This window comes from Eptesicus fuscus, chromosome 4, assembly GCF_027574615.1.
Source record: "Eptesicus fuscus isolate TK198812 chromosome 4, DD_ASM_mEF_20220401, whole genome shotgun sequence".
Taxonomy (NCBI): domain Eukaryota; kingdom Metazoa; phylum Chordata; class Mammalia; order Chiroptera; family Vespertilionidae; genus Eptesicus; species Eptesicus fuscus.
Window position 1 is genome coordinate 30,524,460 of NC_072476.1, and position 70,011 is coordinate 30,594,470.

The window sequence follows — 70,011 nt, forward strand, 5'->3', positions numbered from 1 at the left end:
CCCTTGACTTGACTCATTCTCTCTCCCTACTCCTTGCATCTGACCCATCAGCAAATCTTATTGGCTCTCGGTACAAAATATATCCAAAATCTACCAGTTCTCCCCACCTCTCTGCTCTAGCTGTACTTTTAGTGTAACAGCCCCAAGTCTGTCCCCCCTGTTACCCTTCAGAGCCTCTGAACAAATGGGTGAAAACCTGACATTTCCTTGCTTTTAAATCCAAAGCCCTTGAACCCTTATGGGATGTAGCACCTGGCTACTTCTTTGCCCTTATTATAATAATTATTATTTTTTATTCTTCCTCATTTTTGTTAACCAAGGTGCACCTCTCTGCTGTTCTGACTTCCTAGGTATGCACTTATCACAGGGGTTTTGGCCTGAGGTCAGGTGTCCTCAACCGTTCCAAGTATCTTAACATTCTTTGTCATTCTTTGTCTCCTTCCCTGGCTTTTAATCTTCATAGCATGGATTCACTTGACATTACAGTTAATAATTTATTCAATGTATTAGTTTCCTGTGGCTGCCACAAGAAATCACCACAAACTTGGAAGCTTAAAGCAACAGAAATTAACTTTTTCACATTTTTGGAGGCCAGAAGTCTCAAATCAGTTTTCCTGGGCCAAAGTCAAGGGCCACAATCCTTCCAGGGGCTCTAGCAGAAAATCAGTTCTTTTCCTCTTCTAGCTGCTGCTGCTTCTTCTTCTTCTTCTTCTTCTTCTTCTTCTTCTTCTTTTTAATATATTTTATTGATTTTTTACAGAGAGGAAGGGAGAGGGTAGAGAGTTAGAAACATTGATGAGAGAGAAACATTGATCAGCTGCCTCCTGCACACCCCCTACTGGGGATGTGCCCACAACCTAGGTACATGCCCTTGACCGGAATCGAACCTGGGACCTTTCAGTCTGCAGGCCGACGCTCTATCCACTGAGCCAAACTGGTTTCGGCTCTAGCTTCTTCTTAAAAAAAAAAAAATGCAATAAAGATCACATAATATAAATGTACTATTTTAACGATTTTTAAGTGTACATTTCAATAGTGTTAAGTATTGTATATTCACACTGTTGTGAAAGAGATCTCCAAAACTTTTCATCTTGCCAATCTAAAACTCAACACACATTAAACAAAAAATCCCTTCTCTCCTTCCCCTCTAGCCCATGATAATCACCATTCTACTGCCTGTTTCTATGAATTTGGCTATTTTAGATACCACATATCAATGGAATCACACAATATTTGTCTCGTGACTGGCTTATTTCACTTAGTATAATATCCTCTAGGTTCATCCAGGTTTTGGCATGCAACATTCCCTTCCCTTTTAAGGCTGAATAATATTCCAGTGTATCACATTTTGTTTATTCATTCGTCTGTAGACATTTAGGTTGCTTCCACTTCTTGGCTATTGTGAATAATGCTGTTATGAACATGGACATGTAAATATTTTTTAGAGATCTTGCTCTCAATTCTTTTTAAAAAAATATATTTTTATTGATTTCAGAGAGGAAGGGAGAGGGAAAGAGAGATAGAAACATCAATGATGAGGGAGAATTATTGATCGGCTGCCTCTTGCACACCCCCGACTGGGGTTATATACCGGCATGTGCCCTTGACGGGCATCAAACCTGGGACCTTTCAGTCTGCAAGCCGATGCTCTATCCACTGAGCCAAACCAGCTAGGGCTTGCTTTCAATTCTTTTGGGTATATACCTAGATGTAGGAATGCTGGATCATATGATAGTTCTATTTTTAATTTTTTGAGGAATCTCCACACCATTTTCCATAGTGGCTTCACCATTTTACATCCCTACCAACAGTGCACAAGAGTTCCAACTTCTCTACATCCCTGTCAACAATTATCTTTTGATTTTTTGATAGTAGCCATCCTAATTGATGTGAAGTGATATTTCATTGTGGGTATTTTTTTGGAGAGACTAGTTCAGAATTTTTATTCTCATATAATCACAATGTACATTTGGGAATGTGATGTAATTTAAATATTCACATCAGAAAAAATAGTAAATCGATTAATTAATTCGTAAGTCTTTTATGAGAGGAAAAGTAAATAAGGATGTTTAACAAAGGGAAGGATTTAATGGAGATAGGTTGTCAATTTAGAAAACTTCTTTTCATCTTTTTTATCTTGACCTGTAGAGATTCCATAGATATATCTGATAAGTTTTAATTTTCCTCTGCAATATTTAGGCTATTTTTTTGAGATGTCAATTAGTGCTTTGTGCTTTTAATTTGCATTTCTCTACTGACTAGTGATGTTAGGCATCTTTTCATATGTTTGTTAGTCAATTGTATATCATCTTTGGAGAAATGTCTATTCAGGTCCTTAGCCCATTAAAAAAAAAGTCTTTATTAATCTCAGAGAGGAAGGGAGAGGGAGAGGGAGAGAGAGAGATAGAGGCATTGATAATGAGAGAGAATCATTGATTGGCTGCCTCTCGATTATATACCCAATGATACTATATTAAGTATACAATATAGTATCATTGGGTATATAATCGAGCATGATTGGGAATCTAGCCTGCAACCTTGGCATAGCCCTGACAGGGAATCGAACTGTGACCTCCTGGTTCATAGGTTGATGCTCAGCCACTGAGCTACCACAGCGAGGCCCTTTGCCCATTTAAAAAGTATATATTTTTATTGATTTCAGAGAGGAAGGGAGAGGGAGAGAGATAAAAACATCAATGATGAGAGAGAAAACATTGATTGGCTGCCTCCTGCATGCCTGCTTCCTGGGATCAAGCAGGCATGTGCAACTTAGGCATGTACCCTGACCGGGAATCAAACTGTGACCTCCTGGATCATAGGTTGATGCCAACCACTGAGCCATACCGGCCAGGTATTTGCCCATTTTTTAACCGGGTTGTTTGACTTATTGTTATTGAGTTGTAGTTCTTTGTATATTCTGAATATTAACCCTTTATCAAATACAGAGGTGGGCAAAAGTAGATTTACAGTTGTGAGTATGCGAAACACAGACTTTATTCTTGTATTGTTATTGATTAATTATTGTATTATTTTCCATATGAACAACTGTACACTACTTTTATCCACCTCCGTATATGATCTGCAAATATTTTCTCCCACTATAGGTTGTTTTTTTCACTCTGTTGATCCTTTGATGCACAAATGTTTTAAGTTTGATGTATTCGCATTTGTCTTTTTTTGTTGTTGTTGCTTGTGCTGTTGGTGTCTTATCTAAAAAATCATTGCCAAGTCCAATATCATGAAGCTTTTCCCCTATGTTTTTTATAGGAAACATAGAATTTTCCTAGAGGGAACTTATAGTTTGAGTCTTATGTTTAAGTCCGTTTTGGGTTAATTTTTGTCTATGGTATAAGAGAGTGGTCGGCAAACTCATTAGTCAACAGAGCCAAATATCAACAGTACAACAATTGAAATTTCTTTTGAGAGCCAAATTTTTTAAACTTAAACTTCTTCTAACGCCACTTCTTCAAAATAGACTCGCCCAGGCCATGGTATTTTGTGGAAGAGCCACACACAAGGGACCAAAGAGCCGCATGTGGCTCGCGAGCCGCAGTTTGCCGACCACTGGATAAGATAAAGGGTTCAACTCCTTTTGCAAGTGGATATCCAGTTTTTCCAACACCATTTGCTGAAGGGAATGTCCTTTCTCCATTGAATGTTCTGGGCATCCTTGTTGAAAATAATTTGACCAAAAATTTCTCAGGGCTCTGTATTCTATTCCATTTGGCCCATTTATCTATCTTTATACCAGTACCACATTATTTTGATTACTATAGCTTTGTAATATGTTTTGAAATCAGGAAATGTGAGTCCTCCAACTTTATTCTTCTTTTTCAAAATTGTTTGGTCCTTGAGATTTTATATGAATTTTAGGATTAATTTTTCTATTTCTGCAAAAGATACCATTGGGATTTTGATTGAGATTGCATTGAATTGGTAGATTGCTTTGGGTAGTATGAACATCTTAACAAAATTAAGTCTTTCAATCTATGAATATGGGATCTTTCCATATATATGTGTCTTATTTAATTTTTTCAGCAATGTTTTGTAGTTTTTGATGTATGTCTCATTTCCATAGTTGAATTCTTAAGAATTTTATTCTTTTTGACATTATTGCAAATAGAATTGTTTTCTTAATATCCTTTTGGATTGTTCATTGTAGGTGTACAAAACCACACTTATTTATTTATTTATTTATTTATTTATTTATTTACTTATTTATTTTAATCCTCACCTGAGGATATTTTCCATCGATTTTTAGAGAGAGTGGAAGAGAGAGGGAAAGACAGAGAGAAATATCTATGTGAGAGAAACACATCAATTGGTTGCCTCCTGCACACACCCCGACCAGGGCGCGGTCCAGGGAGGAGCCTGCAACCAAGGTACATGCCCTTGACCGGAATTGAACCTGGGACTCTTCGGTCAGCAGGTCTATTCACTGAGCCAAACCTGCTAGGGCACAACTGATTTATTTTTAATTATTTTATTTAATTAAACATTTTCCCCAAATTTTTGGCATCTGTTTTTTTTGTGTGTTAAGTTTGTATCTTACAAATTTGCTGGATTCATTTATTAGTTCTAACAGATTGTGTGTGTGTGTGTGTGTGTGTGTGTGTGTGTGTGTGTAATCTTTAGGATTTCCTACATATAAGATCATGTCGTCCATGAACAGAGATAATTTTGTTTCTTTCCAATTTGGATTCCTTTTATTTCTTTTTCTTGCCTAATGTTCTGGATAATATTCTGTAGAAGAAGTGGTGAGAATAGGCATCCTTGTAATATTTCTGATCTTAGAGGAGAAACTTTCAGCCTTTCTTCAGAGAGTATGATGTTAGCTCTGAACTTATCATTTATGGACTTTATTATGTTGAGGTCATTTTCTTCTATTCCTAGTTTGTTGAGTGGTTTTTATCATGAAAGGTTATTGAATTTTGTCCAATGTTTTTTCTGCACCTATTGAAATAATCATGCGATTTTTATTCTTCATTCTGTTAATATGTTGTGTTATATTGGTTGATTTTTATATGTGAACCATACTTGCCTTCCAGGAATAAATCCCACATGGTCATGGTATATCATCCTTTTAAGATGCTGTTAAATTCAGTTTCCTAGTACTTTATTGAGAATTTTTGCATCAATATTCATCAGAGATATTGGTCTGTAGTTTTCTTTCTTTCCCCTCAAAAATCAATCAATCAGTCAATCAGTGTTAAAATATCTAGCTTTATTGAGGTATAATTGACAAATAAAATTTGCATATTTTATTTGTTATATAATAGGATGTTTTTATATACCTATGCATCGTGAAATGATTTCCACAATCAAACTAATTAACATTTTAACATTTTCATCACCTGACATAGTTGCTTTTTGTGTGTGTGTGGTGAGAACACTTAAGGTCCACTCTCTTAGGAAATTTTAAGTATACAATATAGCATCATTGGGTATAGTCATCATGCTGTACATTTGATCTCCAGAACTTATTCGTACTTCATAACCGAAACTTTGGACCCATTAAACAACATCTCCCTATTTCCCCTACTCCCTAGCTCCTGACAACCACGATTCTACTCTCTGCTTCTATGACTCTGATTTTTTAAAATTCCACATGTAAGTGATACCATGTAATAGTTTTCTTTCTGTGTCTGGCTTATTCTACTTAGCATAATGTCCTGTAGGTTTGTCCATGTTGTTGCAAATGGAAGGATTTTCTTCTTTTTCTTAGGGCTGAATAATATTCTATTATAATTGTATATATACAACATGTTTCCTTTATCTATTCATCTGTTGATGGATACTTAGGTTGTTTCCATATCTTAGCTGTGTTAAATAATGCTGCAATAAACACAGAAGTGCAGATATCTCTTCTAGATTTAATTTTCTTTGCATGTATACCCAGAAGTGGGATTGTTGGGTGATAGGAGTTAATTTTTAATTTTTTTGAGGAATCTCCACACCATTTTCTGTAGTGTCTGATCCAATTTACATTCCCACCACCAGTGTCCAAGAGTGCCCTTTTCTCCACATCCTCTACAACACTTGTTACCTTTTTTTTTTTCTTAAATAATAGTCATTTTAACAGGTGTGAGGTGATATCTCATTGTGGTTTTGATTGGCATTTACATTACCTGATGATTGATGATGCTGAGCACATTTTCATATACCTGCTAGCCATTTGTATGTCTTCTTTTGAGAAAAGTCTATTTGAGTTCTTTGCCCATTTTAAAATCAGGTTTTATGATTTCTTGTTTTTGCTATTGAGTTGTTTGAATTCCTTATGTGTATTGGATATTAGCCTATATACAATGTGTGGCTTGGAAATATTTTCTCCCATTCCATAGGTTGCTGGAAATATTGGATACTAGATATTCAGATGCAGAAGAATATCCACAGTTTGTTTCTTCACTCTGTTGATTGTTTCCTTTGCTGTGCAGAAACTTTTTAGTTTGATGCAATTCTACTTGTCTATTTTTGCTTTATCTGTGCTTCTGGAGTCATATTAAAACAAACCAACATTGCTCTGACCAATGCCAAGAAGTTTTCCCCTATATTTTCTTCTAATATTTTATATTTTTAGGTCTTCTGTTTGTCTTTAATCCATTTCGACTTGACTGTTGCATATGGTGTGAGATAAAGGTCCATTTTCATTCTTCTGTATCTGAATATCCAGTATCCAATTTTTTCAGCACCAGTTACTAGTATGCAGAGACTATCTTTACCCATTGTGTGATTTTGGCACCCTCATTGAAGATCAGTTGATTGTAAATGCATGGGTTTATTTCTGCATTTTCTATTCTTTTTCTTTCTTTTTTTTTTTTGAAGAAATTTTATTTTATTTATTTTAAAATATATTTTTATTGATTTCATAGAAGAAGGGAGAGGGAGCGACAGAAACATCAATGATGAGAGAGAATCATTGATTGGTTGCCTCCTGCATGCCCCCTACTGGGGATCAAGCCCGCAACCCAGGCATGTGCCCTTGACTGGAATTGAACCCGGAACCTTTCAGTCCACAGGCTGACGCTCCATCCACTGAACCAAACCAGCTAGGGCCTGTACTCTGTTCTGTTCCATTGGTCTATATGTCTGTTTTTATTACTATAGCTTTGTGATAGCAGGAAGTGTGATGTCTCTAGCTTTGTACTTCATGCTTTCAGCTGTTTGAGGTCTTTTGTAGTTCCATATGAATTTTAGAATTGTTTCTGTAAGGGAATGTGGGCTGAAGACCTCCTGTTCAGCCATTTTGCTGATGTCACTTCTCTGTAGGTTTTTCTTCTTGTGGTGTCTTTGTCTGGCTTTGGTATCAGGGTAATGCTGGCCTCTTAGAATGAACTTGGAAGTGTTTTCTCCTTTTTAATTTTTGTAAGAGTTTCAAGAGGATTGGTCTAAGTTTGTCTTTAAATGTTTGGTAGGATTTTTTTTTTTTTAAATATACTTTATTGATTTTTTACAGAGAGGAAGGGAAAGGGATAGAGAGCTAGAAACATCGATGAGAGAGAAACATCGACCAGCTGCCTCCTGCACACCCCCCACTGGGGATGTGCCCGCAACCAATGTACATGCCCCTGACCGGAATCGAACCCGGGACCTTTCAGTCCGCAGACCGACGCTCTATCCACTGAGCCAAACCGGTTTCGGCTTGGTAGGATTCTTTAGTGAAGAAATCTGATCCTGGCTTTTTATTTTTTAATTGGGAAATGTTTGATTACTGATTTAATCTCCTTACTTGTTATTGGTCTGTTCAGATTTTCTATTTTTTCAGTCTTGATTGAGTCTTGGTAGGTTGTATGTTTTTTTAAAGTAATATATTTTTATTGATTTCAGAGAGGAAGGAAGAGGGAGAGAGAGATAGAAACATCAATGATGAGAGAGGACCATTGACTGGCTACCTCCTGCTGCCTCCCACTGGGGACTGAGCCAGCAACCCAGGCATGTGCCCTGATTGGGAATCGAACTGTGATCTCCTGGTTCATAGGTTGATGCTCAACCTCTGAGCCAAGCTGGTCAGGTGGTAGGTTGTATGTTTTTTGGAATTTATCAATTTCTTGTAGGTTATCCAAGTTGTTGCCATGCAATTCTTTCAATTTCTTATAATAATACATATGATTGCACTTGGGGCCCACCCTGATGATATAGGATAATCTTCCCAGCTCAAGACTCTTAATCACATTTGGGCTGAATTATGTCCCACCCAAATTCATACATTGAAGTCCTAACTCCAGTACCTCAGAATGTGACTGTGTTTGTTGACGAAGTCTTTAAAGAGGCAACTAGGTTAAAATGAGGTCACTAGGGTGGAACCTAGGCCAATAAAACCAGTGTCCTTATAGGAAGAGGAAATTAGGTCACAGAAATGCACAGAGGGAAGACCATGTGAGGATAGAGGGAGAAGATGGCCATCTGCAAGTGAAGGAGCGAGGCCTGAGAAGGAACCAACCCTGCCAACACCTTGATCTTGGACTTCCAGCCTCCAGAACTGTGCGGAAATAAATTTCTGTTGTTAAAGGCCCCCCAACACACACACACACACACACACACACACACCCGGTCTGTGGTACTTTGTTATGGCAGCCCAACCAGTCTAATACAGTAATATTTATAAGGCTCCAGGGATTAGGACCTGGATATCTTTGGGGCTATTATCAGTACACTTGCTTGCCATCTGTCTACCACAGTGTATAACTAGGGATAGCAGGGAGTTTATAGATTTTGTTCTTAAAACAGTGTCTGTCCTTAAGGAGTTTACATTCTGCTATGGAGAGTTAATAAAAAAAGAAGGAAAATCTAGAGAAAAAGAAGGCAGGGGCAGGGTGAGAGTGCTGCACAGGGGAGGGGAGAGTTTGCAATTTTAGGGGATAGGGAAGAAGGACCTTCTGAGAAGGTGACATTTGAGTCAAGACCTAAAGGAGATGAGGGAGCCAAGCACATTGATAGCTGAGGACAGTGCCTTCTGGGCAGGAGAGACAGCAGACGTGGAGGCCTGCAATGGGGGGCCGGCTGCCCACAGAAAGAACAAGAGGGCCTGTGTAACCGCATGGCCTGGTGGAGGGCTGAGTAGCAGGATGTGAGGTCAGAACAGCTGGTGCAACTCAGGTAGGGGCTTCTAAGCCACTGAAAGGCTGCTGGCTTTGTGCCTGAGTGAGATGAGAGCCATTGCAGGATTTTGAGCAGACACATGACCTGAACTGACTTACATTGTAAGAGAATTGTTTTGGCTGCTGTGTGGAGAGAAGGCTGCTTGGAGAGCCAGGGCAGAATCGGGGAACCAGTTAGGAAGCTGTGTAGTAATCCAGGCACTGGCTGCTGGCGGACCAGGGCATGGCCCCTGGAGGTTGTGAGAAGTGGCTGGACTCTGGATATCTTCTGAAGATAGTTTCATCGCAGAATCTGCTGGCGAGTCTGCTATGGGAAGTGGGAGGAGAGGCCCCAGAGATGGCTCCAAGCTGCCAGCCTGATCCACTGGAGTTGCTATTTACTGAGCTGGGGACGGAGGGGTGGCGTGTGGGGTGGGGGAACCATGCTATGCACTAATGCCTTTGAGACTTCCAGGTAGAGATGTAAGAACTGGCCTTGGGTGTGCAAGCCTGCAGCTTATGGGAGAGGTCTATGCTGGAGGTTATCACTTGGGGAGTTGCCAGTTCATGGGTTGTGTTTAAAGCCATGAACCATAAGAAATCATGCTGCCCCCAGCTGGGGCTGGCCAACTTTCAGAGGCCAGAGAACTGAAGAGGCACCACAGGGATATTTTTGTGGAAGGAATAAATGAATGAATGAATGAATGAATGAATGAATCTCCTTTGCCACTATTCTTGGGCAGGCTGTCACTCCTCACTGATTGCCACAGCAGCCCCCTGTGGGTCTCCATGAACCCACCCCCTACCAACTTCAGATTCACCTTCCATCTTTTCTTAGCTCCGCCCTGTCTCACTAGGGCACTCTCACTGTCCTGCCCTCTAGGCCTTTACACGGGCTGCTCTCCCTGCTCGAAAGGCACGGCCCTCCGCCCTGATTTATTCTTTGTCTGATAAATTGCTTTTTGCACTCTACTAGCCTCCAGGAAGCTATCTCTGAGCATCATCCCATCCTCTTTCTCTTTTCATCCCAACTCCTTCTGGCACTGCAGAGGTCCTTTCGGACAAATGCAAGATAGTCCAGTCTGCCTACTCCATCCACACTCCCAACAAATAGCTCCCTAGCCACCCTTCTGACTTAGGGGTGTGTCACTGGCCCTGGGGTCTGCCCCAGGAGGTCAGATGCAGGCATGAGGCCATGTAGTCCCTGGAAGTGGACTTGGTGGTTTGGGGAAGGAATTCCGGAATCTGGTATCCAGAGCGTAGTCTAGAAGGGAGTTGTAGGCATGGCCCCAGGCCCCATGGATTTCTGACCCCAAAGGGAGGGGGATGTCTCTGCGGATGGGTGCATCTAAGAGTGATACTGAGTCTCCCAGTGCCACCTGCAGGTGACATTTGTTATATTTTATTTTTAAATGAAAGTTTTAGCTTTTTAAAAAATATATATTTTTATTGATTTCAGAGAGGAAAGGAGAGGGAGAGGGAGAGAGAGATAGAAACATCAATGATGCGAGAGAATCATTGATTGGCCGCCTCCTGCACGCTCCCCACTGGGGATTGAGCCCTCAACCTGGGCATGTGCCCTTGACTGGAATCGAACCTGGGACCCTTCAGTCTGCAGGTTGATGCTCTATCCACTGAGCCAAACTGGCCAGGGCTGTTATGTTTTATAAGGAAGTGAAGTGGAACCTTACTTGGTCATGTGTGAGAGTGGATGTTTCGGAGGAAAACATGTCTTCTAGTTTTCGTAGGTAGGGCCATTTTCTCCTTTCTGTACTGCTGTTCACCAAGGCTAAGGGTTTGGTCTGGATAGAAGGGTCACTTTTGTTTACTCCTCCTCTCCAGCTGCACCCTCAGTGCTCAGAGGCCACCACCAGTCCCTGTGCTCGTCTTAGTTCTATGGGGCAAGGGCTGGGGACAGTGTGGCTGGGTAGGTGAGCCCATCTCCAGAGGAGACCCACCGTGGGCAGGTGTGTGTGTGTGTGTGTGTGTGTGGGTGTGTGTGTGTGGGGTGTTGAGGGGAGGGCTGGCTGGCCCTGTTTCCCCTACAAAGGGGTTTTAATTGTTAAAGGACAATCCAAACTTGGAGAAGGATCATACCTCAGAAGCCAACAGCAGGGGATTCTGGTAAACAGCCCCCCAAATACACCTTGAACAGTGGAGGTTTCCCAAGTTCGAGCCCTGTTCCCTACCTGGGCTAGGAGCTGACGGCAGACGAGGGCATTACAAAGGAGGCCAAGACACAGTTTCCTTTAAAATATTTTCATTTATTAGTCTTTTTTGAAGCAGTTAATCCTCTTTTCTTATTTTAAAAAATGTGTGTTTCATCCAGAGTTATACCAAAGTGATTAAAATGAATTTTCTTCTGGGGATATAGCTCCCCAGATCAGAAAAAAAAATTTTTTTTCAATTAATCACAAAAATAAAATCAAGAGAAAACATCAACAATCAAAAATAATCCCCAAATATCCAGGACAAAAAATAAAATATTTATTGATCTATCACAGCGAGACACAAAGAGATGGGCGGGGCAGGGGTGGGAGATGCTGTGAAGTACAGTGGCTCGAGGGAGGGATGGGGGATACAGTACTGCGTGGGGGGACCCAGGTTAGGGAGGAGATTCCTGCCGCCCCCGCTGGCACAGCCCCTCACACCCTGGGCCCCTTTGTAGGGGTGTGTGTGGTGGGGCAAAGGCAGGGCACATGCTGCCATGACAGGTTAACCAGGTTGGTGGTTGGGGTGCCCAGCCAGCTAGTGGTGCCAGGCGGACAACTGAGGGCAAGGATGGATGGATGGATGGATGGATGGATGGATGGATGGATGGACAGATGGGCGGATGAATTCCACAAGAGAAAGAGGGCTATTCCCATTGGCGTTCTTCTGATCGGAGGTGCCCCAGATATGGGGAATAGTGATTGGTGGAGGAGAAGGGGGCCAACGGGGCCAAGAGATGGTGTGACCGAATCCAGCTTGAGGTTTGTGATGCTTGGGTACCAACTGGACCGCAGCCAGGGGTGGGTCCTGGTGGGCAGGGGGAGGTGGGACTGCCCAGGAAGTGTCTGCACCATTTTCAGAGGAGCCCCAGGGAGGGGACTTGCAGAGGGGCTGCCCTTCCCTCCTCCCTCCCCGGGGAAGATGAGAGCACCAGCACTTAGCACCAAGTTCCCCTGGAGATGGAGAGTGTACGGAGGGGGAGCTCCTGGGTGGGAAGGGGGTGGGGGCAGGGGGCCAAGCCCACCCACCCCTCGCCTCTGAAGTAGGGGCTTCCCAGGGCCCACTTGGCCACCGTTCTCTTGTTTCCTTGTCCTGTGGATTTCCAAGTCCGCCCGGCCAGCCCTGTCCCCTCCAGAGGTGGGGACTTAGGAGGGGGCGTAGAGGGGAGGGTCACAAAGGGTTTACATTCTCCACCAAGCAGTAGCACCAACGTTGATGAGGTCGTGAGTCAGGGGTCCTGGGAAGCTCACTTTCTCTTCCGGCCACAGGATTTCCCCAGGCAGGCTCCACCTGGGTGGGAGGGGGCACACACAAGGTTAGTCTGGCCCCTCGCCATTGCTGCTCAAGCCACTGCCCACTGACCAACTCCAGCATCATCACAGTGGGGAACAGAGGCTCCAAGAAGCCTCCAGAAGCCTGGGCTCCACCCCAGGCCTAACTCTCATCGTACAAACTCCCACTGGACAGGTGGGTGGGACCAGGGCTCAAGATGTGGTTGAGGAAACCAAGTCTCAGGGAAGGGAAGAGGCCAGGCCATGGGTCCAGGTCTGGGAAGGACTGGCCTGGGCAAGGTCTCTATACTCTGAATCCACTACATCTGGGGAGCCTTTAGTGAGGGACTCAGAGCACCCCCCAACAAGGGAGATAGTGTGACAAACATGCCTCAAATAAGTAAACTGAGGCTAACTTGGGACTGGACCCCAGGACGCCTGCCCTCTCCTGGGGAGGGTCTGATTGGTAAACCTTGTTTCTAATCACCAGGCACCATGTTCTGGTTGGAGGGCCTGGAGTAGTTCCTACCCTGTGGGAGATAGACGTGGCTTGTTATCGCCACCTGGTGGCAGTGAGAAGCCAAGTGGGGCAGGGATGGGCATCTGTGCGAAGCTCACCCAGGGTGTTTGGCAAGCAATGGGTTATGGCCACAGGCATCACTAGGCACCCTGGAAAGGTCAGGCTGGTCTTGCCTCAGCCTCTCCCAGCCCTGGCCTTGCCTCAGCTGCCTCATCTGTGCGGCGGGAAGCAGGTGGGGGTGGAAGGGAATCCAGTCTGAGCAACCATAGGGGTGGAGCTGCGGCTCCTTTCGGTCTCCCTTGGGCATTGTTGGGAGGAGCTCGGGAGGTGGTGGTGATCAGGACCCACTCCACACACTTCCAGAAGCATGTATGCATTTTGAGCAAGGGTGTGGCTCAGTGCCAGGTAGTGGCCTCTGCCCACTTTGCCCAGCCTGGGCACCGTGGGTCCCCCTGCCCACCCTTCAGATTTCCCTAACCCTATGGCTCCCATCATCTCATCCATTTTCTCCCTCTGTGTCTGCTCCTCTGAGTTCTTCCCCCACCCCCTGCCTCTTCTCTTTCTCTTGGCTCTTTCCTGAAGGTGGCCGGGGTGTGTGGGGGGGCAGCGTGTGGGCAGCAGGGAGGCAGGGACTGCTAGGCCGGGCCAGGCTGGGTGAGTATGGAGGGTCCTGGGCCTACTCCCAGCTCTGACCATCTGTGCTGGAGGCAGAAGAAGGGAGGAGTGAGGTGTGCAGCTCCTCCAGCCTCCCCACTGCTGCCAGGCTTAGTCCGAAGGTGCTCCCCCGGCTCCCAGACTGATGGGCCCCAGCCTCTGCCTCCATCTCTGCCCCTCCCTCCATGCTTTCTTCCGGGGGTGGCGGCTCTACTCACCTGGGTATCCTAGAGCTCCCAGGGCACCTCCGTAGGGCTTGGGAGGTTTGCCTGTGGAAGGAGAGGTAGGGATTGGGGAGGGGACCAGGCTTTCCCGCCTCTTTCAGAACCCCCGCCATGTGGGGCCTCGATCCTTTCACAGCAGGTTCTGAAGGCCTTGCAGATCATATCCTGCATACAGAGGTCTGAGCAGCTTGGCGGGTGCCCCCTTTCACCATAGCCAGACCCCAGCCTTGCCAGCTAACATGCTGGTATCAGAGAGGTTTTGACCCCCTGGCTACCTGCTGGATGGACCTTGCTCTTCCCTTACAGTTTCTTTCTTTTTCTATGGGAGCTTGTCAGTTTCACCACTTAGACCCCAAGCTCCAGGGTGACCCAGGTGCCTGTCTCCGTCCTGGTACCTAGTCAAGGGCCAGGCTGGGAGCTCTAGGAAACAGAATCCTTGCCTCCTATCCCCACACCCCAGGGCAGAACTGTCAGCTTCTGAGATTCTCCTCAAGCCCCCACACCAGAGGCCCAGCCAAGGGTTGCGGTCATACTAGCCACTCCCTCAACAGGACTCTTCCTCACCACCCCCTGCCCCCAACCCCAGGAAAGGAGCTCAGAGCATTGCTTGAAGTGGGGCCTCTCCTTCTTGCAGACTCACCACCAACTCCCAGGCCCCCAGCTCCGACCCCGGCTCCGGCTCCGCCACCTGCAACACAGGAGAGGGGCGGTGAGTGTGCCACTTCTGGGAGTGGCCAAGGCCTCCTGGCGGCAGGGGCCTCGCTTGAGAGGGGCCAGGTTCTGGGCTTGGGAGCCCTGGCTCTGCCTCACTCACTGTGTGACCTTGGGTAAGTCCCTGGTACTCTATGAGCCTCAGTTTACCCCATCTGGAACATGGTGTTTTAGAAAAGCTGATGCTCCCTGGCCTTGCAAGGGAGGAAGAGAAGAAGACAGGGGAGCCTAGCGTGGTGTAACCTGAGGATATGGGACCCATCCTGGGGCTTGACCTAGCCCTCCTGAGCAGGAGATGAAGCAGGGGAGGGGGAAGGTTGGGGCCAGAGCTGCAGCACAGGGCACAGGGTAGGAAGCCGGGGCATACCTGGGAAAATAGGAGACAATCCGAAGCCCGGTCTTGCAACTCCTGCAGGAGGGACTTGGGGTTGGCATGGGGCAGGACCCACTCCGGCCTCGTCCCCTCTTTCTCTCTGCCCACTACTCCCCCTCCCCTTCTCCATGGCCAGAGTGGCTTTCTTCACAAACCTTGTCCCTGCCTGGCATCCTGGTGTGGGGCCCCATCGCCTCAGCTTGCCAGCCTGGTGCCCAAGGCCCACGGTGCCCCTGACACCGAGGCCTGCCCCTCTGCCCAGGGTGTTTCCTTTCCTGGACTGTCCCCTCTCCCGTCTTCCCTCTCCCTCGTGTCCCTGTGCTAGCTGCAGCCCCAGGGTTTCCTCTGTTAGCCTGGCAGCGCAGAGGATTTCACAGCAGAGATGGCCTTACCTCCTGGGAATGGCCTGGCAGCTCCTAGGACACCTCCAAGGCCAGCGGCACCTGAGAAGAGGGCAGATGGGGTTTGCGACAAGGTACAGTCTAAGGAATCATGAGCCTCCCCTCTGGGTTCTGGGGTCAGGGAGATCCCGGACAGGCTGTTGGGATTGAGCAGGATTGAGGCCTGAGGAGGGTGAGATGGGATGGTCAGGATGGGGAGTGTTAGCAGCCTAGAGTCCTGGGCAGGGGGAGGGCAGCAGGGAGCCACTCACCATATTTGGCTGCTTTAGCAGCTGCAGCTGGGGACACACCTGGGGAGATGGGGAACATGAGCGCTCAGAAATATCCCTTCCCTTCCAGTCATGTCCCCCTTCTGACCTGTTCACTGTTTACCATCTGCCCACCGACTCATCCTTCCACCCTCCATCCACCCCTCCTTGATCCATCTTTCCGAAAGTCTTTATTAAGCGCCTACTGTGTGTCCAGTCTTGCGGCGCACACAGGAAGAGACTTCAGGCGGGTTCAGGCAGGGAGATACAGTGAGGACCCAAGAAAGAGTGGCATGTCAACACCAGGCCGGCCAGGATGGCAGAGACTTTGGGAAAGCAATTCCATCCGAGCGTTGGTTTTCTTCCCCAGAAAATGGGCATAACCATCACTGTCCTAACGAACTCCCACTTGATGGGGTCATGTGGGTTGAAGGAGAGGAGAGGGAGAGGGAGAGGGTCGGATCCCAGCTGCAAGAAGCAGCCCTAGCTCCTGCTTGCTCAGGCCCCTCTAAATGCTGGAGGAACCCAGAGAAGGGGCAGGCCCACCACAACCCTGAGAGGCAGATGAAGTGGGGTTGGGGCGGGCACAGAGATGACACACACACAGTAAACGAATAGATTCTAGAGCAGCCTCTTACCTCCAAAGCCAGCCCCTGGGACAGCTCCACCAGCCCCAAGCCCTCCAAGTCCCAGTCCTCCAGCTCCAAGCCCACCAGCTCCGAGTCCACCGGCTCCCCCGAGGCCTGCGGAGAGAGCTGGCTGTTAAAACCCCATTGGCGAGACCCCTGCTGCTCGTCTGTGAAGAGCTGAAGCTTTCATCCCAGTTCCCAGGTGGAGCCTGAGCTTCCAGAGCCTTTGTGGATGCTGTGGGGCCAGGAGGTGGGCTGGGCCTCAGGGGCAGGGCAGGGAATAGTGCTCCATGGCGCATGGTGTGAGGCCCCCCAAACCCTGGGGACTATTGGCACACAGTGCTCACCAAATTGGCCAGCTTTGGCAGCAGCCTTGGCGGCAGCAGCCGCGGCAGCAGGTCCGGCTCCTGAGGACACAGAGGGAGCTCAGGGAGCAATTCTCCACGGGTCAGCCTCCCTCCCTGCCCAGCCCGTCCTGGGGTTTCAACTCACCTGCCACACCGCCTGGGACACCTGCTCCACCAAGACCTCCAACCCCTCCAAGGCCCCCAGGCCCGCCTGCTCCTGAGGAGAGGGGCAGAGAGTCAATCCCCCATTTCTGAAGGACAGGGTCTCCCTGACCCAGGGGCTTTAGGCAAGCAGACAGGTGGTCGAGGCCATGTGACCCAGTGGAAGGAGCACTGGACAGAAGTCCATTCCCAGACACCTGGCCCGTGTCCCTGACCAATCAGTCAAGAGTGAGCTTCCTTGCCCGGCCAGTGTAGCTCAGTGGTTGAGTGCCAACCTATGAACTGGGAGGTCACAGTTCGATTCCTGGTTGGGGCACATGCCCAGGTTGTGGGCTCGGTCCCCAGTAGGGGGCGTGCAGGAGGCAGCTAATTGATGATTCTCATCATTGATGTTTTTATCTCTCTCTCCCTCTCCCTTCTTCTCTGAAATCAATAAAATTCTATTAAAAAAGAAAAGAGCGAGCTTCCTTGAGCCTTGGCCTGCCAATCTCTTCTCCAGCCCTTTGGGCTAGCACTGGAGCCACAGGTGGCCACCAGCTGCCGAGCAGGGAAGAGGAGTCTCAGGTACTGACAGTCCTGGGTTCCAATCCTGCTTTCTCCACTCATTAGAGTTGTCACCTCTCTGAGCTGTCACCTCTCCCGAAAGGAGATGATGATCCTTACTCCACTCACCCTACAGTGTTTGGAGAGCAAAAGAGGACACCGCCGGGGAAGGGACTCTGAGTTTTGAACTGCTGTCCAGAGCAGAGCTGCTACGAATAGCAGCAGCAGGAGTTCCACAGTTCTCAGTGCTTCTCACAGATTCGCCTGCTTATTATTCATTGCAACAGGAAAGGTGGGTGCTATTGTCATCCCCATTTTGCAGATGAGAACATTGAGGCACAGCAGAGGCGAAGCAGTATGCTCAAGGCCCCACAGGCAGGACGTGGCTTTGGAGCCTGTCCCCTTAACTGCTTTGTTTCCCTGGCAAAAATGTGCTAGACCCAGGCAGGCAGAGCAGCCGGCGAGGAACAGGAGAAGGCTTGTGGGTCACCAGGCCCGCCAGGGGCGGGACTGAGGAAACCGGGATTTTCCGAGGTGGAAACTGGCCCCAAGTGGACTGGCCGGGCTGGTTGGTGTTTCCCTGGCAGAGGCCCTGGCCTGGCTCTCAGAAGGCCAAGAATTCAGGGGCCACAGACAGTGTGGGTCTGGCCAGCCAGGGCTGCTGAGCGCCAAGTGGAGGGGCAGGCATGTCTGCCACGTCCTCGTGGCTCGTGGCAGGCGCAGTCATGCTGACTGGGAGGTGGGCGGGGTGGGGTGGTGGGGGCCGGGCCGGGGCTCTGCTGTCCAGGAGGCAGAAGCTGCCTCGCTGACAGCAACCCTGCCCTGGGCCCACAAAACTGAGGGCCAGAGCGGGACCGTGGGGGCCATGGTGTTCACCAAGGCGGGATTGCTCCCTGAGAGGCTGGAAATGTGAGGGGCCTCTTGGGTTGTCACAGGGCTGGAGGCTCGACAGGCGTTTCGTGGGCAGGAGCCAGGTCTGCTAAGCAAACGTGAATGTGTCCTAGAAACTGCCTTTTTCCATCCTGACCATCCCAGCCCTGTGCTGCAGGCGCCGGGCACGGGGCCCAGCCCAGAGGCGGGGAGATGGGTGACCAGTGCATCAGGGACGGTGGGGCAGCAGTGGAACCAGCCATGGTGGTCAGTGTGGGGGCACTCACCATATTTGGCTGCTTTAGCAGCAGCCAAGGATCCAGGTCCTGCAGAAAAAAGAAAAAGGAAATGTGGGGTGGTCAGCAGCTGAGCTCTGTGCTGGGGGGGTACTGCTTCCTCCTGGGAGCCCTCCCTGCCTTCCTTGGCCTTCTTTGCTCCTCTCAAAGCCCCGAAGCTGTGGCTCCCCAGCCAGGAGCTCACCCTGCCCGGGTAGAACTCCAGTCACTAACCATGTCTCTGCCAGTCTGGTCTGGGAGCACTTGAGGGCTGGACTGCCCCCTCCTTCCACCTGCCCCTCCCAGCCCCTTCAGGCTCAGTAACCACCAGGTGAAAATCTGGAGCGCCCAGTGGCCACAGCATCCTGCTGAGGGCGAGCCGGTGGGCCCACCCATGCAGCCTGGGGCTTCCTTGCCTGGCCCGCCGCCATCTGTTACCCTAGTCATCGGACTGCTCAGGAGAACCTAACGGGGAATTCACTATGAGCCCTTAGATGAGGTGCTGGGGGATGTGCTGGGAGGGAGAGGTCTCCCTTCTCTGAGCTCAGGGGTCATTTCTGCCCAGGCTAGAGGCCTCTCACCTGCACCTGCCCCAAATCCGGGAACACCAGCACCAGCCCCAAATCCGGGAACACCAGCACCAGCTCCAAATCCTGGAACGCCAGCACCAGCTCCAAATCCAGGAACGCCAGCACCAGCTCCAAATCCAGGAACGCCAGCAGGAAGGCCAGCGGCCGCCCCTGGGAAAGATGGGCAGTGGGATGGCGACAGCAGGCAGGAAGCATGCCCCTGTGGGGTGTCCTACCCAGGGAGCCGAGACAGGCCCCAAGAGAAGGGGCCAGACCTCTTAATCCCTTAATCCCCCCTCTATGCTGCCACCAGCATGGGCTTCCTAGAACTCCCACTGAGCACCAAGTCCAGCCCCGCCCCCAGCTGGCGTTCAGGGCTGCACACTGACTACCCCGCTTTCCTTTCCAGCCCAACCTCCACTCTTCCCTCTTGGATGAACTCATTTAATTCTCCCAACAACCTTCTGCAGCAGGTGCCATCAGCACCCACACGTCATGCACGAGGACAGGAAACTCGGAGGTCACTCGGCCAGTGTGGGGCCCAGGATTGGAACCCGGGCCTCTCCTTTGCTAAATCTGCTTTTCCAACCCCTTGCCTGCTGCTTTGGGGACCTCCCAGCCTGCAGTGGGCCTGAGAGCCTGCATATTGTGGGGCCCAGCTCCCGCCTGGGTCGTGCTGGGCCAGCCTGCACTTGGTGGGGTGAGGAGGGAAAGCCAGGCAGGGCACTCACGGAGCTGGGCTTTGGCGGCCAACTGAGCAGCAGATTTGCCTGCACCCGGGGTCCCTGCTCCTGGATGGAGAGGGAGGGGGCATCAGGGCGTCAGCCATGGAGGATTCCGAGGCTCCTCAGGCCCACTTTCTCACACAACTTACCTATGACACCGCCGGGGCCAACGCCAAGGCCGGGAACCCCGCCAACGCCGGGGCCAATGCCAAGGCCGGGAACCCCGCCAACGCCAGGGCCTAACCCTACAAGAGTGAGAAGAATTAATCCTCAACCCAGTCTCGACCAAGGAGGACAGAAGCCAATGGAGAGAGCAGCGAGCTGGGAATCAGGAGCCTTGGGCTTTCATCCCCGCTAGGGCACAGGATTGCTGTGTGACCTTGGACAAGTCATTTTCTCTGTATGCGTCTCAGCTTCCTCATCCCTAATATGAGGCATGTGTAGGGTCGGGAGTTCTTAACCTTTGGAGGGTCAAGGACCTGTTTGAGACTTCCGAGGGTGGTGGAAGCAGAGTTATGTAGTCAAGGGTGCTCTACAAGACAGGCAGACATGGGTTCAAAGCTCAGCTCAGCCACCACTTAGCTGTGTGACTGTGAGCCAGTTACTTAAGCCCTGAGAACCTCAGTTTCCACATCTCTAAAATGGGAATGATGCTACCAACTTCATAAAGTTGCTGTAAGGATTGCTTCAGCAAATGGCAGCTTTATCTAAAAAGGGGTTGTATGTCATAGGTGAGTTTGGGGGGGCGGGGGTCAGTGGGCCTAAAATTAAGATTTCTCTGGCCTAGACAGCTCTAGATTTTGTGATCTGAATCTTGCTGCCCACAGGTCCCTAAAGCCAAGGCGCATAGATGCCCTGGCCCAGGCCTGGTAGACATTTAAGCTCTAAGGTGGGGCTACTGCCACTGGCGATGTTCAGGAAGGTGTGGGTGCTTGGGGCTGCCAGGTGGCCCTCAGATCTATTGAGAAATGGAGAACCTTGTCAGGGAGCAAGAAATACTGCCACAGAGGGCGGTGGGAACCCAGAGGAACCCAGCTTGAGGTCCAGAATGTGGCGGGGGGCCCCAGCTAGACTTGGGGGCAGTAGGGGCTTTGGGAAGGGTGTGGAGGTTGGTTCTGGGGTCTCACCAGGGCCTGTTCTCACTTTGCTTTCCTAAGCAGAGACTTTACCCACACCTGGAAGTGGTCAGATGGGTCAAAAGGCCCACAGTGAGAATGTGACCGCTGAGGGGGCTGCCAGACCCCAGAGCAGAGGACAGGAGAGCGGGGCTATAGGATGAGCACAGGGAACAGAATGGGGGTGGGGCACATACCATACTGAGCAGCTTTGGCGGCTGCTTTGGCGGCTGCAGCTGCTGGGGTTCCAGCTCCTGGAGAGGTAAAGAGAGGGGGGTGGGGAGGGGCTCTCTGCACCCCTCCTCACTCTCCCCCAACGCCCCCAGCTCCAGGGATGCCTCCAGAAGACCCGCTCAGTGCTCTGTGCTGCCTCCTTACGCTGGAGCCAGAGAAGGAGGGGCTCCAGGCCTGCTGTGAGGATGGCCCGCTAGCCGCCCTGGGCATGTCCCTTCCCGGCAAGCAGCTCAGGGACTGTGACAGTCTAGCTCGGACTATGGTGGTGGGAGCCTAAAGCTGTGATTGGCCAAGGCCTAGATCGTCTCCAAACCTCTGTTAAAGGATTTGTGAAGCTTCCTGCTAAAGGCCATGTTAATTTTTAAAACTATTGGAGGAAATGTCTCATTTTGGAGAGAAACTCAAAAGGGGAATTTTCTCCCAGAAAGAAGAAGGAAAATAGAAATCTGTGGGGGAAAAAACCAACAACAAGGAAGGTTGTAACTTAATCTCATTGTAACTCTGAATTTCTTCCCTTTGGCCTCTGATTGGTGGAGGAGGAAGAGTGCAGGGGAACCAAAGGCTGACAGGCCCTTCCACCTGATCAGGAACAGGAAGGACCCTAAAGTACGGGAGGCCACCAGCCCTGACGGGGCAGAGCTCCAGCACCCAGCCGGCTGACACCCCCGAGGGAGGATTGCCAGGTTTGTTCAGCAGACTGGAGTCCCATAAAAGGTCTTCCTTCCAAACTAGGGGGCATTGCTTTTCCTCCTCCCCATCTCTGGGCTCAGTCTTGCCATCTATAAAATGGTGCACTTGACCTGGGTCAACTCCAGGGCCCCTTCCACGAGGCAAACCAAACCCATCTCTGGGTTGGGGACACAGCTCACCTGGCACCCCTCCAGCTCCCGGCACACCTGGTACAATGCCTCTGGCACCTGGCACCAGCCCTCCCAGGCCTCCTGCTCCTCCAGCACCTAGAGTAGTAAAGAGCATCAGCGCTGCCCCTCGAAGCTCCCCTCCTGGAGGGAGCAGAGGGTGAAGGTGGGGTGGGGAACAGAATGGCTGCGGTGAGCACCTTCAACTGGCTGGTTTGGGGTGGGTGATAAGCTGGGCACCAGTAACCCTAACGATGGGCGATTGAAAAGGGCAGGAAAGTTCAGTGTGGCTTTGGAAGATGGGGTCAGGGGCTTCCGATCTTGGCCCAGGCCATTTCGGCCCTGGAGGCCTGAGCGCAAGCTTGCTCTGTCCTCATGCTGGAGAACTGCTCTGAGCTCAGAGCCTGGGCCCCAGGGCAGAGCAGGGCTGGGGTCCAGGCTCTGAGAGGAGGGGAGGGCGCTGCCCAGGAGGGAAGGACACTGCCCTGGGCATGGGGGCAGGCAGGGCCAGGGCACTTACCATACTTAGCGGCCTTGGCGGCGGCTGCCTGGGCTGCAGCTGTGGCGGAATGAGAAAAAGAGAGACCCTCAGAAACCTTGCTGGATCTCAGTGGGGCTGTGCTGACACTCTCCTACCCTGAACGGCGCTGCAGGCCCTCCGTGCACGCTCCCCAACTTCTCCCTGAGCACATGCAACCCAATCAACACTCCCCCCACCCCCTTGAGCTCTACAGAAGAGGAGCCCCCATGCCTTCTCCCTGTTTCCCCAGATGGGACTAGGGCTCATGGGAAATACCAGCTCCAGGGACACCTCCGACTCCAGCTCCAAGACCACCGACTCCAGCTCCAAGACCACCGTAGCCCGGAAAGCCCCCAGCACCAACCCCGAAAGTGGGAACACCTCCAACTCCCACTCCGGCTCTGCCCCCTGCGGAGAGAGGAGAATGGATAGAAAAGGACATCAGTGAGCGAGGCTGCGAGGGCCCTGGGGGATGCTGGTGGACTAAGAAAGTAGGAGCAAGCCCCCCTCAAGTCTGGTCCTTGAAGGACAGGAAACCATAGAATACCTGGGCCCCCTCCAGCCTTTTCCAGGAAACCTTTATTGAAACCCTTCCCCTAGCATTTCTGCAACCCATCTCTTCTTCGATTGGGATAGGGCCTTGTTGTTGGTTATGGAGAGACAGTGGGCAGGTCCCATTTCCCCAGCCAGGCTTGGGCTCCTCTGAGAGGGGCACTGTCTAGGGTGCGGAGGGGCAGGGACACTGTCCCCACTGCCATAACAGGACTCTCCTATCACTCAGCCTCATGGCCTCATCCTGGGGCCCAACAGGTCCAGCTCAGCCAGTGACCTGCTGTGTAACCCTGGGCAAGTCACCCCCTTTCTCTGGCCAGAACAGGGTGGGGCAGAGCTGTCAACACACTCACCATATTTGGCTGCTTTGGCGGCTGCTTTAGCAGCTGCAGCTGGTGACACAGCCCCTGGAGAGACCAAGGGGACACAAATAATCAGGGGAGAATTGAGGAAAGATGGTCAATATATATCCTACTGTCCATCCATCTGTCCAGTCTATCTCCTTTCTATCTATCAAGCCAACCCAATGGATGTTTAGTTATCTATCTACCCAGTCACATCTCCATCTAGCTCTCTGTGTACTTAACCACTCATTCACCCACCCACTTACCTACCCAGGTGTCTGTCCATTTGCCTCTCTGTCCTTAGACTTCAATACAACTGCTCAACCACTTATCTCTCTGTTCATCCATTAACCCATCTATCCATCCACATATTAACTCATCTACCCATTCATCTATTTACAAATCTAACCATCTATTTTGCATTTGCCTCCAACCCACCCATCTATTCATCTGCTCACCCAACCATGTGTTCATCCATCCATCCATCCATCCATCCATCCATCCATCCATCCATCCATCCATTTATCAGTCTAATCATTTATTTAGTCCCTCATCTACTTTTCCATCTGTCTTTCCATCTACCCATTCATCTCTTCATCCACCATTTTACCCATATATCTATTCATTCATGTATTCATTCATCCTTTTTCTGTCCATTCATCCTCTTGTCCATCAACCTCTACTTATCCACATGACCATTCACCCACATACCCAGCTGTCCATTTGCCCATCCACCCACCCATCCATCCATCCATCCATCCATCCATCCATCCACCACCCATATATCCACCATTTACTGAGCATCTATCTATTCAGCCAAGGACTGGGGACATAGAGATGAAAAAGACATGGTTCCTTCCCTCAGGAGCACAGTGGCAATGATAAGGTGAGTTGGAGAAGATGATGCTGGCAGGAACTAGTTAGGAGGTTGTTACAGCCCAAGGGAGAGAAGGTGAGTCATGGTCAAGGGTATGGGAGAAGAGGATAGATGGGTGAAGTGTTAGGGAGAATCCAAAAGTCTTGGCAATAGTGTCAATATTTCTCTCTTACAACACACACACATACACACACACAGCTTACTTGGTCTACCCACAATACCTGGGACTCCAACACCTGGCACTCCTCCAACACCTGGGATTCCAGCACCTGGGACTCCCCCAACACCTGGGATTCCCCCAACACCTGGGATTCCCCCAACACCAGGGACTCCAACACCAGGGATTCCAACTCCTGGGCCACCAGGTACCAAGCCTCCAGCAGCTCCTGTGGAAAAAAATAATTATTCTGGCCTAAACCCTGTGGGAACCTTAAAGGGCCTCCAAGGCATGGTTCTGGGGAGCTGTGGGGCGGTGGGGGAGAGGGGGGGGGGGACAGGTCCTGAGTGCGGGATCCCAGGTGGGCTGACATTGCCTTTGGAGTTCTAAGGGTTTGGGTCTGTGGGTGGGAAGAACATGGTCTATGGCTAAAGCAAATTCAGAGCATACCACTAGCACCCAGGCAGTTGGTGCAGTAGCTATGGGTTGGCCTTGGAGTAGGGTGGGAGGAGCCAGATGCTCCACAGGGGTCCCCCGTTGCTGGGCCAATCAGTGAAGAACAACAGGCAGGGCCAGGCAGAGTGGCCAGACCGGCATGTTTGGGGAGGTGGAAGGGAGGTTTCCACAGATGGACAAAGGCCAAGTCCATTCAGCCTTAGAGAACTGAGGTCTCCAAGGCCTAGTAGAGGCCTGGGCAGGCTCCCAGGGCCTGAGGGCAGGCCAGAGTCCCGGGCCTTCCTCCCCTGAGGGCACTCACCATATTTAGCTGCCTTTGCAGCCGCCTTCGCAGCAGCAGCTGGAGTCCCGACCCCTGGAGAGACAGCCGCAGAGGGTGAGGCCTTTCCCCGTGGCCTTCTCCAGGACACCCCCACCCCTGCTGGAACAGACACTACCTGCAATGCCTCCAATCCCAGGAATTCCACCAGCCCCACCAGGAATGCCGGCACCTCCAACACCAACACCAGGGAGAACTCCGGCTCCTCCGGCACCTGTGGGGATGGGGACAGTGCAGATGTAGCTCCCAGGGCCCCTCCTGAGGCTGGGAAGGAAGGCCACTTGGATGCTGGCATTTTAACTAGCACAGTCTCCTCTGGGAATGAAGCCCAGGCAACTCTGGCTGGGCCTGCTTGAGAAGGCCCCCACCCCACTGTTCATTGACTCACCCCCAAAGTGTCCATTTCAACACGCTCATTAAGGGACTTGTATGTTTTCAGACAAATCCCATTCTAATCACTGCCACATACTGAGAAACCACAAGCGGCCACTCCCTGGGCCAGAGGGGCCCCTGTAGGAATGTTCAAGGCTTCCTCTCCTTGTGTTCCAAAGGCTCGGCCAAGTTTGTAATCCAAGCGCCTGGCTGCCTGGCTCTGGCAGTCCCTTGCTGTCCCAATCTCCTGCTCCCACATTCCACCCTTAGGGGCCTAGAGGGAGAGCCTGTGGGGCCTCCTAGGGGTTGGCCTCCAGCTCAATGCTGCCCTCCACATTTTCGCCCCCTTGGCTGGTGGGCAGATGTTTTCTGTCCCACTATGGCTACACGCAGGGCTCCCCTGGCACTGGAGATGAAGGTGAGGACGTTAGCCCTAGTGATCTGACTCTGAACTGGGACTGCCTGGGACAGGGGGACAGATGCCCATTCTGCTCACAGCATGGGCACAGGGAAGGCCATGCCATGTCTGCCAGCCAAGGGATCATGAGCTTGAGGAGCCAGTTAAAATTTTTATAGAACACACTAAATTGATACTAAACTGTTAAATTTTTAAAATGCTTATTCTAACCACCATAGTACCCATTCCCTCTGCATGGGCTCCTTCTTCCTGTTTTAACCACATGGCAAACTCCACCTATATTTTAAGGCCTCAATCAAATGTCATTTTCTCTGAGAAGCCTTCCTGATTTTCTTCCTCCAGTAGAAATAGTATCTCCCTCTTCTCGAGTCCCACAACAGTGCCTCCAGCCTCCAGCAGAGCTCTTATCTGTCCCTGCCTGGTCTCTAGAATGGATGGATAGAGGGAGTGAGGGAATGAGGGAGGGAGTGAAGGATAATTAGATGCGTGAGTGGATGGATGGATGGATGGATGAAAGAATGGAGGGAGGGAGGAATGAAGGGATGGATGGAGGAATGAAAGGATGGATGGAGGAATGAAGGGATGGATGGATGGACGATGGAGAGAGGGGTGGAGGGAAGAGTAGATGAGTGGATGGAAGGAAGGAGGAATAAGTGGGGTTGAAAAAGTTGGACGAAGGCGGGTGGGCTGCCTTGGTTAGTCATCGGTGAGGCAGGCTCTCAGTGATAATTAGGTGGATGGAGAGGTTGGGAGGCTGGAGCTAGCAGCTATGGACTTCAGAGGTACTCACCGTACTTTGCTGCTTTAGCTGCTGCTGCTGCAGCCTGGGGACCAACCCCTGGGGGAGGGGAAGGGGAGAGACTGAAAAATGTGGCCCTGCATCTCCAGAGGCCTCCATTCTAGCCCTAGGAGAACCACCTGTTCACATATGGGTGTGGGTTGGGGACATCACAGCCATCAGAGGCTGATAGAGCGGTCCCACCCAGGATCCTTCTTCCGGCTCAGACGGGGATCTGAGTGCAGGGTGGGCTGGCCTGATTTCCGGACAGATCATAGCCAGCCCCAGAGCCCTGGAGCCAGGGTCATCAGTGCCCCTTTGGCTGGCCCCTTACCTGTCCCCGTTGGGTACCCGGCCTTGGCCCCGGCTCCTGCTGCTCCTCCAGGCCCATACCCTGTAAAACAGAGAGGCTCACTGGGCATCCGTGCAGATCTCACTGCAGCTGCCCCCCTGCCCTACCCATTCAGAGTCTCTACCATGTCACCCCCAGTCAGAGTTAAAACAAATTCAAATATGTGTGGGGGATGGTAACTCCCACTGCACAGACTAAAACACTGAGGCTCAGGGAAGAGGCCGGTTCTCGCAAGTGTGAGGGCCAGGCTTGAGAACCAAGCTGTCTGAGTCCAAGTTCCATGTTCCTTCCTTAGGGAATTCCCTTTCCAAGACTCCCCCCACCCCCCTCCCGCCAGCAGGGTGCTCTCCTAGCCCTGGGCTGGGGCTGCAGCTCTCTTGCCAGGACCCTGCATCTGGAAAGAGCCGGAAGTCCATTGGTCTGGGAAGGCCTTACTCACCATAGGGCAGTTTCCCCGTGCTGTAGGGCAGTCCATAGCCACCTGAGGGGAGGGGAGGGTAGGCTCAGATGCTGCCCCAAAGCAGCCCAATGCCTTGCTGGGCTCCCACTATCTTGGTGGACAGATCTATTCCCACAGAGGCTGAGGCCTGAGACCCTCCCCGGGGTCATGAGCAGCCCACGGTTGCTCTCAGGAGAGCAGAAGCCCTGGGTGGAAGAGGGAGAGGGGGCACCCCACCAGCTCCCTAGAGTCTGAGTAGTTTCCTTACTCCTTTCCCCAACAAGAAACAGCTCATTGTGTGATGTCAGAGGGGTCTTTCCAACGAACAGTGTTTCTTACCATCAACACCGATGGTTTCCTATCAGGGCTGTGGGTCTCTGTGCCCGTGTGTGCATGTGTGTGTGTACAGGTGTGCATGTGAGTGAGGCCAACACCTGCAGGATGGCTTCCCCATGCTTTTCTTTGCTGGTGACCAGAAGTGGGGTTCGGTACACAGGCTTCTTGACAACCCGCACAAGAGACACTGGTGACCAAAAATGTGCCCCACAAGATGCCTCCTCAGTGGTGAGACGCGGGGAGAAGTGCCCCTTGAATCCTCCTTCTGACTTACCTGGCAGCTTGGGTGCCTTGATTGGGTACCCCAGTGGGACTCCAGGCTGCTGACCCCCAAAGGGTCCAACTCCTGTGAGAACAAGGAGGACAAAATCAGGTCCTAGCAACTTGAGCCAGCAGCTCCCGCTGAGCCCCCAGCCTCACTCCCCACTTTCTGCTCAGATAGGATGAGCCCCACCGCATCCAGAAACCATCCTGCCCAGAGGGCATTCCTGCCTGCTGTCACTGATCAGCTGAGCCCTTCCAGTGCTGGGCCATTGCCTACAGAAAGCTGCAGAACTCTCCCCCTCCTGGGGCTTGGGCCACAGTTGGGACCTGCAGCCCTTGCAGCATTTGGCTCAGACTGGTAGGTTTTCTGGACTCATGTGGGCTGCTACACAGGAGGGGTTGGACTGGGAAGCAGAACTGTGATCGATACCACTCTGTCTGGAGCCAGTCCAAGGCCTGGAGCAATGGGCATGAGGGACATTGGACAGGCCTGATGGGATTCTGAATGCCCATCCCATCCCAGGGTGAGTGTCTCTCCTTGGCTGGCCACCCTACTGGCCTGCCCACCCACCGGGGACTCTCGCCTTGTCTCACCTGGGATTCCAGCAAAAGCTCCCCCTCCACCTGCAATGACAAGGAGGCATCACTGTAGTCCACCATGGGTGCAGGGCTCCGAGGCACCTATGGCTGGTGCCAGGCAGCACAGAGGGCTGGGGAGTGGCCATTTCTGCCCAGATTTCCAGGTTTATGCTGCCTCACACACACTTGGGATTTCTGAGAGGTGTTCTGGTCCTCTCAGCCACCAGTACCAAGGCTGGAGCACCGGGGTGCCCACCCAGAGGGCCCTGAGCCCAGGCTCCCCAGCCCCACTCCTATTCCCCTCCATAGGGGCCTGAGGGTAGATACAGATTCCCACCATACTTGGTGCTCTGGTGGCCTCAGTTCCCACCAGATTCCAGCCCACTGGTCACATACCTGGGGTCTTGGCCTTGACTCCTGTTCCAGTGGGAACCCCAGGGAGCACCCCCACACCTGGGAACCGAGCTCCTGCGAGAGCAAACGGGGTCTGGCAGTGAGGGTGGGAAGGCAGGCCTAGAAGGCACAACCTGGCTCCCACCCCACCCCTGGGTCACGAAGGTGACCTCCTTCTGCACTGACCGTCAGTGATGTCATAACTCATGTGGGATGGGGGCGGTTTGGTGGTGGCTTCTCTTCCCTGTCTGACTTGGAAGATCTGACTTTTAATGCCATTTCCTAGCCATATGACCTTGTGCCTCGGCTGGCCTCGTCTCTGAGCTGGGGTGAATTTCCAGCCACCCTTACCAAGGAAGGCAGACAGTACAAGCCAGCACGAGGTGGGAAGCCTGTGCCCACAACCAAGCTCACAGCCATCTGCTGTGGCCGGGAACGCCGCACTTGCCAGTGTCTGGCCCTCCCACCTCTCCTGTCTCCCCTGGGACTGGGCCACCTGGGACAGAGGGAGGGACACTGTCAGCAAATCTCCCAGAGCAGCCCAAGTCTGGGCTTTTAGGGGAATTCAAGAGGTCACATGTTGGCTGGGGTGGCCAGGCCTGGCAGGGAGAGGAGGGTGAGAGGGCAGCTCTGAGGGTCTCCTACAGGGCGGATGCTCTGGGCGGGCTCCCTGGTGACTCATGGCTTTTGGGAATCAGCTGGCTACACTGGGGACTTGGTGTGTCCCCAGGGGCCCACCTCGGGCTGTAACAATGATCTGGGTCAGGGCCTGGGGTCAGAGCTTGGTAGGATGAGGGGAAGCTGACTGGCCTTATGGGGAAAGAAGACAGGGCCCCTCTGACCCTTAGCCTGAGCTTTGATGCTCTGGTGGCCTCAGCTTACAGGGAGTTGAGGGGCCCCCAAGGAGGCTGCCAGGAGATGGTCTCCATACTATAGGGAGGGTCCCCTTCTTCTCTGTGATTTTACCTGTGCCTGGGAGCACTCCACCTGGGTATACACCTGGTAGGCCCACACCTGTGGCCAAAAGACAGAGGAGCCATGAGCAACACCCCTGCCTCCAGCAGCGCCTCCCTGGCCTCCCCTCCACAGCTCCAGGCTCACAAACCAGCCACCCCAGTGCCTGGCAAGGACAGCCAGGGACATGTGTTGTGGCCACAGCCTTCCTCCCCTGAGTTTCAGAAGTCATCTGCAAACCCTTCTGTGCACGGATTTATCTTGTCTTCTGGAGCCTGTTTACATGGCCGGCCCAGCCCACCTCTGGGCTAACAGCTTCCAGATGTTCCTTCCCTGCTGTGCAGACTCAGGCAGGCCTTTGTTTAACCTGAAGTCACTTCCTCAAGGGCTTGGTGCAGAGGAATGAGCACCAGATGGGGAGTCAAGGCTCCTCTGGCCACCCTGGCTCTGCTGTGACCAGCAAGGGCCCTCTGCACTGACTCTCCATGCTGAGCCTCAGTGTCCCCATCTGTCCCCTGATGTCGGCCACAAGCCTGGCTCTGAGGTCCCTTTGTGTTCCAAGATCCTGGAAGAAGGGCCCAGGACGTGGGCTGGATTCCCTCTCCCCATTTTGAACAGAGCCCCACACTTTGGGCCGGTCACTCTTCCCTGCCCCGCTGCAGCCAGGCCCCACCTGTCCCACCCAGTACAGAGGTGAGGGCCTCAGCCCCTCCCTGAACCCGCTGTCCAGCCCCAGGGACTCCACACTGACCCGGCACTTTCCCAGGCTTCCCTCCAGCTCCGACTCCGACTCCCGCTCCGGGCTGAGGCACCGCTGCACCTGGCATGGAAGGGACCGTGTCAGAGTCGGGGTCACCAGCCTTCAGCCTTCACCTGGGCAACTCAGGGCTAGCCACCATACCTGTAGACACTCCTAAGCCACCGACACCGCCGAGCCCGCCAACACCGCCGAGCCCGCCAACACCGCCAAGCCCGCCAACACCGCCAAGCCCAGCACCTACAGAGCCAGGAGTGGGAGAGGCGAGGAGTCATGCCAGGCGCAGTGGGAGGTGGGAGGGACCTGGTGCATGTGGAGAGCCCAGAGCTGATATCTGATCAGGCCACCACCTCACTTGGAGCCTGGTTGCCTCCCTGAGCCCCAGTAGATGAGAGATGAGAATCCCGCCTGCCTCCCAGGAAATGTTCTTTGCAAAGTGTAGAGCCCGCGGAGGCGAGAGGGTCTGTGGCATGTCCCAAACAGTCACACTCACCAGCCTTGGCGGCAGCTTTATAGGCTGCAGGAGAGACACCCGCTCCGCCAGGCCCCAGAGCCCCCGGGAAGGCGCCCCCAGGAAAGGCGCCGAGCCCTGTAGAGGGGAGGATAGGGTGAGGTCCTGAGCCCGCCCGGCCCTGCCCAGGAGGCACATGGAGGGGGCTCTCCTATTCTCTGCAGGACTTCCACGCCAAGCAGTGGCCTCTGCCCCCAGGACCAGGATCAGTGTCGGAGAGCAACATGTGCCAGATGGTTCTGCCCAGCCTGACAAAACTGCAGGATCGCTTGGGATCAAACTTCCACACCCCCTCCTCCAGGAAGCCTTCCTGAAGCCCCGCCGAGCTGAGCAACTCCTCTGGGCTCCACTGGCCCCTGCAGCCTCTTGGCACTGCATTATACTAGCACTCAGGATGCCCCGGTTACTTCCTTGTGTCCTGGGCAGCTGCTTAGGGCAAGCGGTCTCAGCATCACCCTCACACCAGCGCCCAGGGCTGGCCTGGCCCACATACCGGGCAGATACCCTGGGCTTGGCTCTGGCCCCAAATGGGCATCTTGCTTGGGTGTCAATACTAACCTGCCCCAAGGCCACCTCCGGCCAGCCCTCCAGCACCTGCAGGGAGAAGGAGACAGAGCCAGTGAGGAGAGGAGAGACCCGTGTGTGGGCATCATCCCTGGATCCTGGGTGGGAAGGGTCTCATGATGGGCAGGCAGGAACCAGGCAGGGCTGTGGTCAGTGTGCAGCCACTCAGGCCCCTAAGCTGGACTCACGCCTTTGGTACTCAGGGGCTGATGCTGATAAAACAGCAGCTACCATTTAGTGACCAGCTACTATGTGCCGTGTAGATGTAATTGCATTGACCACTCCCCTTCCCCCATAATGCACCTCGGCCAGGCCTAGCTTCCCCTAGAAGGCCTGCCAGCGAATGGGAGACTCGGCAGGGCTTTCTCTGAGGGTGGAAGCTGAGTAGAGTCTGTCAGCATGACCTGACGCAGGCCAGGCCCTGCCCGGCTCCCACATTAACCCCCACGCCAGACCGCTTTTCTACTTCCTTGCAGGTGTCTCCTGGCTCAGCCCATCCTCTCTCCCTTGTATCTGGAGACCCTCCAGTTCGCAGCATCTGTCTATGTGTCCATCCAGCCTGCCTGCAGTCCAGGAGCCTCCTCGAATTCAGACGGATGCTAAAATGTTTATGAGAAGTCAAATGGTCCCTCTGGCTCTCTCCTTCTCACATCTGGGCCCAATCGCTCCTTCTCCCCCTCCAGGAGACATTCCATGGCTTCGGCCAGGACTGATGGGCAATCAGGTTGGAGTTCACAAGCGTGCCGGGTTTGTTTCCAATTATGTGAGAATCTCTGCTGCAAGCACCAGTCTGGCTGCCTGGCTGCCAGGGTCCTGAGCCCAGGGAAGCCCTCTCTGGGGACTGACCCCAAACATGGGGAACTGCCAAGCCTGGAGAGTCTACCTGGCTTTCACTGGGTGTGGTCTCCCTTCCCCCCACTATTTCCTACTTGTGTGAGTTGGCCCCATCTGAAACTCAGCCAGTCCCTCAGTAAGATGGGTCTCGATCTCTGGCTAATCTCCCTTCCAGGCTTGCCGGGTGTGGGTCAGGCCCGGCCTGGGGGCAGGGAGTTCACTTCCCAGCACTGTGGGCCCTGCCCCTCCCCAGCTCTGCTGGGGCTTCTTTCAAGCCAGGCCTGTTTCCTGAGCTCCAACAGGGCTGGGACCTTTCCTGAGCACAGCGGGGCTGGAAGAGAAGATGGGAACTGAACAGGAAGTGAGAAGAGGCTGGGACAGGTGGGGGTGGGAGCAGGCAACCTCTCTGGCGCCATCTGTCCTTTACCACCCTCCTCCCTAGGTGCCTGGTCCCAAGGCCGCCCTCCAGCATGACCAGCCCCCCTCCTGTTTGCCCTCCTTCCTTTGGACTCACCTGGTCCAAATGCCCCGAGTCCAGCCCCTGGAAAGGAGGGAAGGAGGGGTGAGATGCCGGCCACAGCAGGGAGCCCAGGGGCCTGGCCAGCCCAACCCCCTCTCTTCCTGGAATCAGAGAGCCCTGGATTCAAATACTGCTACTCCTGCCGACTCCATGCGTGTAGGAGCAAGTCTCTTCACCTTTCTGAGACTCAGTTTCCCGACCTAGAAATGGTCGTTGTGTCCCTGACCTTCCTGGAACCAGTAAGATCATGAGCAGAAAGCACCTAGTGTGTGCAGTATGCCAGGGTGTCCAGTGGGTGTGACCCGTTCCTTCCAGTCCTCTCGTGTGGGTGGCTGGCCTCCAGCTGGTGCTAAGGGTGTGGGTGTTGCTGGCTCCCAGCTGCCTGGTCCCCCGCTGAGAGCCCAGGCAGGGCCAGCGTGCTGAGGCCCACGTGGAGCAGCTGCCAGGCCACCCACCCTCTACTTGCCAAGGGATTAATTGTTCCTCAGCATGACACACACTGCCCATGCCCCGTTCCATCTTGCCCGGGCAGGCCCGGACATCCCCCTGGCCCGGATGGAAGCGAGGAACTGCCCGAGGGAAGGAGGGGGACTGTGGCTTTGACCTGGCTTTTGCAGCTGAGTCCCGATGACCTCAGGGAGGTTGTGGGATCCAGCCCCTTTTCATCAGAAGGTGATAGCCTGACTTTTTTGGGGTCTACTCCTTCACCCTGCCCTGAAAGTGCTTTCGGAAGTCTAAACCAAATCATTAATAAAAGCTTCACTTTAGTGACCACCCATTATGGGGCTCTATGCAGTTTTCTCAGTCTTCCCTCCTCTGCTTAAGCTCAGCCTGCCATGTGTCCCCAGTGAGATCAGCCAACCCCCCTCTAGCTTTGCAGTCACAACCTCCACAATTTGGTCCTTCTCGGCTAAGCACGGACCTATTTCCACATCTTGGGTTATCTAGTCCCTCTCGACATTCTTTCTACCATCAAAGACCCTGTGAAGGTCCCTCCAAGGAGGCAGGATGCAGGTTCTGGCAGGATAAGCAGTGAATTCCCAGGGCTCCGGCCTTGTCGACCCCCAAATCCCAGGAAACCCCTTGCCCTGGCTGCCTGCCCTTCTGCCTCTCCCCGGCCCGGCCCAGCCCTGGTGTTTCACAACCCAGATGGCTGGCAGGGAGGGGGAATGTGGGTCTTGCAGATTCATCTGCAATTGGATCATCCAGCGGCGGGTTTCATAAGAGCTGCTGGACACCCAAACGGTCCTGGAGCCTCGGACTTCAGAACCAGGGAGACACAGAGCAGGGTGGGGGGGTGCCGAGGCCACATGTGGAGTATCTCACGCCAGTGGGGTCATACATCTGGACAGAGACACCATTTCCTCCACCTGCTCCTTATCCACCAGTGCTTCCTGGAAGGACACGCCCTCCCTCTTTCCTGGGGGGGTGTTCTTTGGAACTGGTGGTGGACCCCGGTGTCAGATCGGCAGGGCCAGGACAATCTAGTCACATCTCCTTCCTGGAAAACTCCATGGTCTGGTCAGCCAGAAGGGGCCTGGGATCAAGAAGGATGCTCATCTGGGGCCAGGGTCAGGGTCCAACCTGGGGTTTAGTTTCGGGCTTGGTCTGGAGTCAGGGTTCAGCCTGGCACTAGAACAGGGGCTCAGATTGTCATCAAGGGTCAGGGATATGGAGGGTCTTGGCCTGGGGTTAGAGAGGGCTTGGTCTGAGTCAAGGGACCATCCACATGGAGTCTGGAGCCTACCCTCTGTGCCTGAGTTCCAGAATGACATTCACAGCATGGTGGCCTCTGGAACATCAACCCCTACCTTTGTCCTGAGCCCCAGGGCTGTTTCTGAGACCATGTGCATAGGAGCAGGGCAGCTGGGCACATAGGCACTTATAGAATAGATGCTGGACACTCCTCGCACAAGCTGCTGCCAGCTTCCTGTCCCTGGAGCCCTGTGGTCCGGCCCCAGCCTGCTCATACTGGTACCGCCCACCACTTCCTTCCTGCCTCTTGCCCTTGCTAGGTGGGCCTCCCCTCCCCGGCCCCCTGGCTCACTATCAGTGCCCTAAGCCCTCAGGTCTTACCTGGCTTGGGTGGTTTGCCTCCAGGTCCCAGCCCTGCCGAAGGAAGAGATGGTAGTGAATGGGGAGCCCCAGCACCCCTGTCTTATTATTTATACCCTCAGGGCAAAGCAAGAGCACTGTGGGGTCTTACTCTCCAAGTCCTAAAAGGGCGGTCAGGGGCAGCCCTCCCTCCGGACAGGGAGCTGCTGGGAGCCCAGTGTCTAGACATCTGGCAGGAAGCCCAACTCCAGCCCTGATTTGTGGTTTTCACTCTCAGACTCAGTTTCTCAGCCTCTGAGGGAACAACGACACCGGCTCAGCCAGCATTTTAGGGGTGTTGTGGAGGATCAAAAGAAAGGCGGGAGAAGGCAGGGGCCACCAGGGAGAAAGCCTGGGGGAGGGGCTTGGGATGCCAGTGGGTTCTAGTTCTCAGACAAGTCTTTCCCCAAGAGGCACTCGGTCTATAAAACAAGGGACCCTTGATGTTTGGACTTGCTGGGGTTCTGAGGTTTAAGGACCTGTGTGGGCTAGAGTGACACTTAGACCCCATCAGTGAGGAAACAGATGTGGTTTCTGCACTCACCTCCTCCTCCCAGGCCTCCGAGACCAGCCCCTGAGGGGGTGGGGGGTTTGGGGGTGGGGTGGGGGAGGAGAGAAAGAGAAACATCAGTGCCCCTGTCAGATCAGTGCCCCTGCCAGAAAGCCACCCTTCAACCCATGGTCAAATCCATCCCTGCCTAGCTACGTGACCTCAGGCAAGCCTTAACTTTTGTGAACCTGTTTCCTCATTTGTCTCATAGGGCCAATAGCCCTGAGCTAGTTTGTGCCTGAGCGTGTGCTGGTAGCCGCCCTCACTTCCGTGTCAGTTCTGAACACTCAAATACTTTTTAAGCATCGAAAATATTACTTTGATCTTTCAATCTACTTGAAGACATTATGCTTTTTTCTAAATGGCATTGCTCCAACGTTTTCCCCATTTTCTTTTGGTGGTGGTGGGGGCGAGGGGCTCCCAGTCTCCACCTACACATGGTCGTTGCTTTTATATTGTTTTTACTTGAAAAACACTTCACCATATTGCACAACAGATAACATATTCATACCTTTTAGTAACTGATAATATTTCAGAGTTTACTTAATCACACCCTCCAGTCGGGTGGGTTTCTTGTTTTACAGTTTTGCAAACACCACACCTATGAACCACATTGCAGATCATTCTTTTCCTCTTCTTTTTAATTATTTCCTCTAAATGGACTTCCAACGCGGGGTTAATGGTTGGAAGACTGTGAATGGCAGGAGTGCATGAAAGCACTCACTTTCCTAGAGCCTCAAAAGCATTGTTTCATCTTTCAGAAGATTTATGCTCTTAAGAGTTGTAAAACGGTGTCACGTAAACTGCTTTTCTAAGTAGCAGTGACTTGTGGGTCTTCTGTGGTAGGCATGCCAATGTTCTTCCCTTCTGCAATACCAAAAGGTGCATCTCTCACGAATGTACTCACAGGCTTCCTCTCCTGGGTATGGGGAAGCTTCATGTACATTACCTGGGAAAAAGCCTCCTCCAGGAAGTCCTCCGGGAACTCCTCCGGGAACTCCTCCAGGAATAGCTCCTGGGACCCCTGGAAGGAAGTAGATAGAGTCCTCTATTAGCCAGAACTAATAAAAACATGATAACAATGTGATGATGATGATGATGATGATGATGATGTAAATCCACAAAGCAGTTTTTGTTTTCGAAGCATTTCCCCCCCATTTATGCTCTACAAAGTGGCCCTGCGAGGTGGGAAGGGCTAGGATTATTATTTTCATCTTAACAGATGTGAAATCAGGCTCAAAGAAGTTGAGGGACGTGCCTGGGGTCACACAGCTGGAAGGAGATGGAGCCTGGGTTCAAACTCAGGCAATTCCTCTCCCTGGAGAGGGCCTGGCATGAGGCTGGGTCTGAGCGCCTTTCGGTGGACAGCCAACTGTCTCCAGCCCCGAGCAGCATGGGCCGGGGCCAGGGTTGTGGCGGAGCTGTAAGCAAGCGGTAAGGAAACGCGGCCCCTGCCAGTAAAAATGCAGCCATTCCCACACTGATAGGATGGCGTGAGGTCAGCGTCCTCAGCCACTGGGCAACAGTGGATGGGTGGGGCTCTGGCTGTCTGACACAGGGCTGTCTTAGGAGGCGCCGGGCCCCAGAGGGGGACACCATGAATGAGCAAAGTGAATAGTTTCCTAAGGAAAAGCGAATTCACTGGCCAGGCCGGGGGCTGTCTGCCCAGCCAAGATCACGAGTTCAGTCCCCACCGCCGGGTGAAGCTCTCACTGGGGAACGCTGTGGTGCTGGGCCAGACCCATGCCTGGTCATGGCAACAGAGGATCCTGGTGCAGACCAGGCCTTCGCTCCACCACCACAGAATGGCCCCAACCCTGACACGCCGCCTTGCCAATGCCCCAGCCCCAGCCCCAGCCCCAGCACCACCCACTGAAAAGGGCAGGGCTGGGGGACAGTGTCGGTCAGTTCTGCAGTGTGACCAGAGGCCTCGTGGGCAGACATCTGGCCTCTGTGGCCTGGTGATGCTGCACAGCTGGGTCTGTTGGCCCCAGGGCCCTGTCAGCCTCAGCCACAGCCCGGCAGGGTAGGGGATGCCAAGCTGTCACAGCCACTCCGTGCCGAAGTCCTGGCGCCACCCCCCTCCCCCAGGGCCTGCAATCCCCCAGGAACTGCAGTCCAGGCCTAGAGCGTGCAAGCAATCTGGTCAAAGCCTCGCGGGCTCTAAGTGGTGGCCTAAGGAGGGTGGGCCGGCTGGGAACGAGTGCTTTGGCCCTGTCATGTGTTGCCAAGCACACACATGGCCTGTCTCGAGCCTTTGATGCCTTCCCTGGCTCTGGTCCCCAGCTCTGAGCACTGTTTCTTATGTGCCCTCCCCGGTGCACCCCAGGCCTTTCTCCGCCTCGGCCTCTCTCCCTCCTGTCCAGCTCCAGAGCAATGGCGGGAGCAGGGCCCGGCTGTGGAGGGAACAAGGGGCTCAGGACGGACCCATCTGCCTCCACTCCTGGCGATGCCACATCTGGGTGACCTGGGGCAAGTCACTTAACCCCTCTGAGCCTCAGTTTCCTTTTCAGTCAGGTGGGGCCGATAACTGCTGCCTTGCAAAGTTGTTGCAACTTGTCAGCGGGTTCAAGTAGAGACCTGTCCTGCCCTGGACCTGGCACACAGTAATTGCTCAAACAAAGGATGGTGACCCCTCATCTCCACGTCGCTGCACAGCACACGGCTTGGGGTCAGGTAAACAGGATATGTCCAATACATGGTGTGTGAATTAGGTGGAGGGGAGGCAAGGATGCTGCCTGTGGGTCTGGGTTCATCCTGTTCTATCCCCAACCAACCTGGGGGTCTCCCACCTTGGGCCTGGCTGACCCCCTACTTCCTCTCTTGGGGTTCTGCTCTCCCACACCCGCTTGTGACCAAGCCCCTCCCGGGCCTGCCAGCTCCTCCTCTGCTTCCTCTCTCCCCAGCACCTACCCATCTCCTCTTCCCAGTCCCCACCCCCATGATTCAAATCCCAACAGCATGTGCCAAACTCCGTGCCTGAACCATGACAGCCTGGGGAGCTGTGGATTTTGATCCCCATCTTGCACTGAGGAAATGGAGAACACTTAGTGGGTGTAAAGGGTGCCCTGGCCTGCCTTCTCTCTTCAAGTTCAGGAGAGGGAGAACATGATAAGACAGGAGGGCCTTCAAAAAGGCGGCAGTCACCGCTCATGCTTCGGTAGGTCATCTTCCCTCCTTGGCCTGAGCAGTCCCTCCTGCCAGAAAAGCCGCCTCCTCTCTCCAAGTCCTACCCTTCCACCAAGACTGAGCTCAGATTCTCCCTCCTGCCTTCTCTCAGCCTTTGCTTCTCATTGCTTAGCTGGCCCAAAGCAGCTGGCCGGCAGCACTCTTGTCATGTTTCATGTGGGTTTGAATGTTTCACCGGCTAGTCCAGGGTGAACTCGTCTCTTGCATCTTAGAGTCATGATCCTAGACTCTCAGGGATCATAACGGTCTTCGGGTCTGGGCTGAAGTTCCTTCTGCAAGCATCCCCTGGTCTCCTGCTTGCACGCCTCCAGTGACAGGAAAATCACCACCTCTGATGCTGTCAGCTCTGATGCAGAGAGATCTCCCTCCTATCAATTTAGACTCTGACCATCTATCTCTCTAATTCTGCCTCCCACGGCCCTACAGACCGAGGCTCACCTGTCATCCAAGGATAGCTCCTCAAACACTGACCTTTCTTTAAAGGTCTAACTCAAATGTCACTTCCGCTGTGAAGCCCTCCTCGGTTTCCTGCGACTCCTCCAGGCACCCCCAGCCTTAGTCCTGTCTGCTTTCTCCACCACTGAACTCTGCTCCCCACTAGACAAACCATGGCATGAGTAGCAAGAGGGAAAGGAAAGCTTATCAATGTGCACTAATTACAAGGGTTGATCAGCTCAAGTTGGCCAATTCTGAATAAGAAGATACATCCTTTTAAAAGTTCACATTTCCACAGCCCTCTTACTTGATACATTCTTGGCATTTGTTTCATTGCTGGAGCCTCCCACCAGCCCTAGGAGATAGTGGGGCCGGGATGTTTCTCCCCATTTTCCAGCCAGGGAAACCAAGAGCCAGTGACATTAAGTGCCTGGCCTGGGACCTGCAGCTGAACCCAGTCACACGCAGGGCCTTCTGTCTGGGCCCTGGGCTCCAAGTTCAAAGATCTGGGAGAAGGTTGTTTAGGAGCAAGCAGTGAGCCAGCGGTCCTCGGTAGGGGCTTTGCCAAGCCCAAGTCCAGAGGGCCAGCCTGGGGAGCAGATAAGACCACACGAAGCTGTTTGTTGTTGGCATGGAGACGGGCTGCCAAGGGCTTTTCAAAAACAATCTGTCCTCCAGTGGGTGACTCGATCCCTCGCTGGGCACGTCTGCCCTCCTGCCTTGGCCTTAGTGGACACAGAGAGCAGGATTAACCCCTAAGCCAGAGGTCCTGGGCCCTGGAGGCTCACTAAAGTCACCCTTGACAAAATCTCCATGTCAGGGTCCGTCCACAGACCAAATAAAGCAGGAATTCCTGGGTGGGACCTCCACATCAGAACTGTTCCTAGTTCCCCGGGTAACTCCAATGTGCGGCTAGGGGTTGAATACCCCCTCTCCACCCACCCCCCTCCCCCCAAAAAAAAGAAAAAGAAAAGAAAAGAAAAGAAAGCCCCTCTTCCAAATTGTCCCCAGTCCTGGAATCAGAAAAAAAGTGATAATATTTCTGGGGGATGGGGAGATGCCTGATTTCTCCCCCCCCTCCCCACTCTCTTAGGGGTCTGAGACAGCTGGACCTCAAAGCTACTTTTGACCCATCCTAACTGGGTCTAGACAAAGCTTTCTATTACACAGTCATCCTGGGAAGCCTCTCCTTCTTGCCTCCACTGACAACGTGGTTCTTTGGATCTGGGAACTCGTGGGGTGACACTGTCTTGGGGTGGGGGAAGCTGGGCTCCCCCAGCGTAGCCAGAGTCCGATGGCTGAGTGTGTGTGTGTGTGTGTGTGTGTGTGTGTGTCTTCAGCCTCCCTATTGCTTGACCTCTCTAGATTTTGGTAGGCTCTGGGCACAAGCCCCTAAATACCTCACCAATTTGCACAGCCCTTATTTGGACCCAGTGCTCCACCACCTGGGACAGAGCTGTGATTTATGTTTGCAAGGAAAGAACAAGGCCAGCTGAGCATTTCGCAGTGTCACTGAGGGGACAAGGAGAAGGTGCATGCTGCCCTAGGCGTGCCCACCCTAGAGGGCTCAGTCCCAGGCCTGATCTTCCCCAAGTGTTGCCTGGCCCCTGGCCCCCACCCCCTTATCCTTTGGCCCAGGGCAGAGAGCTGGCTGGTACTAAAGCCCCTGGGACTGCCTCAGCCTGTCTGAACCTCAAGTTCGCCATTCGTAAAGTGAAGCCAGTAATTCTTAACTCTCAGGGTTAAGGTGATCCTGTGGGGATTAACTGCCTCGCTCTAGGCGGGAGCTCTGGGAAGGCAGGTAAGTGTTCAGGGGCCACACCTTGGAGAGGGGAGGCCCAGACAGGTCCAGAGCAGCTGCTCTCAGACAGCTGGGTGGCAGGTCCTCTGGGCTGTCTCGCTCCCCCCCCCCCCCCCCCGCTGGGCTCCACCTGATGGCGCGCACGTCCCATAGCCCCGTTCAGGTCCAGGGGCCGATGACCTCTGTGCAGGAAGCTCCTGTTCCCAGCAGTGCTGGTCCAGAAAGTCAATCTCACGGAAACAGCTGCCGCTCCTGCCCGGTCCACCACTCCAGCCCTCCTGCCTGGCCCTGCTCCACCCTGTGCACCCCCGTGCTGGTCCCCACTGAAGGTCTGGTTCTCATGGCAAGGAACACTCTTACAGGAACCTTACCCCACCCAGCACACCCCACCAAATGCCTTGTGAACCTTCACTTCCCTTTTCCCAGAACCAGGAGCACCGCGGCGGGTCACTCCCAGGGTCCCCAGGGTGTGTAGCCGCCCCACAGGGGTACCCTTGGGACCTGTGCAGGACACACCCTAGATGGTCCAGGACTGCCCTGAGGTCTACTCCAGCCTCTGCCATGGCCACACTCCCTCTGCCAGGAGATGGACACTTTACCCAGCTTCCCTGTCCTCCCTTGTGTTATACACACACACACACACACACACGCACGCACGCACACACGCACATGCACACACACACATGCACATCCACATGCACACCTGGATACCAGATCTCCCATGTGTATAAGCCTGTCAGGTGGCAGACTTTTGCATATGCCAACAGGCACTTTCACATACCCTACAACCTCCTCCCCCCACAACACACAAATACACACACACACACACACACACACACACTCAGAAGTCCCAGTCCTTCTCACCAGGGACAGACCAACAGTAGCAGCTTTCCAACCACAACCCCATGATCAGCTAACCCTGACCTTCCGCAGAGGGGTTCCTGACTTCCGCGGGGACAAGGAACCTGCTGAAGTCACACAGTTCACTTTCCAGTTCGGGTCCCCTACCTGCAGGGCACGTGTGCCACTGGGCTGGGTCCGCAGGTGTGCAAACTGCAGGTGCCTGCAGACCCAACGGGAATGGTCCTTCCCCAGCATGCGTCCACCACCCCACTGGGAGAGCACTAGGGACGGAGCAGGGGGCCCTCCATCCACCCAGGGCAGCAGAACCTGGACACTCTGGGGACCATCCCAAATCGTGGGGTATCTATGTGACAGGTTCCCCTCAGCATGGGCTGGGTCCGGGGAAGGGCAGCTCCAAGGATCCAGTGACTGCCGGGCTCCTGCTGGGGAACCCCTGGAGGATGCTGGGGATGAAGGGCCGGCACCCTCTCAGCTATTAGCCCAGACACCTGGCTGGGAGGATGGAGGGCTGCGGGCGGCTCCAGGAACAGGGTGAGGCCTACCTCCAGGCTGCGAGGGGTGGATGATGGACAGCAGGAGCAGGAGGACTCCAGGCCACAGGGTTGTAGCTGTCGGACCCGCCATCTCAGGGAGAAATGCCCCAGCCTGCTCTCCGCGCCTCGTTTTATCCCCAAAGCGTAATTGCTGCCTCCTCGGCTGCGAGGGAAGAAGGGAGGGAGAGAGGGCGGGCAGGAGGGCCTGAGAAGGGGGAGGCCTGGGGGAGGGGGCCGTAGGGAGGGGGGCAATTACGAAAGGCCGGCTCACAATCCTCCCAGGCTGGGTCTGAGTGGACTGGACTGTGGGCTTTTTTTCCTTAAAACACATAGTCGCTCACGTGTGCGCATACACACACACACACACACACACACACACACACACACACACACACACAGTTTTCCCCATCTCTCTCCCGCTTTCCCTCTGTGGCTGTTCTCTCACTGCTGGCCCTGTTCCCGCCAGAAAGTGTGAGGGGGGCCTCTGCCAGGACAGCCCTCGGGAGAGGAAGCAGGAGGGAGGGCCCTGCAGCCCGGCCAAAAATCCAGTCCTAGCCAAGTCCTGAGTGGCCAGGCCCCCGCCCCTCCGGCTGGGCCCCGGGCCCAGTGTGGGGACACAGGCCAGCTGTCCCGCGCCTCTGCCCCCACCCTGGCCCTCCAGACTTCCCCAACACCCCCAGACCTGGCCACAGACAGGCCCTGCTTAAATCTGGGGAAGTGGGGTTTTGGGCTGGACTGGGGGCTGGGGCCAGGGCCAGTGTCTACAGAGGTTGAGGTTGCTACAGGCAGAATGGCCTGGAAGGTAAACCCACGTTGTTGTTGTCCCCTGAGACACCTGGGAGCTGGAAGGGGGACCCTGACATACCACACAGCTCCATTCTGCAGGGGCTAAGGTCACAACCTCCTGCCTGAAGTTGGGGGATGTGGTGGGGGGGAGGGGTTGGCAGGTCTTTGATCCATGTCTGCAGAGGCCGAGGGGCTGCACCGGGGGAATGGCCTGGGAGTTAAGACCATGTTGGTGTTGTTTCTTGGGGCATCTGGGGGACACGTGGGAGACCCTGGCACACCACAGGGGTCCCATGTACAGGGATCAAGGTCACAGTAGGCTAGTGCAGGTCCAAGTGTCTGGCAAAGGTCAGTCTGGACCCCCAAGGTGCCCTGTGTATGCACAGGGGTTTAGGGAGCCCCCCAAGACTGATAGGTGGCCCAGCCCCCGTTTAATCACTTGGCCCCCACCAGTCCCAACCCTAAGCACTGGAGCACCCAGACCAGACACAGGAGCTTCCAGATTGCTGGTTTTCTCCCTGCCCCAGAACACCCAGGACTGACATTCCTCGGGTGGCCAGGAGGGGGCGACCCTGCGCTGAAACAACTGGGACCAGCATTTCCAGAAGGACTGGGACAATTCCTGCCTAACTGGGCAGAATGAGGACCCTGAGGATTGGGGGGACAGGATTTGGGGGGGGTGGGGGTAAGGGTAGGGGGGATTTGAAAGCCAGAGGGTAGGAGAGGGGCACTGGTACTTACCCTCATCACAGCCTGGAGGGGAAAAGTCGAGGTCGCAAAGTCTGAGAGCTTCTCCCCACCTTCCCTCGCCCAGGTGGAGAGTGAGGGGCAGACACAACCACAGCTTCCAGGGAAGGAGGTAAACGACACCCCCTCCAGCCAGGAGCGCCCCGGCAGTCTGCAGGGCACCAGGGGTGGCCAAGAGTGGAGAAGCCAGAGGCAGGCACTGGGCTCCGGGGGGACCTAGGCCTCAAATCTGGCTCTAGCACTTCCTAGTGGACGGCTCACCTCTTCATAGAGCTTCAGTTTCCTCACATGTCAAATGGTTATTAATATGGCTACCTGGGAGGGCTATTGCAAAGATAAATAAAATGTGGTCCTATATTTCTGTACTGTGCCTGCTAGATCCCAAATGCTCTGTACTCACCTGATGCTAGTCCTGGTAATAATGCCATGGTTACTGCCTCAGGTTCTGCAAGCACCACTCCTGTCTGTAGAGTAACTATTGGGCTGGCTCTCTGCTGGGCCACCTCGGGACCCTGGGCCATCCCGCTCTCAGGTGGTGGCGCTCCAGGAGTTTGGAAGGGGTGCGTGTGCCAGCAGAATTGTCTTGCAGCTGTGTTTGCACAGCAAATGTGCAGCTCTTACTTCCAGGGTGTGTTATTTGGGGGTGCTTTGAGGGTAGCTGATGGAGATTATGAGTCCTTGGGGAGGTAGGGGCTGCTCAGGGTCAGGGTCTGAGGCTCAGTGCCGGGATGTGCCCGCTGGTGGGGAGACCAGAGGGTGCCTCTGTATGCTTGCCCCTTCCCAGGAGGGGGAAGGATGGGGTGCTGGTGAGGAGCTGGGCCCCACTCTTTTCAGGGCAATGACGTGGGCAGGAACCGGCTTTCAGACTTACAAACCGCAGTCTGCTCAGAGTCTTTATTAATTCCAGGACCGGGAGAGAAGCTGGAGCCAGCTGGAGAGAGCTTGCTGTGGGGGGATCCAGGAGAGGTGTGGAGGGGCGCTTGCAGGGATAGACTTGAGGCTGCTGGGCCAGGCCTCTCTCTGCAGGACCAGGGCCCTGTCTCCTGTCCCCCTGCCCCCGCCCCCCCTCCGTGTTCCCTCTTCTTCTTAGCATCCCATGCTCACTGCAGGAGCTCCATGAACTCATATCCAACAAGGCTCTGTGCACCTCCAAAGGGGAGCCTCAGTTCAGAATCTAATCCATTAACTGGATTATTCAGTGCAACTTAGCCCAATGCATTCAATACATAATGTAAGGACTAGGGGTTACAGTTATCAAACAACTTCCATTCATTCATTCATTCACTCATACATTCAAGAAAGCCAACAGTCCTCAGCGGCTCTGTGCCACCTCCCTGCATAGCTATAAGGATTAAATCAGGTCATGAACTTCCCACAGAGGGCTCACCAAATGCTGGGTAAGCCTGGCTTCACCATTATCCTTGACGAACCACATCTGCTGGGCATCCAGGCGAGTCACTGACAGGCCATCTCTGTCCTCAGCCCCTCCAGGTTCACCCCTTTAGGAAGAACAGAGCCGCCAGCCTCCACACAGTTCTGTGCATGCCATTGCTTTGCTCAGAAACCCTCAGTTGCCTTGCGGGTAAAGCCCAGACTTCTGAGAATGGCCTTCAAGGCTTTTGCCCTACCAGCTCACCTTCTCTGTCACTCTCCTCCCCCCTGGCCGGCCAGCCTCCCTTCTGGTTGATGCAGCTGCTCCCAGCTGCCAGGCTTGTCCTAGAGGCTGGACCCTGGACCATTGTTGCCGACGTTCCCTGGTCTCAGCTTCCCTCTCTGCAGGTCTGTGCCCTCAGCATCCTTGCCCCTTGGATCTCTATGAGGGTCCATAGGTACTCAGTACTTCACCTCATCCCCTACTGGCCTGGCCATCAGTGGAGCTAGCTGGAGGACGGAATCATTTCTGTCTCCCCTGTCGTCCAAGAGTGTCCGATAATAAGCAAAGATGTGCTCTTTAGAAGATGGGGACAGACCTCCAGAATGCTGGGGTGCAGTTTTTGTTTTTTCCCTTATCCACTGAGTGCAGGATGCTCTGTCTGCATGAAACCTTGAACCAGAGAGAGAGATCAGCGCGGGCTGCCTGGCTAGTCTGGGAAGAGCTTGGAGTCAGCCAGACCAGGACTCTGCTATATTCCCCACAAGGGGAAAGTCTCTGCTATCAGTCAGTTACACCTCTGTGTGAGGGAGGGAGGAACGTGATTTTCTCATATGGACCCAAGTGAGGTTTGCCACAGAAAAGAATGTGGATTGGGTAGCCTGGGTTCAAGAGTAGATACTCCAAGAGAGAATCAGCAGCAAGGTAAAGTGAAGGATCCTTTCACACCTTCCCCCAACTACCTGCCCTCGTCCCTGAGACCCAACTGCAGACATCGAGAAGATGGCCAGAACCTTCTCATCCTCTGATTTAAAATTTTCTAGCAGTCATATAACATAAAAGACACATAAAATTAATTTTAGTAACAAGTTATATTTAATTCAATACGTATAAAGTACTATCATTTGAACATGTCATTGATAGGAAAAAATATTAATAAGATGTTTTGTGTTCGTGTTGTACTCCCTTAGAACACATCTCAGTTGGGACTAGCTGCATTTCAAGTGGTCAGGAGGCACATGTGGCCAGTGGCCGCCGGAGTGGACGGCACGGGTTGAGACTATGAGGGGACTCGTGGGAATGAACCTGACTTAGGACAAGAGAGGAGGGGAAACTAAATGGTGGCTTCTGCTGCTCAGAGTTCACAGGTAAGATGGGTGTGCGGAGGAGGGAGAGAGCCAGGGCAGGAGGGACGGCCTTGAGGGCTGGCAGGGAAAGACCTGGGCGCACCCACGACAGGCAGCCCCAGGGGAGAGGCCCTGCCCTCATGCTGGTGACCGAGCCAGAGCGGGTACCGCCTACTGGAGGGTACCAAGCAGCATCGGCCCAGAGCCAACACTTGGGCTAGAAAATGAGAAAGGCCTGCGTAGCTCTTGTCTCCCCAGCGGCAGCCGGGACCCCTCTGACAGCAAAAAGCCAGGAACAGAAGGGACCTGCAACAGGACAGGTGTCAGACTGCATTGGAGGTAAAGGGTCTGCAGCCGACAGGAGATGGGGCGCTGCTGGTCTGGGCCACCTGATTCTCACTCCATGCAGGAGTGGCTTGAGGGGAGAACAGGCTGCACTTGGAGAGGGGTTCAGCAGTTGGGATGGGGGCTGGGATTCCAGGACAGGCTGCTTCTGCAACCCCAGGCTTGGGTGCTGGGAGCAGAATGGGGCAAGGGGTACGTGGCGCCAGTGGCCGGTGATGTGACCGGGATTAACACTGATTGACATAATTAGCAGGTCACCTAGTCATTCCTGATAATGGTGGTGTAAAGAGTCATTAACCCAGGGAAGCCCCGGTCTCCTCTAATGGAGACAGGGGTTTGCACAAGCTTTTCAAGACTGAAGGCTCATGCCTTAAAAGTCTGGTACACAGCAAGTGCTCAAAGGTGGGATGAGGACCACGACACCATCTCAGGCAACCGAAGCGAACCACTGCGGCGGGGGGGGGGGGGGGGAGGAAGCCCCTCCCACAAGTACCAGCCCCACTACCACCCTGGGATACCCTGCCCTGAGCTGCCTCTGATCCAGCGACCTCTGTGCAGTCACTGCCTCTGCTCAGGCCCTGGTGTTTGCGTGTCTGAGTCATTTGTCAGTCTGGGTCCTTGGCGGGTGCAAGCCAGGGTGGGGGGTGGGTGTCCTGGACCGGTCGTTCTGCCCTGTGCTGTTCCCACATCGCCTCTCGGGCTGTCCGCTGCGGTCTCGGGGGAACATAGTGAGCCGGGGGCTCGGACCACCCCTCCCCAGGGGACTTGGGACGAGGAGGCCAGAACACGCCTCTCATTTGACACTTGACAGTTTACAAAGCACATCTCCCTTTGCGATCACAGATATTATTATCCCAGTTTATAAACACAGGGTTAGGAGCCCTGTCTACAAACTCTGGCCGCCAGAACGAGCACTCTCGTTATCTCCTTTAGATCTATTTAATCTTAACTCCGAGCCCCTGTCACATGGGCGGGCAGCAGTAAATTCTCTCCCAGTTTACTGGGGCTCTGCCTCCACCTCTGACCAAAATACAGGCGTCTCGAGAGTGTGGGGTCTGGAGACAGAAGGGCCCTGGCCTCGATGATCCCCTTGCTGGAGCCTCTGTGCCTTTGTGTACCCTGAGACTGGGCTGGGGCTAGGGAGCCTGGGGCCTGGGCTGCCTCTGCGGATGCTTGTCAGGGGAGATCCGCTCGCGGGACCACAGAGCATTCTCCCATCCCCAGGGTGGGACATCGTCCCTCTGAGTCTCCTGCCCCTTTCGGATAGTCTCTCAAAGGAAAAAGGCTTCAGACGCTTTGGCTTGCAGCCGGGTGAGCTATAGGAGGAGCAGGATACAGAATGGATACACATAGGTATTCATGACTTGACAAACCACCCTGCTACCCGGGTGAGGGAACAGAGTCTTGTAGAAATACACACACTGACCCAAGGTCACCCCGAGACACTGTGGCTGGAGCCGAGGGTTTTGGGGTATTTCACCCTGGCCAACCACACTGCTCTCCTAGGGGGCAGTAGCCCCAGCTTCAGGTGCACTAACACCTGGAGAGCAGGCACCCCAGGGGTTTCTGCGCTGGCTCTGGGACCTGACGGGCAGAGCTGTCCATGCTCCCCCTCCCCCCACCCTGGCCCGTGCTCCCTCTGCCTTGTTCACAGCCGTGCAACCTCCTGCTCTCTCTTATCACCTCACCTCCCCCAGCCGGCCGTGCCCAGGAGCCCTTCCAAGAGCCTGAACTGGGAACACTGCTGGGCAGGGAGCTCTCTTCCTCCAGGGTTCAGCCGGTCTCCATCCCTACACCACGTTTGGCCACTCCCTGCCCTGGATAGACCCCTCCACCCATGCCCGGAACCCTCAGCTGGCCTGATCCCTGTGGCGCCGGGCGGGTCCCACCGGGCGGGCAGGGCAGCTGCCAGGATGCAGGGTGGGAGGCAGGCGAGGCCGGGGCCAGGGGCTCCCACGGGGCCTGGGTTATCTACTCCCTCATTTATTCAACTCTGCACATTTCTGAGCTGCCTGGTCTGGCTTGGAATCTAGCCTTGGGAGGGGGTACAGACAGGACACTGGCACCTGCAGTGTTCTGGGCAGGAGAAGGCAGTCAGGAAGGCTTCCCGGAGGAGAGGATGCCACAGCTGAATCCTGTTCTCTTCTTTCAAAGGAAGATGTGTCCGGGTGGTGTTTGCAAAAGGAGGAAGGCTGAAGCCGCTCTGGCCGAGGCTGGCCTTTGCTCTTCGGGCCACCCACAGGCTGCCTGCTCCTTGTCAAGCTCCTGAAAGCACAGATCCCGCGGTCCCCGCCCTGCTTAAAGCCCGCCAGTAACTGACTCTGGGAGGACGTGGGCCCTTCCTGCCCGGCCTTCCACATGCCGCGAGCATTTCCCATACTGCAGGATAGGGTCCATCCGTGGGGTGCGAAACTGGTTTAGCGGGTAAGGAACAGCATTTAAAAATGAGGGAACAGAATAAAATAGGTGCAAATGGAATACATGTGACCAAATGAGCCTTGTGCCTTGAATCTTTTGTCTGAGTTACATGTATTTGCATGTGAGCACTGGGTTATGATGAATTTTTCTTTCTGCACGTCACAGAAAGTCTGAAAGAAACTATTGCAACGACTCTGCATGAATTGATTTTCACCTTTCCGCGGGGGCTGTTGTCCTGCTCGTGGGAAGGAGGCCTGCTCTAAAGTAGGCACCCACAGTGTGGCTGAGTCCATTACAAGCGAACAAGTGAACTGGGGAAAGGGAGACTCCTTTGCTGGGAGTTCCCGGACCCCTGCCTTGGCTTGGCCGCAGGGTCATGCTCCTGCCAAGCTGATAAGAACTAGGGTGCTGGCATCCAAGCTCTGGCTGCCATTGTTCTAGAGAGGAGCGTGTGCCTGCCCTGAGCCCCAAAGCCCTTCAGACTCCCCAGGGGCTCCTGAGAGGACATCTTGGGGGAGGTCAGGGGTTTCAGGGCATGCTCCTCAGAAACCCCAGGACAGAGGAGGGGCTGCTGGGTGGGCAGGGCTCCAGGTCCCACCCAACTGCTACCACAGCCGGCCTGGTCCCACCGGTTTGCTGTGGGACCTTTGGAGAAAGGCTTCTGGGGCTTGAAAAATCCCCAAAACCACTACTCTTCTGGGAAGTCAGGGTCCTTAGGAGACTGGGGTTCCCTTCCCTGCGCTGCCCCAATTGCTGTGTGATGCTGGGCAACTTCTCCCATTCTCTGGGCCTGGAGCTACCTCTGAACAGTGGGGGTACAGATTGGAGCAGAGGTTCTGACCCCTGACCGTGCACTAGAAGCGCTGGGGTTCCACTACCTCAGTTCTACTTCTCAGACCAAAATCTCTGGGGCAGGCCCAGGTGTTAGTATTTTTGCAGCTTCCCAGGAGTTTCCCATGCATAGCAGAGCTTGAAAAACACTGGGCTAGATGGCCCATCTCTACAAGTGACCCCCCCACAGGGGAATCGGGCTGTTGGGCCAGCGCTTCTCAGAATTTAACGAGCATCGTGATCATTGGTTCTCAAAGTGTGGTCCCTGGACCCTCAGCACCAGCTCCACATGAGACAAACTTGTTAGAAATGCAGACTCTCAGGCCCACCCAGATCTTCTGGCTCAGAAACTCTGGGGTGGGACCAGTGACCTGCGCTTTAACACGCCCACCGGGGAAAGCTGACGCACACGCACGTACGAGAACCACTGGCCTAACCTTGGCCATCAGACTCCTCTGCAGGAAGGTCACCTGTGTGCCCCAACCACAGCTGCCGCTTCCGGAAAGAAGACGGAGCCACCAGAGGTTTCTCAGGCTGCCATAACGAAGTTCTGTGGATGGGGTGACTTAAAGAGCAGGAATTTATTGTCTCACGTTTCCAGAGGCTGCAAGGCTGGTTTCTCCTGAGGCCTCTCTCCTTGGCTTGCAGATGGCCACCTTCTCCCTGTGTCCTCATGTGGTTTTTCCTTTCTGTGTCTCTGTCCTAATCTCCTCTTCTCACGAGGACACCAGTCGTATTAGTTTAGGGCCCACCCTAAGATCCTTGTTTTAACTTAATCATCTTTTTAGGAGATGATTTCCAAATACCGTCACATTCTGAGATACTGGGGGTGAGAGCCTCATCATATTAATTTTTTAGGGCGGGACACAAATCAGCCCATAACCAAGGGCTGGTGAGGGCCTGGGAGAGGGAACATTCTGGAGGTAAGCCCTCCAGATTCTCTGGTTTCTTTCCTGACCTTCAACACGCTCTTTGCTCAGCTGAAAGGAGACGCTCTGTTCTGATTACTGAGGGGGCGGGGGGCTTCAGGAGGTGTGTGCACTTCCTGAAGCAAAGTAAATGTCCCATAGAGAGGAGAAGGCTCCTCCTCTGCACTGACTTCTTTGAGGGCCTTTCCTGGTCACACTCTGTTACCAGATGGTCTGAGTAGCCGAGCGGGTGTATGAATGTTCTCATCTATTTCTTTCAAAATATTCTTTGATTCACACGGAGCTGCCCACTCTCTCCCTATCAGCTCAAACTGGTGAGACCCCTGGCCCCCCAGAAACATGTGTGTGAGAATTCACTGGTGTTGGAAAAAAAAAAAAAAAAAAGCCTGACGGGCCTTAAGCAGAAGAGGTGCCAGGTGGGGTCAGTCTGGGAAGGCTTCTCAGAGGAGGTGAGATGTGGCTTTGGAGTCCAGATTGTAGTGTGCTCCTGCCACCTGCTCACCATCCTGGGGCTTCCGTGAAAACAACGGGTTTAACCTCCAAACAAATGCAGAGGTGCTTTTGTTCCCCTGTACCAGTCACAGCTTTTTGTGCTGTCGTTTTGATGACTTGATGTCTTGGGGTCTTGCTGACTCTGGAGGGACTGCCCCTCGCAGGGCTAGCTAATCCCTGGAGAAAGCAGACAACTTGCCCGGGAGCATGCCTTTCATATATAACCAACCACCCCAGGGACCACACCCAAACCACCTCCTTTATGGGCTCTCACACTCGGGGCCACTTCCCACTTGCCCTAATCACCCCACGGCCAGGTATCAGACAGCCAGTATAGCCCTAGGCCAAAGAGCCTGCTGGGTTTGAAATGATCCAAACTAGCCAATCCTAAATCTGCTTACCCTGCCCCGCCCGTTCCTTCCCACAGAAGCAACAACAAAGGCTCTTGCCCATGTTTCCCCTCCCTCTGCCTCCTGACCGGTCCTTGTGCTTCCCCGTGGGGCCCGTTGTGGCGTGGCTACCACCTTCACTTGGGATCTGTGAGCAACAAGCTATCTCTTCAATGGCAGGTGTCTCCTGATCGGTTGGCTTCACCATTCCCGTGTAATCAAACCTGTATTTTAAAACATTCTTCTCCCATTTTCAAAGAGTAAATGGAGGCCCAGAGAAGTTACGTGATTTACCCAAGGTCCCTCAGCCAGGAACAGCAGAGTCAGGATTTGAATCGTATCCGAAGTCCACCATCTGCCTAGCCCCAACCCTCAGGCAGAGCAGGCCTGGGAGGAAGAAAAGTGGGGGTTCAGAGGGCGCCGAGGCACATCTCCTGGAGCTGGGCCACTGCACTGGGGGTCCTCCCCCCGCTGAGCCCATGGCCCGCTCTGGGTTGGCCCACTACTTCTGTCCCCTGGGCTCTGTTCTATCTCTGGATTCTTGAGGGGGCTTGGAAGCAAATGAGACACAAACCCCCTTGAAAGAGGAGGCGGCAGACCTGCCCTAAGCCTGGCTCTCTCCTTCTGGATAGCTGGGGTCTCTGTTTCTTACTTCCAGGGGCTCCTTGGGGGTTGGTGCTGTGACCCAGCCCCTCTGTGTTCCCAGCACCACCACGGCCTGGCCCAGAACACACACCCGGGAGCGGGGTAGGAAGAAAGTGAATGGATAGGTGTTCCCTGCCCTCTGTCCCCTTCTCTCTGTCTTTCTCTGTGGGTCTCTGTCTCTTTTTCTGGGTGTCTCTTTCTCCCCCCACTCTCTCCGCTGGCATCTTTCTCTGCCTCTCGGGATGGAGTCCTGCAGGGCCTGAGGCGATCTGTCCCCGGGGTTTGCATTCAGTTGTTTATCCTAAGCAGACCCAGCTGCCCGAACTCTCATTCCAGGCCCCAGAGGAGGAGTGGGACGGGCGGAGTGGTCTCCATGTCCCCCACACGGGTTTTAGCTTTCAACTCTGGGGGAGACGCATCCTTCCTCTGCCTCGTACTCCACACTCGGAATCACCAGGCAGCCTGGATGGCCCTCCTTCCCCCGCCTGCTGATCACAGAGGAGGAGAGGAGGAGACTGAGGCTGTGGGGAGGTGTTGGTGAGGGGGTGTCGGTGAGGGCAAGTGTGTGTGTGTGTGTGTGTGTGTGTGTGTGTGTGTGTGTGTTATCATATTGATTTGCACAGTGAAATCTGCTTACCCAACAGCTAACTCAGCTCCACAAGAGCATTTTAAAGTAGGAAGAACACACACGAGTAAAGTGCACAAAGCTTAGGTGTGCAGTTTGAGTTTTACAAGTCTGTAACCCGTAGCATCACACCCACACCAACACGGAGAACATTTCCAGACCTGAAGGCTCCTCGGTGTCCCCCTCCCAGTCAGCACCTGCTGGAGATGACCCCTCAGCTGATGTCTCTCACCACAGATTAGTGTTGCTTATTCTTGAACTCTGTCGTGGTTTAAACTGTGCCTTCCAAGATATACGTTCAGGTCCTAAACCCTAGTACCTGTGAATGCGGCCTTATTTGGAAATAGAGTCTTTGAAGATATAATCCAATTAAGATGGCATCATATTGGATTAAAGTGGGTCCTAAATCCCATGAGTGGTGTCATCATCAGAAGGCCGTGTGAAGACCCAGGGACACAGACACACACAGGGAGAAGATGGCCAAGTGAAGATGAAGGCAGAGATGGGAGTGAATCACCTATAAGCCAAGGAACACCAACGGTGACCATGAACCACCAAAAGCCAGAAAGAAGCACAGAAGAATTCTCCTGAAGAGCTTCCAGAAGGAGCATAGCCTTTCCAACACCTTGGTTTTGGACTCTGGCTTCCAGAACTGGAAGAGAATATATTTCTTTTATTTGAACACCAAGTTTGTAATACTTTGTTAGGGTAGCACCAGGAAACTAAGACAAACTTCATATAAATGGAATTCCAATATATGTACTCTTTTGTGTCTGGTTTCTTTTACTCATATTGTGTCTGTGAAATGTAATTATGTTGTGTATTCATTCTTTTTCATTGCTGTGTAATATTCCATCTTAGTAAGGTGCCACCATTTACTTACCCATTCTAATGTTAATGTACATTTGGGTTGTTTCTTCTTTTGTTGTTCTTATGAGTAATGCTACTAGGAATAGTTGTTTTTGTGGACATATAATCTCATTTCTCATGGGTATAGAGCCAGGAGTGAAATTGCTAGGTTTTATGGTAAGTATGTGTTTAAACTTTTGAGGAACTTCCAGACAGTTTCTATAGTGGTTGCACCGTTTTACATCCCCACCAGCAGTGGGTGAGCGTTCCAGTTGCTCCACATCCTGTTGACATTTGGAACTGCCAGTCTTTAAATTTTAGCCATGCTGGTGGGTACACAGGGGTTTCTCATTTTGTTTTGACTTTCATTTCCTTGATGAATAATGATGGTGAACACCTTTTCCTATGCCTCTTGGGCATTTGAATGTCTTTGTGAAGTGCTGATTTAAGTCTTCTGTCCATTGGTTGTTTGATATTTTCCTATTGTTTTATAGCAGTTCTTTTTTTCTCTCCAAATATATTTTTATTGATTTCGGAGAGGAAAGGAGAGGGAGAAAGAAATAGAAACATCAATGATGTGAAAGAATCATTGATCAGCTGCCTCCTGCACACCCCCTGCTAGGGATCGAGCCAGCAAACCAGGCATGTGCCCCTGACTGGAATCGAACCCGAGACCCTTCAGTCTGCAGGCTGATGCCCTATCCACTGAGCCAAACCAGCTAGGGCTGTTGCAGTTCTTTTTTATGCTGTTACAATCCTGTGATCAGTTATATGTATTAGAAAGATCTTCTCTTGCTCTGTGGTTTGTCTTTCTTTTAATGTTGTCTTTTGATGAACAGAAATCCTTTATTTTAATAATAAAGTCAAAGTTATCAATCTTTTCTCTAGTGGTGAGTGTTTTATTTTCTGTCCTGTTTAAGACATCTTTGTCTACTAAAAGGTCAGGTAGACATTCTTCTAGAAGCTTTGTAGTTTTACCTTTCACTTTTAAGTTTCTGATCTACTTTGATACAAGAGCACTTTATTATTTTTTAAAATGTATTTTTATTGATTTCAGAGAGGAAGGGAGAGGGAGAGAGAGAGAGAAAAAACATCAATGATGAGAAAGAATAATTGATCAGCTGCCTCCGGCATGCCCCCTACTGGGGATTGAGCCTGCAACCAGGGCATGTGCACTGACTGGGAATTGAACTGTGACCTCCTGGTTCATAGATTGATGCTCAACCACTGAGCCACGCCGGCTGGGCGATACAGGAGCACTTTAAATCTCAACAGAGCCAGGCTTCAGCCTGCCACCCAACCCCTCCCCAAGCTTGGTGGGGAACTCCTTTCCGAATTGCCAGCTGTCCTGACTCTTTCATTGGCCCCAGCCCTTCCTCCCAGCCCCAGAATTAGTAAAAAGCTCCAAGCTACCTGTGGTTTCCAGGCTGCGCTGGTTCCAATCTGTCAGGATTCAGGCAACAAGTGGGGTCCCCATCCCCTCTCCGTATGTACTTCTTTTCCCACCTGTTTGGGACCAGCTCTTCCATTCATACAACTCTGAGGGTCCTCAGACTGGGACAAGGGATCTCCAAGGAGCCTCCTCACCCCATCCTTCCCCACTCCTCACTTCTGTCCATTTGTTCATAGATGTACGGTCTGGAGGATCTTGTCCCCTCCCAGGATGGCAAACAAGTTCTATCACCACCACATTTGACTAGCAATGGCTGCCTAAAGTGGTGTTAGAAAGGAGTCTGAGGATCTCCAGGTACAGCGGGTGCTTGGTAATGTCTGCCTGGGAGCAGAGGTGGGCGTTGTGCCCTGCATGTTGTGTCTTTAATGCTTCTGATCTAGTCTAGGTCCCTCATTAGCATTAATCCAAAGTAGAGTTTAAATGATTCATTCAAGGGCACTCAGCTATTAATTAATTGAGGTGGTTTAGAAGCTCAGGTGTTATCTATTCAGCAGAGGCACTTACTCATTTATTCAGCAAATATGGACTGAGCACCTATTGCATTTCAGTCATAGTGTATTTCAGCACTGGGCACAGAGGTGCAATGGTGAAGGAAGCCTAGTCTGGTCTATCCCGAGTTCCGCAGGACTTCCTTGCTGCCAATATTCAACATATATAATGAATGAATCGGGGGTCTCATGTAATGGTCGTTTGCCATCTGCTGAGCTTGCTGTTGCTCATTCCACCTCCAGCCCCAGCCCCTGGAGTGGGGTTATTGTACAATTTAAAAGCACAGAGAACTTGGTAGATACCTGGGGTTTCATAGTTGAAATGTTTCTCTCCAAGTAATTTTTCAGGAAAGAGGGTCACAAATGAGGTCTGTAAACAAAGGATGTGAAAACCCTAATTGCTGATGAAACGGACCAGGGGGCTTTGGGGTTTCTAAAAGGGGACAGCGCAGGGGCTGCTCCACACGCTTGGGCCTTTCTCCCTGCTCCTTCCTGCTGTATGCACACAGACACAGACACACAGACACAGACACAGACACACACACATAGACACACACACAGACACACACAGACACACACACAGAGACACACACACACAGACACATACAGACAGACACACACACACAGACACAGACACACACACACATAGACACACACACACACACAGACACACAGACACATAGACACACACAGACACACACAGAGACAGACACACACAGACACACACACACATAGACACACACATACATACACACACAGGCACAGACACAGGCACAGACACACACATACACATACAGACAGACACACACAGACACACAGACACACACAGACACACACGCACACAGACACACAGACACACACACACATACACATACAGACAGACACACACAGACACAGACACACAGACACACACGCACACAGACACACACACATACAGACACAGACACACACACGGACAGACACACACACAGACACACACAGACACACAGACATAGACACACACACTCACAAAAGGACACACACATACATGCAAACACAGACATGGACAATACACATAGACACAAACATGTGTCAAGTCTCTCTCTCCCTCCCTCCCTCTCTCTCTCTGCCCTGTCCCCCTTGCTACCACCAGGTTCTGGGCTCACCATCTAAGGTTCAAGTTCTATTGTCCTACTTTGAGCGATTTGACCTTGGGCAGTTATCCTCCCTGAGCTTCAGTTTCCCCGTTTCTGAGAGAGAGGTGTAGGGGGGCGTTAAGGAGTACATTCCACATGTTGGGCATAGGGTAGCTGCCCAACTAATGTCAGCTACAGCCCTCCTGTGGCCCCACTGAGGTCACTGGCTCTAGGTTATACCAAGAAAGCGGGGCAGTGAGGAGGTATGCAGACTGGCCTCAGGGCCCCTTAGAAAATGTATCTCTGTGCCCCACCCAGAGCTTGGCAATGAGCTGGGGACATGGAAAGATGCAATCAAGACTCATTATGCAGGGAGGACCAGGGTTTTGCCCTCAATCTTCCATTTTCCCTGCTGGGAAGCCCTAATTTGTTCCAGAGGCGTGAGGAGCAGGGTCTGAATGTTTTCTGGACCAAGTAAGCTGGGAGAAGGCTGCTGGGGCCTCCACTGGACTAGAGGGGCCCAGGAGGTGAGCCCCCATCCTGCCACAGAGCCTCTGACCAGAGCTGCGCTGGGCCCCTGCTGCCCGCCCGGGACCCACGTTCTGTGCTTTTTTCATGTCCAACGCCCTGGCTGGGCCCCTGCCAAGCCCTCACTCGCTGGTGAGGGCCAAGCCAGGGCCGTGCCAGGCTCAGTGGAGGCCCTTGGCCAAGAACAGCAGAGCCGTTCTCAGGAAAGCTGGGGGATTAAGCCACAGGCCTGAGGGGACTCAGGTGTCCGCCTCCTGCCCCAGCCTGGAGATGAGGGGCAGGATGACCTCACAGCAGCCAAGGGCTGTGAAACAAAGGGGCTGACACCAGCCACCCACCCAGGGACGTGGGAACGCCGCACCCCCTGGGCAGGATTGATGGGGGACCACATTCAGGGAGATAAGGCCACGTGCCCCCTGCCCCCAATAGGCCTAAGTCTCACAACTTAGAGCACCCCCCCCCCTACCACCACCACAGGCCAAGCCCTGACCCCACTCCAGACTAAACCCTGGATGACAGCGGCCTCCCTCCTGTCCCTGTTCCTAGGCCGAGCTCTGAGTCATGGTGTGAGGGGTGGATTGCCGTTAGGGGCTGGAGCGGGAGCTTGTCCTGGGCTGTCAGTGTCGGCAGCGAAGGGGTGGAGGTACCCACCTTGTTCTGGTGTGAGGCCCGAGTGCCTGGCCTCTCCTCATTTTACTCCCCTGTCTGGACTGTGTTTCCTCGGTCCCTGTCCTGTCCAGATCCAACCCATCCTTCCAGACGTGCTTGCCTCGACCTAGGCTGGGTCTCAGGCTTCCTCCTTCTCTCCCTGCCCCTCTTCTCCGTCTGCTATGACATTGACCGCACCGCACTGCCACCATCTGCAGTCACCTGTCTCCCTCAGGAACCCCAGGGCAGGGGCCCCTCTTCCCTCTGCTCCCAGCCTCGCTCTCTTGACCCTGATAGTCTCGCTGCCCTCTGGGCTGGGCCCGTCACTGGCAGGGCCTCACTGGAGCAGGTGGCCATCTGACCTGGCCCAGTCCCCTGTCTGGGCTGCCTCTAGGCCCTGCCCTGTGGGCCCAGGCGGGTGGGGGTGTCTGTAGGGACGCTGAGTCAGATGTTATTTTGGGCACCCCTTGGGCTCAGCGAGCTCTAGGCCCTAAGGCCTGTTTAGACGGCTGGGCCGGATGTGACCGAATCCAGGCGCTTGGGTCTCCACAGGGCTGGGTGAGAGGCAGGCCAAGGCAAACGCCGACTGGACAGGGGCAGACGGGGAGGATGGGCCTGGCAGGTCAAGGGATCCAAGGACTGACCAAGGCCCTGCCCACGCGGGCCTGGTTCTTGGCTCTGGGGTCCCAGCTGAGAGGCCCTGAGCCTGGGAGCTGGCACTCGGCCCCGAGAGGTCATTCTCTGGTAGATTTACAGTCCCGGGACCTCCCCGTTAGAACACCAGTCAGAGGGCATCGCCTCGACGTGCCTCACCCAGACACACACTTGTGTCCAGTGGCGGGGCCTGAGCCCGGAGACGGAGGAGCAGGCCCAGCAGGGTCTCCGGACCCCAGGAGAGGCCTCCTGAGAGCTGCCACCTCAGAAGCTGCTCAGTCGAAGGCCCAGGGCGGGTGCCTTGCGCTCCCATCTGGGCCCTGGGCCCCGTGCACTGTGGGCCCTGGGAAAGCTTCTCCCCTCCGTGGGCCTCAGTTTCCTTGTTTGTGAAAGAAGCTATTTGGGCTCTACCCCCCTTTGGACCTGGGTGCCCCGTGAGGACCAGGACAACCCCAGTCTGCTGTTCAGTGTGGCCTCAGCCCCTGCCCCAGGTTCCAGCCCCAAAATAATCAAGGAAACATGAAAACCCTTAAGGCCTGTCCCCCACGTCCAAATCAAAAACAAGGGGCTGAAGCACTACCGCAAACTCCTGCAGAGCAGGCACCGGGCCTAGGGCTGGGGCGGGGCCCAGCTGCACCTCTGGGGCCGCCCCCTCTGCGACTCCATCACTGGCTTGTACAGGACTGCCAGGTGGGTGCTTGGTGTCAGCCAACCTCACCTGGGCCCAGTGACACCCAGGCCTGCTGCCGTGGTAAGAGGCCTTTTTGAAGGGAGGGAAGGGGTAGCTGCTGCAGAACTGTGAGCCACTGACTCTCCTGTCCCCCCCTCCCCGGGGGCCCAGGGGAGCACGCCCATCACAGCACTGTTTCAGAGCCACCTGAGGACTGTGCTGTGCGGGGTTCCCCACTAGAGAGGGAGGAATACAGACAGCAGCCCCCACTATCCCTATCTTGCTTGGTCACCTGCAGCACAAGGGCAGGGACAGGTGAGAGAGATGAGAGGAAGGAGATGTGTGAGTGATCAGAGCGGGCGTCCCAGGCAGGGTCCAGATGCACCTTGGCTTCTGTGCTCAAAGTGGGCGGAAGGAGAGACGCTTTGGGCGACAAGACGCCATCAGGAACAAAGGCTGATGTGTCCCTGCCTTTGTGGGGTATGGGCGTGGGGATACCTGTGGGTCCCTTTCTATCCTGTTGGTGTGAGCTGCCCAGGTCAAGACCCAAAGTTCCTAACTGCTGACCCCTCAGAATTGGGAAGGCCTTGGGATAGCCCACTGTATGGAGGGTAAGACTGAGGCTCAGAGAGCTGTGGCTTGCCCCACATCACACGGGTGTGGCCTCTATGGGAGCTGGCAGCCAGGTCCCTGTCTCCCAGACTCAAAGGCAGTGCCTGACCAGCAGGGCCTGGGCCTGGGCCTGGGTGGAGGGCAGTTGACCTCTGTTCTCTGAAAACTACCCTCCCCCAGCCACCGAGACCCCAGCCCCAGAACAGCCCGCCTGAGTTCCCAGGCAGGTGGTAGTGGTGGAGCGGTGGGGCGGGGCCCTTCCCAGGGTTCCAGGCCCTTCTAGACTGAGGACATGGCTGGCCTGGGCAGCCCAGCGGAATTCCGGCAGCTGCCCAAGTATGTGGACGGCAGGGTGGACAGCCGTTCTCGCCACGTTCCCAGAGCATGCACCAAGGAAAACATGGAATGTTTCTTGGATGACACAGTCTTCATCCAAAGTCATGCATTCCTGCGGGAGGGCAGTGAGGAGGGGTCGAGGCTGTCTGCAGGGGCGGGGGCTCTGCTTTGGCACCATCAGTCCTGTCTGCAGACGTGGGTCCCTGGGCTGTGCCCACAGCCAAGGGCGTCTGCTGGATGCACTACTGGGTGGCTGTGCCATGGGCACACGGCTGTGTTCCTGCCCTCACAGGCAGTCAGCAGACACCGGCCCTGTGCACCAGGCTGATGCCCTGCTTCTCCTGTTTCCTGCCCTGGGCACTCAGCTCGTACCTATCTCTGCCCCACATGGACATGGCGTGGCCCTGCCCACACGTGTCCTTAGCCCTGAGCAGGCAGCCCATATAGTCCCTGCCCTTGCACACACCACTGTTTCCCCTGTCCCTGTGTCCTGCCCAGACACCAGCTGGTATGTGCCCTGCACTCTACTTAAACTGGGCATGTCTTCAACCTACTTTGGACATCAGGTCATTTAAGTCAATCAGCGTGGGCTCTACCACTGTTCGAGTATGGCTTGGATAGACATGTTCTCCCAGGCCTCAGCCTCAGTTCTCTCCTCTTTAATTGGGCCTCGTCATACCCTTCACGTGACCACTGTGATCATGATAAAGGGCAATGTCCAGAACACCTTTGTCCCTGGGCCAGGACTGGGTTGGGTGGGCATTATGCTGGAGGCCTGATCTTTTGGCATCTTCACAAAAGGAGGAAGCCTCCAGTCTTGACCTTGAAGATCCTCAAGAGCCACAGGTGGAAGTCAGGAGCACAGAGAGGGCACATGTGAGACCTCTGTTCGAGGGAGCTCCCATCAAAGGCTGGAAAGAGTGCTGAGTACTGTGACTGAGAAGGCCTGGCTGGGGTGGGGGTTGTGGGAGCTGAGGGCATCCATTAGAGAGGCATGAATGACTCCGGAGGAAGGAAACTAGGAGATGGGTTTTGAAGGTTGAGTAGGAGTTTGCTAGTAGATCAGAGTGGAGAAGAACTTTAGAGCTAAGCCAGCATGTGTGCAGAGTCCCCAAGGTGGTAAGTACACCCTCAGGGAAGTGCAGGAGGTCTGGAAGGCTGAGCTTGAGAAGGGCCATGATGATCCACGAAGAAGGAGAAACCTACTTGACCAGTCAGTGATGAAGGAGAGACTGAGGAATTCAGGAAAAATTCTGGAGCAGGTTTGCCTTGAGAGAGAATGCCAAGTTGGGCAGGGTTCGTGATGAGGTGGGATCTCCGTGGAAGGGACAGTGTGAGCAGTGGTGAGGAGGTGGCAATGTGGGGCAGAAAGAGGGGTCCCGATCTGCTGGTGGGCGGAGCCCAGCCCAGCCAGGGAAGGTCCTGAGGCTTCCTTCTGTCCAGGATGGCTGCCTCGTCCTGCTCTGGTCTCGCTGTCTCCGGCTGGTACTGGGAGTTGGGGTGTCCACCCCCCCCCTTGCTGTTTACATCGCTCACATACTTGTGGGCTCTTATCTCCAAGGGTCTGTCGTGCGTGCCCACCTTGCCAAGTGGTCCCATCACTGCTTGCTCATAAATCAGGCCTGCCTCTCCCCTTGTCTCCCTGCTCATGCCACACCCTCCAGTGCTGCCCGCCCCGCCCTGAGTCCCACCCTGCCTGGGAGGCAGAGAGGAGCCCAGAGGCAAGCCTAGGGCCTGTCCAGCAGCTCTTGGCTCTGCAGAGCAGCTGTCCCGAGTGACCTGGTTCTCAGGAAGCACCCCCAAAGGTCCCCAAAGACTTCTCCAGTGGCCACCCCCCTCCCTGGCTCCTGGAGGGGTGGCCCCTGCAGGGGACTGTTGCTCCCTACAGAGGACTGACTGGGGTAGGGTGATGTCCAGGCAGACCCCAGAGGCTGGAAACTAGCCTACACGCTTTTAGAAACTCGAAGCGCTGTGTCTGTACTCCACAGTGGGTTTGAGCCACCATCACTGCTCTTCTGAGCCTCACATCCCTTGTCTGTAAAATGGGTGCATTCACTCATTCATTCAACAGACATTTACAGTAGCCCCCCACTTTTCTCCACTTTGCTTTCCGAGGTTTTCAGTAACCATGGTCCGAAAATATGAAATGGGAAAATCCAGAATAAACAATTCATAAGTTTTAAATTGCACGTCATTCTGAGTGTGTGCTGAAATCTTGCACTGTTCTTCTCCATCCATTGTATATGTTGTTTGGTGCTATTGGTGGTTTGGGGCATCCCCTGGGGGGTCTTGGAATGTATCCCCGTGGATAAGAGGGGACAACTATTCTGTGTGCCAGGCCCCAGGCATGGAGATGCCCCAAGGAGAGCCGTGGCCGAGTCCACAGCCTAGTGGGGACAGTAGAGGTGGACAGAGGAGTGCCTAGAGTGTCTCATGATCCAGGACAGAGGGCGAGAGGTGCAGCAGGAGGACTGAGATGGAGAAGTCAGTCCTCTCCTGAGAAAGCAGGATCGTTTGTAGAGGACCTGGGGCTGGGGGGTGCATGGAGGGAGGGCTCCAGGCAGAGGCAGAGGCTCAGGGGCAGGCGTCCTCAAACTACGGCCCGCGGGCCACATGCGGGTGTTTTTGCCGTTTTGATTTTTAATTCAAAATAAGATATGTGCAGTGTGCATAGGAATTTGTTCTTAGTTTTTCTTAAACTATAGTCCGGCCCTCCAACGGTCTGAGGGACAGTGAACTGGCCCCCTGTTTAAAAAGTCTGAGGATCCCTGCTCAGGGGGAACAGACTGAGGACCTGCCCATGGTTTACTCTGATGAGGTCAAGTACTGGGGATGCGGTGTGGGTGCTGAGACGAGGTTGAAAAGGTCAGCTGACCGTGGGAATCAGGCCAGAAGTCTGGCCTGAGGCACTGAGGAGCCATGGAGTGTCTGAGGCAGGGGCTGTCACAGTCAGGTCTGCATGTACCCTCGGACTGCCATGTGGAGAATGGGCCGGGGGACGTGGAGAGCCTTGTTAGGGGCTGTGGGATCCTGAGGGGCAGCTGAGGAGTCAGTGAGGTTCAAATCAGAGGTGCTGTCCTAGATCGGCTTCTGGTCCAAAGGGTCGCGCCGCTTTCACGGCCGCCTGGCCAGCTTGGAGGAGAGGCTGGCTCATCCCTGGGAGGACAGTCCTCCTTAGGACTCTAACATCTTCCCAGGACAGCACCACACAGGGCCCCGTCCCAGCATTCATACCAGTGACTGTCCCAAATCTGTCTGTTGGGCCACACTTGTTGGGCCACATGGCCAGTTGCCTGCTGGATGCCTCCCCCAGGATGCCCTCAGGCGCCCACACAGTGCCCCTCCTCAGTGCCAGCCCCTGTTTTCAGAGGCCCAGAGTCCAGTGGGGAAGCTATTACAATGGAGGAATGGGGTGCCCTGAGGGGAGCATAAGGCTGTGGGAGCCCAGAAGACCCTGCCTGTGCAGTCAGAGAAGCCTTCTTGGGGGTGGGGGAGGGGTTTCCGGCAGAGTCTTAGGGGACAAGGAGAAATTGGCTAGCTGAAAGGGACACAGTGGGCATGGCAATTAGGGCAACCACAATTCAGAAACACAAAGCAAGACAGAGGCTAGACTTCGGGTGGGGTGCTTGAGAGAGGATAGTGGACAGGAACGAGGTGGGGAGGCTGGTGGGGCCAGATCCTGCCAGGCGTGAAATGTCAGACGGAGTTTGAACAGCTCAACAGAAGGACATGGGAGCCAAGGGAGGTTCAAAACCGAGAGGCTATGGGATCAGATTTGCACCCTAAAATGACCTTGAGGCATCGCCTCCTGCATGGGGAACACCACACCAGGGGCACTGAGGAAGGGGCTGCGGGGCCCAGCAGGGGTCAGGACAGAGGTCACGGTAGCTTCACAGAGGAGGTGTTGCTCAGTCTGGGCCTCAAAGGAGGAGCAGAGGGATGTCTGGCCCCCATGTGTCCCTGCGCCTGGCACAGGTACAGGGCTTGGTTGAGTGGCCTACAAAGGTGTCCACTCTTGGCGACGGGCAATGGGAGGTTTGAGTCCTCACTGTGCTTAGGATGTGCTCCGTCCGCATCCGCCCAGCTCCCCTCGCCCACGCCTCAGAGCCCCTCCTGAGAAGGCTCCCCGTCTTGCCTGGAAGGTGACGGTTTGCCCCCAGGACCTGCACCAGGCTTGCTGTCCCACTGCACGTTTCTAGAAAGGCCCAGGGAAGGCCTGGGGTCCATTCCCTGCCCCCAGTGTCTGGCAGCTCAACAGAAGCCCTGAGGTTACCCCCATCTCTGGGAGGACACAGGCCCGAGGTATCTGTTCTCTCAAAAAGGCTCCTTCTGGAATCTTCCCAGTGGTGTGCTCCTAAGAACTCCGGCAGGGCGGGGGCAGTCATGGTGAGAGAAGTCAGAAGAGTGGTTGTCGTGAATGGGAGAATAGTGACTGGAAGGGGTGTAAGGGAGCTTTGGGGGGTCCTGGCAGAGTTCTATATGCTGATCTGGGTGCTGTCAGCACAAATGTGTTCAGTTTGTGAAAATTTACATTTGATTTGATGAACATTCACATATGATTTGTGCACCTCTCTATATAAATAATATGATACTGTGATTTAAAAGTTCAAAATTTAGTGGCAATATTTTAATATATGTATATGTATATATGTGTGTGTGTGTATACAAATCTATGCCTGTCTCTATCTATCTATCTGTCACCAATGTCTGCATATCTGTATATTTAGGAAAATCTGGCTAATGTGTTTTTCTTGAAATACAGTGGGGTTCTCTGCTGGGACAGGGTGGAGGGAGATACAGACTATGGAGTAGCTCCCCCCCCCCCACGAACCTGCACCCTGGGGGAGGGGACAATGGTGCTGGCCAGAGGGGACGACGACGTCCCCTGTCAGTCCCTAAGAGTTGGCACATGGCGGCAGACCAGGCTGTCGGCCCTCAGGCTGACCTACACAACCCTGAATAAATATTTGTTGACCAATTGCCTGCCTAACTCACAGACCGTGTCCCACACTGGTCAGGATGCCCAGAGACAGGGTGGAGGACACGCTGTCTTGTCCCAGTTATTAGGGCCTCTGGAAAAAGAGCAGTTGGAATAGCCAGCATGGATCCAGGGACAAAGCAGGAGGGACAGACAGACGGTCGGACATTTGCACTCACATGGCCACACACACATGGGCACCCTCACACACCAGGCTTGGATCTGGGTGTCAGGCAACCAGAAGGGCCAAGCCACGGGACTCAGAAACAAAGACTCGCACTTATCCTGCTGTTGATAGGGACTCTCCCACCCCGGACCCAAAGTGCCTCCAGGGCAGGGCTGGCGCTGGAGCTGGGTGACCCTCTGCCGGGTGACCCCAGGGACGACACAGATACCCAAAGCGCCCCAGGGAGACACCCAGGTGGAGCGCAGACACACACTGGGAGAGGCAGCCACACCCTCGATTGTTCTCCGTGTCTCAGTCTGGTGTGTCTTGGCTGGAAGGGGCTGGCTCCAAAGAGCCGTTAGAGAAACCCGAGAGGATTCTGGGAGGGGCAGGGTGTGCGGACCGAGTCCCAGATATGAGATCTTAATCTGGAGCCCTCTGCTCCACTAGGCTGGCTCACAGGTCCCTGTTCCCCTCACCCCAGACACCCCCTGCTGACTTGAGCTTTTTTTTTTTTCACCACCCCCAGTCCTGGAGGCTTGCTCGGGTCCCCCAGGGGCCTGGTTTGCCTCCCACCCCCACCTCGAAAGGGCAGCAGCAGCTTTGCCAGTTACCCCTGACCTCTCCCTGACCTCTGCTGTATCCCTCCTGCCCTCCACCCTCATCACCTCTCCAGCCCTGACCTCATGTCTGCAGGGCCTGGGCAAGGGGGAGATAAGGCGGGCATTGCACCCGCCGCCTCCTGGGTACCGACGGGAAGGGCGGGCCGCCAGCCTCGAAAGACCCATGACTCACCAGGTGGGCAGGGCCCAGGCTGGTGTCCGGGAGGAAAAGCCACTTCCTGTGGATAAGGCCAGAGGCCCAGAGGCCCGCCGGTTTTGCATTACGTTTGGGGTTTTGTTTTAAGAAGTCCTTCCCCGCTCCTATGTTACAAAGATATTCTCCAACAGTTTGTTCAAACAAATTCGGTCCTTTTTTTCATGTCTAGGGTCTGACTTTAATCCATCTGGACTTTACGAGGCGTTAAGTAGGGGTCCAGTGTCATCTTTTCCACAAAATGAGCCCATTTCCTCAACCCTGCTGCCACCGAGCCTGCGGCGCGTTAGGCTCTGCCTTGGTGCTTGCTCCTCTGCGCGTTGCCCGTTTGTCTGTTCTCGCCCCCGTACCATGTTGTTTCCCTTGCAGCGGCTTTGTAGTATGTGCTAACGCCGGGCACACTCACCTAACCATTCATTTTTTTTTACAGAGAGGAAGAGAGAGGGATAGAGAGTTAGAAACATCGATGATAGAGAGACATCGATCAGCTGCCTCTTGCACACCCCCTTCTGGGGATGTGCCCGCAACCAAGGTACATGCCCCTGACCGGAATCGAACCTGGGACCCTTCAGTCCCCAGGCCGACGCTCTATGCACTGAGCCAAACCGGTTTTCACCTAACCATTCATGAATCTGTATTCTTCCATATATTTTAGAGTAAGTTTATCAAGTTCCTCAAAAATATCCAGCTGGAATTAGGGGTTTCGGTTCAATGCAAGGGCCATGGACAAAGCGACAGAGAGGAGTAGGATGCTATTTGTGATTTTAAAGCAACAAGGAGCTTCAACCTTGTTGAATATACAGGGAATGCCTGCGAAGCAAGGAGAAAAAGCCAGCAAAGCCAGCAGAAAATTGAGCTGGAGTACGAAGCGACAATTTGCAGAGGAGAAATGAAACCATTAGAGAGCATAGGAAGACTCAATCTCATTTATGACCAGAGAAATGCAAACTGAAACCATGATGAGCTGTTGGGTAACACCCACCAGGCGGCCGGGCATGAGAGAGCCAGGTAGCTCCACGTGCTGGCAGCGAGGTGGGCAGGAGCGGCCCCGCCACGGTGCCATCTACAAGTGCTTGGTTGCCTTAAACCCTGCTCGCCTGGCTTTCTCCTCAGAGCACTACCCCCGAGGCCCACAAGGGCCGTCCCTGGCAGCACTGTTTGTGGGCGCAGGGAGAGGGGCTTCCTAGGTGGCCAGCACTGGGGTGTGGGTGCAAAAAATGTGGCCACGCCCACTTGGGACACCATGTCGCAGTGCAGAGCAGCAGGCCTGGTGGAGATGAGACTGTGTTGTTAGAGCTTAAACACAGGGCACCGAGTGGAAAGCGTGAGGAAGAAATACGGCCCACAGCCCAACGCCACCCGTGAGAATACCCCTCCCCCCAAAACCTAACCTTAACCGTTAACCATTTTAAAGGGTGGAATCCAGCCGTATTTAATACATTCACCATGTTGTGCAACTGCCCCCTCTATCTAGTTTCAAGACTTGTCATCCCCCCAAAAGGAAACCCTACCCACTAAGCAGTCACTCCCTGGCCACGTTTTACAAGAACACACACGCGTGAAAGGACGTGCATTGGAACGGTTGCCCGTAGGGGGAGAGAAATGGGTACCGACGGGAGGAAGTAGGCAGTGTGAGGTGGGAGCAGGGGCCGGGGTGGGGGCAGCAGAGGCAGACCGCTTGGGGGTACAGGGAGTGGTGAGGTGCAGTTGAGGGGCCGAGTGGAAGGGGCAGGAACCCGAGGGCTGTGTCAGGCCGCACTCTCCGCTGGTCCCTGGCTCCAGGGCAGAGCAGAGCCTAATGTTCTGAGCAAGAACACCAGACACGTGGTTTGCCAGAGGCCTTTTATTTTGTTTTATGTTCTTGGATTTGAGAATTTATTTATATGAAAAGTCTTACCAAGGTATAAACATTCTGGGCCTTTGCACATGCTGCAGACTTAGCTGGAATGTTCCCTCCAAGCCCACCTCCTGCTCTGTGTCCGCCTGGTGGCCTGCAGCACCCTTAGGGCACCTCCTTCAGGAAGCTTTCCCTGACCAATGTCCTCCCCACACCCAGGGGCAGTCGCTCTCTCCTGGGGGGACCCACAGCCCCTCACTTAAAGTTCACCCTCCATTTCCATGTCAGTCTTCCCTCCACCCCACTAGGAGGGGGTTCTGCAGGCACGAGGCTGACTTCTTCTTCTTTCCCAGGTGCCCGGTACCCAGGAGGCTCAGCAAACGTCAGGTGCTTGGGTGACCCGTGGATGTTTATCACCCCGGCGGGGGCTCAGGCCAGGGCAGGGCTGTGTTCCCAGCACTGAGTCAGTGGGGTTTGAATTGAGGTGGTCTCCAGGCCCCTCCCCTCCTCGCCTCTCCTCAGCTAACCCAGGAGGCTGGAATAAGCTATTCCCTGCTGCCAGAGACCCAGGGGCCTGGGCGACAGGGACAGTCAAGACTCCAGGTCCCAGAAGGCAGAGGGGAGCCTGGGGTGAGTCAGGCTGCCACCTCGGGGGGCTTTGTGACAGGGCCCCGGGTGCCTCTTTCCATCACAGCTGCCCCTGGTTGGCCCAAAGGATGGGGGCACCATGGACAAGCTGCCTGCCTCCCCGAGGCCAGATAGGGGCTGCCACACTTGGGTCTCAGCGATGGGGCCATTTTCCGACCCTCTGCACGGCCAAGGGACTCGCCTGGCTGCTTCACAGACCCTGCCTCCGAGTGGGGCATTCTTCCCAGACAAGGGGCCCGTCTGGGGGACCTGCATGAGCCCCCGGGTGGGGAATGTGAGGGAGAGGAAGGATTTTTTAAATGCATGTACTTTGATTTTCTGTGATATCAGCTCCCAAAGTTGCTGCTCCCCTCCTGGCTTGGCAGCACTCCCCGCCTCGCGCTGTTGACCTTGGCTGCGGGTTTGCGGGGGCTGGAGCTCTCACACCATAAATTCCTGTCTTCTAGGAATCCAGCCTGGGAAAGAAAGGAAACACGGAGGAGAATATTTGATTAACATTTTTCCAACGTGACC

At 53.8% G+C, this 70,011-nt stretch overlaps 1 protein-coding gene across 2 annotated transcripts; it reads right to left on the reverse strand.

The window, feature by feature from the left end:
* Positions 1-11,539: 11,539 nt before the first annotated feature.
* Positions 11,540-42,951, reverse strand: ELN (elastin). Of its 2 annotated transcripts, XM_054714841.1 has the most exons (37): positions 42,785-42,951; positions 36,903-36,977; positions 35,948-35,977; positions 35,386-35,418; positions 33,304-33,330; positions 31,950-31,985; positions 31,374-31,469; positions 31,025-31,120; positions 30,875-30,943; positions 30,136-30,183; positions 29,173-29,244; positions 28,792-28,821; positions 28,208-28,279; positions 27,598-27,639; positions 27,141-27,200; positions 26,819-26,866; positions 25,357-25,452; positions 25,221-25,274; positions 24,528-24,692; positions 23,439-23,492; positions 22,810-22,941; positions 22,534-22,572; positions 22,026-22,112; positions 21,120-21,176; positions 19,957-20,052; positions 19,814-19,873; positions 19,095-19,253; positions 18,526-18,564; positions 16,809-16,880; positions 16,664-16,723; positions 16,326-16,430; positions 15,691-15,729; positions 15,431-15,481; positions 15,033-15,074; positions 14,595-14,642; positions 13,949-13,999; positions 11,540-12,575 (listed from the first exon to the last, which is right to left on the reverse strand). In XM_054714841.1, the coding sequence occupies exons 1-37, from the start codon at positions 42,864-42,866 to the stop codon at positions 12,532-12,534; spliced, it is 2,466 nt and encodes an 821-aa protein (XP_054570816.1). In that variant the 5' UTR covers positions 42,867-42,951; the 3' UTR covers positions 11,540-12,531. The 2 variants fall into 2 exon arrangements, with proteins under 2 accessions (XP_054570816.1, XP_054570817.1); XM_054714842.1 differs by lacking the exon at positions 26,819-26,866.
* Between the last annotated feature and the right edge of the window lie 27,060 nt (positions 42,952-70,011).

Bases quoted from the DNA above. Each gene is read 5' to 3' on its own strand.
- ELN (XM_054714841.1), bottom strand. From the start codon at position 42,866: ATGGCGGGTCCGACAGCTACAACCCTGTGGCCTGGAGTCCTCCTGCTC. The intron at 29,245-30,135 runs GTAAAATCACAG...TTGCTCTCGCAG, and splicing joins TGGAGTGCTCCCAGGCACAG to GAGCTCGGTTCCCAGGTGTG. The intron at 14,643-15,032 runs GTATGCCCCGGC...CCTGTGTTGCAG, and splicing joins ATTGTCTCCTATTTTCCCAG to GTGGCGGAGCCGGAGCCGGG.